Source organism: Desmodus rotundus, chromosome 2 (assembly GCF_022682495.2).
Source record: "Desmodus rotundus isolate HL8 chromosome 2, HLdesRot8A.1, whole genome shotgun sequence".
NCBI classification, from domain to species: Eukaryota; Metazoa; Chordata; class Mammalia; order Chiroptera; family Phyllostomidae; genus Desmodus; species Desmodus rotundus.
The window spans coordinates 58,691,720-58,763,808 of record NC_071388.1 but is presented as its reverse complement, the minus strand read 5'-3'; the positions used below and the strand labels follow the sequence as shown (position 1 = coordinate 58,763,808).

Below are 72,089 nucleotides of genomic sequence, written 5' to 3'. Positions count from 1 at the left end.
GGAGCTTAAAGCCACTGGCCTAGAACATCTGGTTACAAAAGTTTAAGAATTTGTCAAGCTATTCCTTTAAGTAAGGCAATGGTTTTTAAATTTACCTGATCATAAGAATTACCTGGGTGATTTAAAAGTACCTCAGAAAAATAGAGACAGACTCATAGATAGCAGGATGACAGCTATGGGGTGGGGGAGTTAAGGGGTGGAGGGATCGAGCCAAAAGGATAAAGGACTCATGGACATGGACAAGTGTGGTGCTTGCAGGGGAGCAGGGGGTATAAGGGGATTAGATGGTAATGGACAAAATACAATAAAAGTTAAAAAAAAATAAGTAAAATTATAAAAAAATAAAAGTACCTCAGAAACCCTAACTAAGCAGGTCAGGGTGGGGGCATAGGGCCTTTGAATCTTATTTTTGACAAACGTCTCTGGTGATTCTTGTGATCAGAGAAGTTTGGAAGACACTTTAACCAAGAAATATGGAGACTGGGGAATCTGTAGAATGTAACTGTTTTACAGAGCAGAAACGGTGTTACAGAAAAACCAAGTTTAAGGCAGGAAATAAGCAATTCAAACCAGAAATTTAACAGCTAAGAATTATCTAAACAGCCCTGGCTGGTGTGACTCAGTGGATTGAGTGCTGGGCTGTGAATCAAAGGGTCATGGGTTTGATTCCCAGTCAGGTCACATGCCTGGGTTGTAAGCCAGGTTTCCAGTAGGGGGCGCAGGAGAGGCAACTGCATATTGATGTTTCTCTTCCTCTCTTTCTCCTTCCCTTCCCCTCTCTCTAAAAAGAAATAAATAAAATCTTAAAAAAAAGAATTATGTAAACATTTCTAAATTGAATGAAATGACCTGGCTTTCATTTGAGTGAGCTGAGCCTAGGAACCTCTTCTGAAAATCTTGCTCTGGAGTTCTGGACAGCACTTCAGCTCCGGCACACAGCAGATGTTCAAGCAGTGCCCGCAGAATGAACCTCGAATGTCTACAACATTTCATCCTGGGGCAGGGTTGGGGCAGGCAGCTAGCTCCTGGACTCAGAGGTTTGGGCAGGCATTGGAGTAGATGTTCTCAAATTCCTTCATAGCTAAGTCAGACAAATTTTGAACATATTGGTAGGGTAGAGACCCCACTTTTAAAAGTAACTTTCACAATTGACTTGGTTGTGTTGCTGCTAAACCTACCTCCCCAGATGACTGTAATTAAAAATAAAATCCTATACAAATAATCTCTGCATATTATACATATGTTCAATAAAAATGTATATAAAAATCTGAAAACCTTCTGGTACCCCACTCCCATTCTCAGTCTCAGTCCCCCAAATAATCATTGCTAACAGTTTGGAGATATTTTCTGATTTTTTTAATATCCACGCAAAAACATAGAATGATTACTTGATATTGTGCTATAAGTTTTCAGTAGACAATAGAGCATAGATGTTCTGCTAAGTCATTACATATCTAGCCAAATCTTTTGAACACCCACAGGTTTTAAATGTTTAATTTAATTTCTACCAAATTTAATTGACCTCAGAACACTTTTAAAATGAGAATTTATTTTGACTGCATATCCTCAAGAACTCTAAGCAGACAATGTGTACTTGGATTAAAGGAATAGCTAAACAGTATCTCCTGAACAGATTAATGCTGCTAGAAATGACATAAATTTAATTATTGCATTTTTAATCTTTATAACAGGAAGAATAAGGATGAAAAATTAAATCATCATATTTTACTAAGAACAAAGTAGATGGAAATTAAGTAAAATGTTCTCATTTTATATGTTGTTATAAAATATGACATAAAAACAAACTCAAAAGAAAAATAGCATTTTGAAGTTATTTTGTCACATAGCTGGCTTCAGAGCTGTAATACTGTTTTGGGGTAAAAACCTTATGTGTGGTAAAATATCAGATCTCTTGTTATATGTTGTCTTGTTATGTCTTGTTAAAACATACTGTTTATGTGCTTCTTTCTTTTGTTACAGTGTTCTTATATTTTAAAAATTGGGGAATTTTTAAAATATAAGAACACTGTAACAAAGGAAAGGCGCACATAAACAATACATTTTACGATCTTCTTTATATTCTTGATTTAGATGCTCTAAAAATCCTTAATTATATCCTGTTTGATGGCTTTCTGCTGATTTTTCTAGAATCTGATGGCTACATTCATTCATTTTTATGTTGACATGTTCAACCATTTTCCTCTTTTAATTTGCACAAAGCTTTTGAACTACAAGACTGTTTTTTATTTAAAACGCTTTGTCTTTCAGCATGAGGAGCAAGTTTGTATACTATATGTATATAATATATTGTGCCGTAACCTCAAAGGTGCATGGCAGTTGTGAGCTAGGACACCCGCCGTGGGGCAGTGGTCCTCAGGAGAGGGTGCGTGATGAGGCAGCTGTGTTTCGCAGGCAAGCCCTTACCTATGAGGTATCTTTCTTCTGCACTTTCCTAGCACTATGGGGTAGGAAGCAACCTTAGTATTTGTAGAAGCTTTATGGCTTAGGCCACAATTGTTACATTTAGCAAGACAATAAATAAATGTTGATAGATGCCATAGATTTAACTTTTGGGTCATTTTTTTTCTGATATAAGAAGCAAACTCTTGAATTTGGATTATTCAGCCCAGGACTCAGGCCCAAGGGAGGATGATATTCCTTTACTGAGATATCTGCCATTAATTTATTTAATATTGGGGAGGAGGGGGAGGAGGGAAAACACAAGGCTTTATAACGTTCTTCTATGATCTACGGAAGCATTTTTCTATTATTTTATCCAGCCCTTAGAAACATCTTGTGAAAGAGATGTTGTTGCCATTGTACAGATGAGGAAACCGAGGCCCAGAGAGGTATAGTGACTGACCTGTGCAAGGTCTCTAGAGCTCAAATTTGTATTTGTTTGGTGTCAGACCTGTGCTGTGTCCACCATGGAAGGATTCCCTATGCCTCAGTCATTCACTCGCTGTTAACATTTTGCCACCTGTACCACTGCTTTATTTTTTGGTTAAGGTATATTTTTAAATCGACTCTTTTTTTGGTTTTGGTTTTACATGAGGCATATTATAAAAAGAAATTTTATTAGTAATCTTCAAAGCAGGGAGTAATAACTTTACAAAGGGAACCAGGCAATGATAGTTTTAAGGCAGTAGATTTTCAGAACTTCATCCTCCACAAGTACCCTTTCTAACAGTGGTCTGCCTGAGAACACGCCCTTCCCTTCTCCCCTCTCCCTACTCTGTTTTATCGTGTGGCCTTGCCCTGGGGAATAAAAATCTCTGGGGTCCAAACAAATAAGCAATTAAATATCAGCTTAGGTATTGACAGGTGACAATTCATTTTGTAAGCTACGGGTTTCTCAAGTTTTGCTTTTGGCAAAATTGAAGAGAGACCTAACTGACTTTTTAGTTTGTTGATCACTAAAAATATCCAAGGTGACATCACTGTGTGCCTTTTGGAGTAGAACTCAAATGAATTCGAAGATCGACATAGCTGTAACAAAATTCCGATTCTCATCTGCTTACGCCAGCAATGTTTTTCAGAGGTAACATCTACAAAAATGAAAAACAGAAATAGAATAGATGCTAAATCTATCTCATTCAATCAGTAATATTCATCCAGGAATACATGAGTTAACTTAAAAAAGTTATCAGCCATATTCATCTTATTACGATATGTGTTTCCAGGACAGCTTTTCTTAGTAAGTTTGCAATTTATCATACTTTTCAATATATTTTGGTTTTTTGATAAAATTATATATTTATAGAATTATAATGATATAATAATAATTAACTGAGAAAGAACATTATGGTCCAGGGTAATAAAAATTGTCCTAGTCTGTTCAGGTGGCTGTAACAAAAATACCTTAGATTATATGGCTCACAAACAACAGAAATTTATTTCTTACAGTTTGGACGCTGGGGAATCCAAAAGCAAGCTGCTGGCGGATTCGGTGTCTGGCGAAAACTTGTTTCTTGGTTCACAGATGGCCATTTCCTTGCTGTGTCTTTACATGTAGAAAGGGCGAGGGAGCTGTCTGTCCTCTCTTTTACAAGAACACTAATCTAATCCTATTCTCGAGGGCTCTACTCTTCAGACGCGGTCATTCCCAAGGGCCTCACCTCCTTGCATAGTCTCACTGGGAGTTAGATTTTCAACATATGAACTTGGGGAGGGAACAGAAACATTTAGTATTGTGCAAAAACATATTTCGACTCTCTTAAGTATATTTTTATTCCCGTAAGTAGAATAGGGTTATCAAGACTTTCAGGCCTAAGAGTATATGACAGGGGTCAGGATTGCTTAACCACAATATGATGGGGCAGTTAATTCTCTGTTGCTATTTGGGGGGCATTTCCCCATGTTTGTAAGGGTAATTGGCAGCATTCTGGCCTCTACCAACTAGATTTCAGTAGCACCCCCACCCCCACCAAGTTATGACGACCAAAAATTGTTCAGATATTGCCAAAAGTCCCTTGTGGGGCAAAATCACCCATGGCTGAGAATCACTGCATTAGGTTATGATTGTGTGGGGGGAGTGAAATAGAAAATGGAAATTTAAGAAGAAAAGGAACGATGTGCAATTTCTGCCTGTTAAAGGAGAGCTCGTTCATTTTTAGTTCATAGAAGATATCGGTCACCATGGGACTTTGATTCTACTGCTCTGTATCACCATCTAAGTGGAAAACCAGCTTTCCTTGCTGTTAGAGGTTGAATTGTGTCCTCCAAAAGATAAGTTTTAACCCCCACATGTTTGGAAATAAGGTCATTACAGAGATAATGAAGTTAGATGGAGTCATTGGGGTGAGCCCTGACCCAGTGTTCCCAGTGTCCTTACAGAAAGGGGAAATTGGAACACAGATGCGCATGGAAGGGAGACAATGTGAAGACGATCCTGTGACGACCGAGGCAGAGAGTGACTGGACTGAGGCAGCTGCAAGCCGAGGATCGTCCAGGATTGCTGGTCACCACAAGAAGCCAGGGGGAGGCAAGGAGGGACTCTACCTAGAGTCCCAGGGGGAGCGTGACTCTGCCAGTAGCTTGGTTTTGAACTTCTAGCCTCCAAAACTGTATAGCAATACATTTCTGGGGTTTTTTTGTCACCCACTTTGTGGGTTTTTTGTTATAACAATCTTCATAAACTAATATACTTGCCATAAAAATGAAACCATAAAAACAATGCAATAAAAATAAGACTACGCTCTAAATGTTAAATTCCAGCTAGATGCTTAGGAGCCTGCTGAAGACAGGCCTGAGCCTCACCATCCCTTCTTCAGAAGGGAAGAATAGCCAACATTATAGCCATGGTCATAGCAGCATAATTTGCAACAGGCAGAAGGTCCAAGGGCCCATCGGTAGATGGATAAACAAAATGTGGTACATGCACACAATGGAATATTATTCACACTTAAACGGGAAGGAAGTTCTGGTTCGTACTGCAGCATCAATGGACCTTGAGGACCTTATACTATGTGAAATAAGCTAGTCACAAAAAAGACAAATTCTGTGTGATTTCTCTTAGATGAGGTATTTAGAACAGTCAAATTCGTAGAGATAGAGAGCGGAAGGGTGGTGGCCAGGGGCTGGGGATGGGGGTTGAACATGGAGTCACTGTTCGATGGGCAAGGAGTTTTAGTTTGTCAGGACGAGAAGAGCTGTGCGGGTGGCTGGTGGTGATGGTGCCGCAACAATGTGAGCGTACTGAACTGTACTCTCACTGATAAATGTTATTGTGTGTTTTTTTCTATCACAATTAAAAAGAAGAGAAGACCACCACTGTTCGTAGAGATGCTAGAAACATAATAGCACAAAACTGAGGTGATGTAATCATACAGACTGAGAGTTAATCTAAGAAATTTAAATAACTTTCTGTAAGAGTCAATATTGTTTTTTGCTGGATGAATGTCCACACAGGTCGTCTCACAGGGTGGGCTGCTTTCCCCTATATCATGTGGTAACTTTCCCCTAAAGAGGGTTTAAGCCACATAGAGCCCAAGCCAGGGCTTGAATCTAGGCCTTTTGACTCTTAGTCCAGTATGCTTTCCTTAGGATACAAAAGAACTTTTATTCTAAAATAATCACATCTGGTATTTAGGTATGGGACCAGGAAACAAACTGAGTCCAGCAGCCTTGTTAGGTGGGTGGTCGGCAGTGAGACATTTTGAGGTGAAGAGCAGAGAAAGAAGAAACGGTTGGATTTTTGAGTTTCCAGTGGATAGGTCAGAGAGATCTGAAGCAGAAGTGCCAAAGAAAGAGATTGTGACTAAAAAATAAACAAATAAGTACAGTCTCTATTGTATCATTACACTGTAATTAAGGAGGAAAAGTGAAGATCCATACTCAAAAATTACACAATGTAAGCCTGTTGGAAAATGGGAGTTATTTGATAGTTGTCTCTTTTATTCCTGCTTTCTTTGATTATTCTGGGGGCCTTGGAACATGGGTAGTTAGTTATTCAGTGATAGCTGGAGACAGAAGCTTAGAAGTTTTTAATCTAGAGTTAGAAGAGAAGTTGGGGATAATTTTGGTAAGTGTGAATGGGAATAGTTTTCCAAACCAAATATTATTTGAAACACTTTATGTTTGCATTAGAAGACACATTTTAAATGTGGGTTTAAAATTAGTTTGAAAATTATCTTTAAGCAGGGGTTGTATAATTTATTTGAAAGCTGGGACTGATTAAAAATGCATTAAGGAACAATCAGACCCCGTGTGCTGCTAATGTGAATGCAGCATGAAGTACAGAGCCCCTTGTGGGAGCTTCTTGCCAGCAATGTGGAGCTGGAATTGAAGCAGGCCTCTAGAGGTAACTCCTATTTACAGGAAGTGGGGGTGGGAGGAGAGAAGAAGGTTAAATGATAACATTTCAGCTATTTGCTTTAAAGTACTTCAGCAAGAAAAAAGAAATAAAAGGAATACGCATTGGTTTCCTGTGGCTGCCATAACAAATTACTACAAATTGGGCGGCTTAAAAGAGCAGAAGTTTGGGAGGCCCAGCATTCAAAATCAAAGTGCTGGTAAAGCTGCGCTTCCTCCAAAGACTCAAAGGGAGAATTCATTCCTTGACCTTCCAGCTTCCATTGCCTCCAGGTGTTCCTTGGCTTGTGGCCGCATCACTCTAATCTCCGCCTCCGAATTCACACTGCCCCCTTCACTTCTATGCCAAAATCCCTCTGTCTTTTCCTTATAAGGCCACATGTGATTGCATTTAGAGCCCACCTGGATAATTCAAGATAAGTACCTCCTCTCATGTCTTTAACATAATCACATCTGTTCCCATATGAGATAATAATCGCTGGTTTGCCATATATAAGGCTATATTAATCACAGGTTCCAGGAATTAGGGTGTGGGCATATCTTTTGGGGAGGGGTCACCGTTCATTCAATCCACCACAGAATGAAATGAGAAATGGTGATAATTGTCAATTCAATTTAATTATTTTCCCATGTTTGTTAAGGAATAGTTGACAAATATAATTGTATGTATTTAGAGCGTAGAGCATGCCCTGGCTGGTGTGGCTCAGTTGGGTAGAGTGTTGTTCCATAAACTGAAAGATTGAGGACTCAATTCCTGGTCAGGGCACATGCTTAGGTTGCAGGTTCGGTCCCCAGCTGGGCCCCTAAGGAAGGCAACTGTTTGATGTTTCTCTCACATAGGTGTTTCTCTCTCTCTCTCCCCCTTCCTATATCTGGAATAAAAAAAAAAGTCTAGAACATGATGAGTTGATATAAATACACATTACAGAATGATTACCAAGGTCAAGGTAATTAACTCATCCATCATCTCACACAGTTAACTGTGTGTGTGTGTGGTGTGAATGCTTAAGATCTACTCTCAGCAATTTTTAACTATACAATAATGTATTATTAACTATCAGGTTCTCTATTCATCATGATAATTGATAAATTTAAGTAAGGAGCCTATACAGGTTTTAGTTTGGATAAATTAGCAAGTTTTCTAAATAAAAAATGGATTTTCACCTCAGGCAATGATGAAGGAACTGAAACCAGATCTTACCTTATGTTGCAAATAAGTAGAAAACTGAACAAATAGATGAAACAACTGGTTTCTAACAGTGAACAAAAGACAGTGCAGAACTGTGATGATTGACAGAAGGAAAACAAACGAGCTGAGTTCGATTGCCTTAGCTTTCTGCATTAAGGTAGTTCTGGACCACTGCACAGGGAGGGAAGGCTCAAGTAGGGGACAGCAGTGTCACTGAATTATGATGACTGAGACTGGAGTTTGGGAAAGCTCAGCTGATTGAAATTGGTGACAAAGCAACATGTATGAATCTCCTAAACCACTTCACTAAGCAAAAGAAGCCAAACTCGAAAGATCAATCTGCAGGATTCTACTTACATGAAACTCAAGGAACAGGAAATCTAAAGTCTCGAAACACGGAGGAGGGCTGGACATGGGTGGGACTCAGCTGCAGAGGGGCAGGAGAGAACCCTTTGAAGGGAAAGACCTGTTCTTCATCTCAGCAGTGGTTGTGGTTGCATGGCTGTGGACAGTTGTCCAAAGTCCTCAGATTGTTCATTTTCAATGGTGCATTTCATGTATGGATTACACCTCAGTAAAGTTGACTAAACTATATTAAAATAAGAGCCTATTTTAAACAATGCTTCTCTTCTTTAAATAGTTTCCTGGGAGTACCTAAATTCTAGCCATTTTTGCTTTTTTATTCACTCACATTTTCTCCTGAATGCAAGTAGTTTTATAGCTAAGTGGGATGAAAGGGTACAAGGGGTTCAAATAAAGGAAATACAGCCTTTTGACATCTTATCATTAGGATATATCAATATATTTGGAGGATAAAGGGAATCTGAATTTTGGAACTGGGGAACTGATTACTTAACTGGTCTAATTAGTTATCCAAAAACTCTAGCTTTACCCTTTATGAGGCTTAGTTCCCTACTTTTTAATTTTAATTTTATTTTTTAAAGATTTCATTACTTTTCAGAGAGAGGGGGAGAGAGGGAGAAAGAGAGGGAGAGAAACAGCGATGTGTGAGCTTGCATGCTCCCAACTGGGGACCTGGCCTGCAACCCAGGCATATGTCCTGACAGGAATCGAACCTGTGACCTATTGTTTCACAGGCTGGCATCCAGTCCACTGAGCCACACCAGCCAGGGCAGTTCCCTACATTTTTTACAATGAAACGACCTTATACCCATGGCTCAGTCATCCTCTTGTCTTCTAAAAATTTTTAATTTTTATAAAATTAAAGTAAGGGGAATAAGAAGTACAAACCCCCACCATAAAAAAAAAAATGTAACTCACCAGGATGTAATGTACAGTGATCTTTTTGTCTTATCTACATGATGTTAAGACAAAGAATTCAAGAAATGTTGGCGAATGCCATTGTTATTGTGAAGAAATGCTCATGCAACTGGGCAAAGATATATGGAGAAACAATTTTGGTTAAAGGAAAAACTCGAGAGCCTTCTAAATGTCCACTAGTAAGGGCAAGCCATAACGTGGCTTATTATCCAATACCATGCAACCATGTAAAAGAATAAAGACTTCTGTGCTATTATGGGAAGGATGTTCGTGATTAGTGTTGATTCCTAAAAACCAAGTTGCGGAATAGGTTTCGTATAACCCCACTTATGTCAAAAAACCCCCAAAAACCAACCACCCCATGGGGATGTCTGGGGTGGGGGGAGGAGGGAGGGAAAATGGAGAAGCCTGTACTTGAACAACAATAAAAATATTTTATAAAAATTTCATATATGTGTGTATCTCAATTAATTATATGCAGAGAAATCTATCTCATAGCAGAGATGAACTCTGCAGAGTCAGGTTGAGAATGAGTAGGAAGGAGATGTTTTGTGTTTAAAAAGATAAACTTCGTTAGAATTTTTCAGTGAGCATGTGCTACTTATTAAGAAAATACCCATTTCTGTTAATGAACAGTCAGTGCCCTTCCCTCGCACTGAGGCTGCAGAACTCAGAGCTACGGGAAAGCTGATTGCAATCTGTTTGGTATTCTGTGAATGGAGACTTACCTGTCTTCATTCCAAAGCGGATATATTGTCATACATTGCTGTCATTTTGTCTATCTCATACAGTTATCTTTTGAATCACCGAGCTGCCTCAATGAAATCAAGAAGATGAGTCAATGACTAGAAATAACATGTGTACAGCCTCAGCGTTATTTGTTCCAGAAAAGGGGTTATTTTTCCTGTGATCTCTAACCCGCTTGAAGCCAAAGGGGAGAGACAACATGGGAAATGGTGCCCCACAGACTGGGATGCAGCTCTATCACCAACTAGATCCGAGATCTCGGGCAGGTTACAGGCTCTTTGAATTCTGCGAACCTATCTGGCAAATGAGTGAAATACCTGCTCTCCTGGGACTTACTGTGGCAGTTGTGAGGATCTAATGAAATAAAGGGGGAAAAAGATTTTGAAGAAGATGGTTTAACTTATTTATGTCAGCTGAATTACCATAGGAGCTATCCCCAGAACCTAAAACTCACCGTCTTTTCCTAGAGCTGTTGGTCAAAAAGGGATGAGGAAGGGGCGCACCACCTCTGCCAGACACCTGGAAAGAGGTCACAAGGACAAGTGAGAGCAGGCGTTTATTGCATGCTTGCTATGGGCCAGGGTCCAGTTAAGGGATGTACACATTTTGTCTTGTTTAATCCTTGCAACAAGCCTACGATTTGGTTATCTCAGGCTATACTTACAGATCAGAACACTAAAGAATAAAGAATGTGTAACATGAATGTGAACCCTCATTCATCCATCCATCCATCCATTTAATAATAGTACTGGGTACCAAGAATGCAACTATGAACACAAAAGTAGATGTTTCTCTCACAGTGCTTACTTTCAATGCAACCTGCTTTGAACTTTCCAGCCATCAAAGGGCAAGGGGGGATTCTCATTCAGTCCTATGCCACTCAGCTTCTGGCTCTAGCATTGGCCCCCTCCCCCTCCCTCCACGTAGGTGCCAGAACCCTGATGTCTTTTCCCCTCCTCCCCTGAGACTCCTCACTCTGTGCCAAAACTCATGAATATTCAGGAGTAAAAAGCTTGTATTAACCAGTTTTTCCTCCCAGGGTGGTTATCTGAGCAAAGGAAACTTCCAGGAAAGCTGCATTTCTGGATGAGTCAGCTGTCATCACAGCCATTACCTAATGCTGAACTGGGCCGGGTTCAGGAAGCTGAAGTCAGTGAAACAGCTAAGACTCACAGGTTTGGAACTCGAGATTGCAAGGGCCTGGCCATGTTTCCGCAGCTGGTGCCAAGCCTATGCTTGTTCATTCTCTCTGGAGAAGAGGACAACCTAGCTTTCAAGTATCCCATTTAAAAAGAGGGTGATATTCCTGGGAAGGGGCTCCTTTTCAGTCTTGCCCAGTGAGTGTTTAACAAGGACAGTCAGCTGAGGGCAGGATGGGTTGAGGAAGAGAAAGGTGAGTATGAGAGGAGTGGCTGCTAGAAGAGACGCGGAGACCTAGGTTCTTGTGTCAGCCATCTAGGTTCTTAAGCTGATGTCCCAGAACTGAAACCTCTTCCTGTGTCCAGGGCAAGACCACCGAATGATAAAGAAACCAATCCTCATGCAGTCCATGGTTAACAAAGGCAGTAGTACACATCTTTATTGCCTCGCTTAGAAGTAACGCTGCATAAGCTAAATTGTTACCCATCCCCTGCTGTGTTTCTTAGGAAACTTCCTGGCTTGTTGTCAGCTGGTAAGGACAATATCTCCAGTCTACATTTGGCAGAAAGTAAGCACACAATACTGCTCATTTGTGTAACTCTTCACTCCCTGGATCCTCAGGGCACCCTGACCTGCTTTTTTTTGGCTGCCAACGCTGCTCCTGAGCCAGCTTCCACTTTGCCCAGATACGCACCCTACTGCCCTCATTCCCTCAAGCTACACTTGACTCAGAAGTTACTCCCCGACTCAGCAGTAAACAGACAAGTTTTCAGGTTGCCATTTCCTGTCATCAACGTTTTAGGGGTTATAATTTCCTGGCATCTCCCCAAATAACACGAAATAGGTAGCACCCTAGATCAACTCGCTTTATTTCCTTTCCCTTTTCAGGATATAATATTAGAGTAAGTCTTCTTCAATTGCTCCTTATTTATTTTTATTCATTTCTAGATACTCAACTCAGAAATAGAAACAAAAAGAAAGAATTAAACCCCTGCTTTCCTTATGGGAACTGGGCCTCAAGGTAACTGAGCGGTTGATAAAGGAAAGTTCCCCTGAGAGAAGTATTTCACTATGACTGAGAAGGAATGACAGGATTAACAGGCCAATGTGTCCAGGCAATGATTATCCATGCTGCCCAAATCACAAAACTGACAACCAGACACTATGTGATGGAAGTATACACCATTACTTATGAGTTAATCTTGACAAAATATAAACCCAGATCGGATTAAGCTTCAAGATTTAACTGATTTACAGAAAATACAGGTGACAGATGATTCTACTGGGCTACATTGACCAGATTTTTAATGATGTTAAGGAACTATCATTAATTTTAAAGTGGGAGAATGGTATTGTGTTTTTGTTGTTGTTTTTTTTTAAAAAGAACATCTTTTAGCTCTGGCCAGGCTGCTCAGTAGGTTGGAGCGTCGTCCCATGCACCAAAAGGCCATGGGCTAGAATCTGGGTCAGGCACATGCCTGGGTTGCCGGTTCAGTGCCGGTCGGGGAGGCAACGGATTGTTGTTTTTCTCTCACTTCAGTGTTTCTCTCCCTCTTGTTCTCCCTCCCTTCCCTTCTCTCTAAAAATCAATAAGCATGTCCCCGGGAGAGGGTAAAAAAAGATAGAATACTTTTTAGAGATACATACTTAAATATAACATACATGGATGGGCAAAGTAGGTTTACAGTTGTTCACATGGAAAAAGGCATTCAGGTTATAATTACAATAACTTTATTAACTCAAAAGAATGTCAACACAACTGTAAACCTACTTTTGCCCACCCTGTATGTGTGTATATATATATATATATATATATATATATATATGCGGATGAAGTATTATGATATCTTGATTTTTTTTTGAAATAATCCAGAGAATAGGGGAGTAAATGGGTTTGACTGTAAATAACACAAGATAGGCCATGATTAGGTAATCATTTAAGCTGGGTTATAGGTACACAGGAGCTTATTATACTGTTCACTTTTGTGTATGATTGAAAATTTCCACAACAAAATGATACATTGTAAGATTAAACCACTGGAAGAATGGACATCGAATGTATAACCTCCCAAGCATTAGAGGGGTGAAAAAGTAAATAAGAAAACAATTGAATAAAAGCCAGGAAAAGAGGAAAATAACAAAGCATTTTGATGAGATAACACAAAGATGGCAGAAATGAATCCAAACATGCCAGTAATGATAATAAATGGGAACAGATTAATATATTAAAAGACAGATTGGGTTAAAAGTTTTATATATATATATATATATATATATATATATTACAAGAAAACCCCCTAAAACATGAAAAGGGAGAAAATGAGATAGAAAACGATCTACGAGACTAAACAAGTGATAAGCAGAAATTAGATAAAACAGTAAATAAGAACTAACGTATATCAGAGGGAATTAGAACCAAAGTGATTATTGGTGACTATGATGAGAATGGTTTGGGGGCACAGTGGGAGCCCCAACCAGAACACCTGAGGCAAGCTGTGAGTGGCGGCGGAAGAAATGGAAAGGAAAAAGAGGTAGCAGAAAAAGCAAGCTGGAGGGAGCACATTCCCAGTTAGGAGACGGGAGTTACTTACTTATTTTTTATTTACTTATGAAGCTTGCATAAATACTGATGCAATGAAGCCATAGGGGCTGGCAAAGTGGAAGAAATGGGAGGGAAAAATAATCCTGGGGAGTGGAGAAGGCTAAAGATGATGAGACCCAGAGCACCAGGGGAGACATTAGCAGCAGACAAGAAGAAAACATCTATTTTATTTTATTTCTAGTTTATTAATTTTGTCATTACACAAACAATACATGAGTGTATATTCAAACACATCAAACGTTACAGTTAAAGCTAATGCACTCCATCAAACTACTGTTAACTGTTTGGTTTTACCCTTCCAGACCTTCTCTATACATTTTTATTATACACAAATAGGTACTAAAGAAGTACACCATACAGTATTTGCGTGTGTGAATGTGCACAGTATGTGTTTTAACATCAATGGTGTCATATGTAGTACATGTATTGTCCTTCAATTTTTCCCCCAAACTTTGAAAAAAATTAACATTTTATCTTAGAGATTTTGTCCATGTTAGTACATGTAGGATTCTCATTCTATTTGATTGATGCCCAGTATTTTGTAATGTATATACCATGCTTCATCCTCTTGATGGGTATTTTGCTTTTTCCAATTTTATACTATAACAAAAGTGTAATCAACCTTATGAACACAAGTGTGTTTCATTAAAATTGAAATTATTGAGACACAGGGCATGTGAATTTTAAATTTTAATGTATACCACTTAATTTTATTTTAGAGTGGCCGTGCCTATTTATACACTCACCAGCAATGCAGGATTCCTATGTTTCCACAGCCTTGCCGTCTCTTGATTTATATATATTTAAATATTTGCCAATTGGATCTGAGATAGTTTCTTGTGTTTTAATGTGCATTTCCTTTATTTTGCTGAGAGTGATCATCTTTTTCTAACATATTTGAAAAACTTTTTGCTCATGTGCATTTCACAGGGAGATTTCTAAAAAGGATATGTGACCAGAAAGTGTAAAACTCACTACTAGTTTAGCAAGAATTAATTTTTATGAGTTAGAGACCTAAGTTTATTTTTTCCCAAATGGTTATGTTATTTCAATACTATTTGTTAAATGAACTATTCTTCCCCTACTGATTTGAAATGTCACTTTTATCATGCACTCAACACTTGTTTTTGTTTCCAGATTCCCAGCTATCAGATTTAGTTTTGGCATCAGGCACCTGAGTTATTCTTAACTTGGTTCATTGAAGGGTAGCAGATTTTGTCAGTCACGGAAATGTGTTCCTAATGAGACAATAGATGATACAATTCATGGCATCATTCTAGTTAATTCTAGTTAAGTTTGATTTAGATCAGTTTCATTCTCTACAAACTTCGATTATTAAAAAATGTATAAGCTTCTCCCTCTCAGATTGGTTCCTCTGTTTTAGGAGACACCTCATAAGCTCAAAGAGAAGATGGGAAGGCTTTTCTCCAGGTCCCCTTTTTCTAAAAGCACTATTTGATGTTCAGTATTTGTGCTGATTTACAGTTGTTTCTGGGCAAGTAAAAGAGTTTCATGTGGATGTACTTTGAATAAATAAAATAGCACTTCAGCTTTTGCTTTTTATAGCGGACTATGAGCCCCTGAAGTGCACAGATCATGTCCCGTTCATCTTTCTATCCCCAAACATACAGTAAGTTCAGAGTGCAGCACCAGAATAGAAATAAAATTCAATTGCATTTCAACAGTTTCTAGAAGATAAAAAGTAAAAGCCAAACTTCTCGAAAACAAAACCCTTATTTTAGAGGCTTTACAAAGTTACACGTATTTTTTTTTCTGTCCATTTGCCACCTGATTAAATTATATATGCATTTTTTAGTGGAAGTACTAGAATTATAACTGGACCTGATCTTATATTTCATGCCCTCTTGTGGGAAAAAATGGTCCTTGCTTTGTGTGGACGTCCTCAGGTATGATTTATCAATAGATGTGTTGCATGTAAAATGGCGGCAATGACTGTGATCGGGAGAACGTTTTAGATTTTTAGATGGCAGTGGGTGAGAGAGAATACTTTACAGTTGTTACATAGAAATATCTCAGGCATGCAAAACAATGAAATGGAAAGATAAACTCAGCTTTCTTTAATGAGAAAGAAGTCTGGCATTTGCCTCAGTTATTTTTAAGGATTAACCTACCACACCTTTTTCTCCCCTCTTTCAAAGGGATAACTTTCCCTTCTGTAGACAACGTCTTAGTCCATAAACTTAGATGCTGTGTTTTATATAGCTCAACACACGACATCAGGCCATGGGAAAATTTCCCAAACTGCCTAATCTATCAGTTTCCCTGCTGAGGAGAGGAAACTATAAAGCTAATTCACCATCTAAATATGTTAAACAAATTCTGTGACCAAGTAGACATTGCCAGTGCAAAATCCCAGCTTATTTTACCATTACCAATTTTAAAAGGCTGTCTGTATTTTATGATGATTCTGTTAAAAAAATGTCTATGACTTTTAGCTTGCTTTGTATAGTGCCTCACGCCACCTTTTTCATTTGTGAACAGTGTGTAATACCAACTGTAGCCCACTAAGGAAATTGTTAAATAGCACCGCACAGTAATCTCTCTGCTGACAAAGGAAATATATGCATTCAGAGGACAGATCCTGCTGTAGAACTTCTGTGACCTGATAAGGACATATAGGAAATGGGTGCATTCTGGAATGTTGAAAAGGAAAAAATAGGGTTCAGATACACATGACTAAATAATAAACGATTAGTTTTGCTAGAAAATAGAAAGCTGGATTACTAGGCTTGAGGCAGAAGGAGGTGGGAGAAAAGGTCTCACTTAGGTGAGGGACTTGAAGGAAAGAAACTTTGTGAACGGTGGCAAAGAATGAAAGGTTGAAGTTTAGCAGAACTTATCCTGACCTGGGTTGTCAGTACCTACAGCGGGGCCAGAACCCGCATCACCCTTTTGGGGAGAAAGGGATAGCTCTGAGAGGCAGGCTTTGGACTCAGGCTTCCGGGCCACTCTAATCCTAGTCACTATAGGATTAAATTTGGTTTACCTTTACAGCTGAATTTACAGTGACAGAAAAGGCTTCTCTATTTCCTACTCCCACTCATTCTCCTTTTGCTAAATTCTTGAACTTTCTTTAAAGGAAAACTAAGATTTTAATTTCCTAGAGATCTGACTGTTGGAAGGAAATGTCTCACTCAGGCTGACTTGCAGCTCTCTGATCTTTCCTTGGAGCAACAAAGACCAGGATACCTGATGTTGGGAATGGAATGTTCATTGTGGAGGCCAAAATGGTACAGAAAGACCCAGGACAGACTTCCTCCATGAGCATCCAGATTGTCTATGTAACTCCACATATTCATCATTTCTTTTCTGGATTATTATCATCCCTTCTCAATTAACTCTTAGCTTCCAGTTTTAGCTCCCAATCTACCTCCCATCTGTCATTGCAGCGATTAACTTTTCTAAAATGCAAATTTGATCACAATCCCACTGCTTAAAATCATTCAGTAAGTCATTACTTTCTGAATGGATAGAAGCCAAACAACTAAGGAGGGTGAGGTAACCTTTGCCTGGACCCATGAAACAAACCTGTGGCTAACCAAGCTTTGTACTCTCCTTTAAAACTTGGAGTTTTCTTATGACCTGTGTCACTCTTGAGGAAACCTTCCCTGACAAAGCCATTCTTGACTGTGCATCTTTATCATTATTGCATTGTATCAATGATTTCCTTATATCCTTGATTAAACTGTTATCTTGACTGGGTTTTGTCCTTTTCAGGATTTTTTAAGAGACTGGAGTCATGTCACAAAGTTTGTACCACTGAACTGTAAAGCTGCCTTAAAAGAAAAAAATGATTTTAGATTGTCTTAAAATTTGTTCCTGGAAAAATAGCTATTTCTGGTTCTACAAACGTGTATTTCCATGAAGAACAGGTATTTTGGTTATTCTAATCTTAAGGACCACTGCCCCCTTTTTTAAAGGTCCAGGAGTGCCTAAAGTTTGGAACTTGTAGAAGTACCACAATCTTTGACCTGCAACAATTCTTTGTGAATAATGGCAGTTATTATCCATCACTTGATGCTTGATGATAAAGCATTCTCGTCTTAATACTTCTACTTAGCTTAGAACTTTGGAAAAAACAGTGCAAATACCCATCTATTTTGGACATGTATTTTGGATGTAAATGCGTATTTAATATCCAAAGTGTGTGGGCAATAAGCTGTAAAATCACATTGTTAACTACGTAAAATAAATTTTCTTTGGGGGAAGTTAGGTTTGTATTACAGATATATTGCCATATCAGAAACAAAATGTTCTATGAATTTCAAGTTGGTTAAAATAAACTAACAAAAATCTTATGTGGCACCCTGGTCTACGAGCATTACACTGAGAAAATTACAGATGGCATTCCTATAAGAAAGACTATGCCCCGAAATTGGCCATCTAAATAAATTAATATTCCAGCCATGTGGAGCAGAAGACCCTAAATTTCTGAGATAAAACTGAAATTAAAGAAACTAATCAATTGGGAGAATGTTTGATGTTTCCAAATACAGTGTATCTAATGCTGAAAAGTACAATAGCTTTTGTACCCTTAAGTTTGGCCCTCACTTTGGAGTTGGGACACGCCGTATGAGAGTAGGAAGTAAAGACATCCTTTCAGTTATTTTGGGGGGTGTATATAAGGGAAGCTTAAGTTTAAAGGGAAGAAGGGAAGGGTAACAGCAGAAGATAGGTACTATTATGATTTTGCATTTTTTGAACATTGCACCATGAGTTGAATATCTCCTCATGTGACTGAACTGAAAAGTGTATTAATATTTAAGGCTCGATACATATTGCCAAATTGCTTTCTAGAAGTGCACAGAAAAGCTTGCCTTTCTACATCAGGTTCTGCTATTTAAAAGACAAATAAGAATTTTCTAAATATTGATTTGCACCTTTTAGGTTACTAAAGGCTGAACCTTTAGAAACCACCATTGCTTCTGTGAATTATCCATGTTTTCTCTTTTCTGTTGTTTTAAAATGTAAAAGAATTGCTTTTAATTACTTTAAACTAACAATCATTTCCTGTGTGTCCATTACTTTTATATTTATAAAGTGTTTTTTTATCACTAGAACCAAAAGTTGTATTTTCACAAATTCCTACCTTTTCTAATACTAGTTTTTCTCCACCTACATTAAATATCATGCTGTTGGCACTTGAGGGGCGCAACTAGTGAGCATTTTGGTTAACATTCCAACATGGAAGTTTCACTTGCTCACATCTGTGGTGGCTCTACTTAAAATCTTACTCACATTTTTAGGGTTGCTTCTTCAAGCCTATGTACTTAGTTCCTTTAGTTATTTCTAGTGGTATCTATTAACATTAAAATTTGTTTATATTGAACAATGTATCCTGCAGCATAACTAAAATATAAAATAGTTGATAATCCCACATATACCCGACTTTATGCATTTAGTTTGTGGCTAATCTGATTAAGTTTTTATTTAAATAGATAAAAAAGAATACTTACCTATCCTCTTTTAATGTGAAGAGCTAACTATTGGTTCTCATTAACTCCTGATTAGCTAGCAGGCCATAGATACAGAACACGTTAATCTCTATAGGCACCTTTCTGAATTCAAGTAAATGTTTTTGGTAGACAAGGGTTTTCTACTTAAATGTCATTGACATAATATGAATATTGCTCACCACTCTTGCATTCTTTAAATTATTTTACTTTGAAAATTTAAGAACTATCATTAAGTCTTTAATAACATGGGTTTTCATTTAAGGAGTATTCTGAACTGTGAAAGTACAAATCTAATCAAATTAAATTTTGAACACATATAGAGCCAAATATTTCAACAAAACTGCAGTTTAATTTCAGAAAATGTGTTAAAATATATATTTATACATCAATTTCTGACATATACACTTAATGTGTTAGTATACACAAAATGATGCTTTCTCTTGAAACTGTATTTATGAAATGTACATTTTAATTTAAATACTCAGTATACACTGCACTTTATCTGCAAGTTGCATTTATTAAATACATTAAAATCTGCAATGTAACAAAACGTTTTCTGCATACGAAATTCAAAACACCATTTTAAAGGAACAAAAGATGGCTCACTTCATTTTTTTGTATTTTACAACTAGTGTACAGTACACTAGCTCAGCCCCACACACTACCTGTTCGTTCTTTTTTATTTGACATTGTTCACAGACTAGTACATATTACAATAAGAGTGCTGCATAAAAACATGAGGTACGAAAGTGGTTCAAAGAGTATAGGTCATGCAGATCATGCTAGACAGTAAAGAAAATTGTGACTGAGAAAACACTAAAAAAAAATACATAAAGAATGTGCATTATATATATATAAAAAAAAAACAAACAAAAACTCCATTACACAGCTTTGCTTCTTTGGTTACAAAGTAGGTTGAACAATTTCACAGCTTTTTATTCCCACCCTCTCAAAAAAAAGTCATACGAAATGTCAAAAAGCAGAGGAATCGTGGCAATTTTTCTATTAGAAAGTAGAAACAAATGAACAAAGTTTTCTTCATCAAAATAGCCCAATTATTTATTATATCACAATAACTGGTGACTACCTGTACAGTTGCACTATGTTCTTCATACTTACACTATACAAAATTTACATTCAAGCTGGGTCTTTACTACTAAAAATAAATACCGAAGGTAAATTGCCATTAGTGTTAGAAATATGCCAGGATTCTTTTGTTCAATTATTGCCTAAACGTTTTATCTATTAAATGCAATCCTGTCTCTCAATTCCTTTACTGATACTTATAATTATTCAAAAAATTAAAAAAGTTCTGTGACATTGTTCATGTACATTATGAAAATAGCAGCCCTGTAATAAATAAAACACAAATAAATGAAAACTTATATAGGCAAATGTTACTGATATTGAAAGAAAAGTGGCTCTTTAGATGAACTGTTATTTATAATATGATAGGAAGGCTCAGGGTAAATCCATGTAATAGAAACATGGAAGAGCCACCAAAGCTCTTAAAAGACCCCACTCATGCCCACCAGGTAAAAGGCAGACTTTGCTTGCTTTAATAAACCCCAATTATTATTCTCCTTGGGTACTGATGACGTAAAGCTGGACATCAACAGTGCTGCATGTCATCTCAAAGAGAGGAAAAGCTCTTGTAGAATGATTGTCTAATACTGAAAAGGCCAAACACACAACCGAAGCATGGCTACTTGCTTTCGTATAAAGTGGAAAGAACACCAGTGGCACACAGGATAGACTGCTTTCAGTTTTTTTCTTAATGAGGCAAGAAAGCTTTATGCTGAGGAGACATTCGGCTGCTGTGGAGGTTGCGCTGGCTGCGGAGGCTGTGCTATCACTGCTTGCTGTTGAGAAGTGCTACCAGGATTGGCCTGTTGGGCTGGGAGTTGGGATAATTGATCATTGTTTGAAAGAGATTTTAACAGTGCATTTTCTCGTTCAAGTAAAGAGTTTCTTTCAACTAATTCTTTTATTTGTTCCTTTAGAACTTCCACTTCTTCTCTTACTGCATACATCAAATGGCTTTTCACCAAATCCTGTGAAAAACAAAATTAGGAATGTCAAAAAGAGAGAAAGGAAAAGGTGTTGCTATTTGGTTCTAGCCTACCTGGTGCCTTAAAAACAAAAGGTGTTTTTATATCAGTTTTCCTGCTCTTGCTTTTAATATTTCTACTACATCTTGAATGGCCCTAAGGGAGATGGGGCGGAAAAAATCCAGTTTCCAACTATGGCAGAAAGCCCAGGATTTTCTTTTCAGTTTGAAGAGATTTCCAAAAATACTAGCTCCTTAAATTGTCGATTATAAGCTTAGAATTCAAAAAGTTTGAAAATCATATGCTTAGATGTTGGACTAAATGAACAAAGGATATTAAACTGTCGGATATTAAACTAGTTATATAGTAGTGCTTTAAGAGATAAGGTGATCCTACAATTTCCAACCTTAAAACCTTGTGTTTTTTTAATAGTTTGAGACTAATGGTCCTTATTTATAGCTCTGCTATAGTTTTAACAAATTTGAATCAAAATATTTTATATAATATGAACAGTATCTTTAAGGGAATAAAAATTTTTGATAGTAATAGAAATCAGAACCAGAATCAACAGAACAAGTCTATTTATTAAAGCTGAGTAAAACAGTGTCTGCATATAACCAAAGGATGACAAAAATTTCCAGCTGAAGTTTTCATTTTAATACTTTTTCGTCTCTACACTATTTTTGATGATGAAATACTTGGAGAAACATAATCCATTTAGGGCATTTTGATTGTATACCTCCCAAATGGTTGTTATCAATGGCAATGCAAGAAAAATGTGAGATGTTTAAATGGGGAAAATATTTACTGCACTGATACTTTTAGACTAAGATTCTCAATGTTCTAACATCTTCAGTTAAATCTCATTATTAAAAAATTACTTTGGTCATCTTGGTTTAAACATATTCGGTTTTTTACAATTGATAAAAACCAAGTGCTTTGCACAACCAACAATCTATAAAATAAGGACTATAAAATTTACTTACCATTGCTTGTTCTATTTTGTTGTCAATGGCTACAACACCTCCCCCAGATGCACTGGAAAAAATTAGAGTATTTCATTAAATTATTCTAAAAAATGTAATCTCCCTTCCAACTCTTAAAATAATTAAGAACATCTGTGTATTACTTAAAACAAAAAAATAGTAATTTAAAGTTTATTAAGTCTATTCTCATAATTTTAGTACTCAGCAAGCTCTCATTTTGAAAATGAGGATCTCAGTAAATAGATGACACTTCTAAAAATTCTTTGTAGTTCCAACTTTTCTAATTTGCCTGTGGCAAAATATGCTACTTTACAAGTAACTCCCAATTTTATTCCGGACTTCTCAATTCATTGAACTTAAAAAGATAAATTTTGAATGAACAGTACCCTCTTCATAACTCTTAAACTTCAATTAACAACTATATAGCCTGAATTGCTCTTCAGGCAGAAATCCCAATAGTTACTTATTACATTGAACTTCAGATGATGTCTTTTCTTCTATAGATTTGGTATTTTAATATCTGGTTTAACAATTTTTAGATCTGGCTCATAAAAATGATTCAAAGGGCTTTAGGGCAAACAGTACTTGCAGGGTTGGTTAACAAGGAAGTCAACATTCTGGCTAAACTACAAGCTTTGATTGTAGGTTATTAGCTGGCAAAATCACCTAGTAGGTAAGGTATGTGGTTTGGACCAGTTTTTCTTGGTAGTCTAGCTGGTAAGTACAACCAAGTTCAAGTATCAGCTTAGCATTTGTATGATAGTGACACAAAAGGTTGAATAACTGTCGTCTCTGGCAGTTTATATTCTCTCATGTATTAAATACTAAGTGTAGTGAGGCTCCGTATCTTTTTCTTGGTGTTTTTACAAATTTTGAACAGTTATTACGTTTTCTTATAAAGACAAATCTGATACTTTAGTCCTCTGTATCAATACAAAGAGAGGTCTTTAAATGACTTTTTATAAAACTTTACTAAATACTCTTCATAAAATATACCCCACCCAAGAAAATTTTGATATCTGAAAACTATTTTACTTTAGATATGGACCTTCAATGTTGTATCAAACTGGGTCTCAGAAATATGTCTGATGTAGTAGTGCCTTTTATATTATCATCTAAGTATAGGTTATAATCCTGGTTCCGCTATTCACTACCTATGTGACCTTTAGCAAATCAACTATTTAACTTCCCTGGACTTCAGCTTCTTTTATCCGTAAAATGAAGGGACTGGTCTCAATGCCTCACTGGACTTGCCACTTCTTAACCCTCAAAACTCTGAATCAATACATGGGAAACACTAAGCTTGTTTATCTAAGCATTAACAACATTAATGACAGCATACTACTTCACTTTTGCTGCTGCTATTTCTAAGATGAAAAGGGACTTCTGTATACTTAAATAACTGGGAAGGATTTACCATTAATTAGTACTCGTATTGGCCACAATTTGATAAAGAAAGATAGTGGTAGGCATTTAGATTAATGTTTGCCTGAGAATTTTAGATTATAGTTTCTACATTTTTTATTTCTATGTCAAAGAAAAACTGAATTACTTTTAGCCATTTCATGACTTAAATATTGAATTCTTTCAACACATCTGTTTTAAACAGAACACCTTAACTGCTAATTTTCACACCAGTTTTATATATTAACAAGCAAACAAAAAGCCCCAAACTCTAAAAAAAAGCTTCACTGCCTTTTTTTTTTTTTGATAATTAAAATAAAATCAGTTAAGTTTCCAAATCATTCCCTTAGCTAAGGAACAATAATTAGCGTCTTATTTTTTTGTTGATTTAATAAACTCTAGTCTTGACTCAACTCTCTTTTAATAGCAAGAGGAACTGGTTTTCAAAACATAAATAAATCATGTTGAAAATATGTCCCTTAAGAGGTATTAATCCTTCAGTTTTGTTAAGCATTGTACTTTAACAGAATTCAGTCAGATACAACTATCACTATAGTGACCTCTGACTATTTTGAAGAATTTGAGAATTCTACAACCTACTGCAGAGGTTCTGAAACTTTAGCACCAGTCATCTGGAGGTCTGAAAACATAGATGGCTGGGCTCTACCTCAGTTTCTGATACAGCACGTCTGAGTTGGGGCCCAGGAATTTTCACTTCTAACAAGTTTCCAGGTGATGCTGATTCTGCTGCCAGAGAGACCGTATCAAATGTATTTTGAGAACCATGGGCTAAACAGAGATGAAAGTTCTAAGATAAAGAATAACAAAACCTTAATTCTATTTTGAAAACTTCTTAGCCCAGTATACAAAACCCTTCATAACCTTGAGCGCTGCCTTCTACAGTTTCCTTTCCTCTCATACTCCATTTGGCCTATTGTATTATAGTCTTACGTAACTATTTTCAGTCTGTGGAACAGATATTCTCTCAGGTTTCCATGCCTTTGCACAAACTGCTCCCTCAACTGGAAATGCTGACAGTTGCAATTCATCTGGTTATCTTTTACTCGTTCCTTAAGATATTCCAGCACCATCTTTTCCATGCTGCCTTCTAATTTTCTAAGGTAGCACTAATTACTTCATCCCACCTATGGTCCACTAATCTTCACAAACTTTTTATAGTGCATAACCAGGAAAGCAGATTAGCAAATTCTGGTTTCTCCATATACTCACTGTGTGAATTCTGGGAAATTATTTAACCTGTTTAGACCTTTTTTTCTTTCCATCTAAAATAAGGATTACATGCCCTAATTCATAAATTCCTGTGATGATTAAGTGAGTTTAAACAATACTACCACTGTTAACTCTCTGCTTCTTGAGGAACTCTCTGTTCCTTATCTTCTTGACCTGTGTGAAGAGTGAACACAGTGCTTGGCACACAGGTGTTCAAATGCATTCTGAAAGAGTCAATATGATAGTAATTGGATTTGAAACAATTATTGGTTTATAATAGGAAGTCATTAAAATTTTTTGAGTTTGACTAAATTGGTAGTTCTCAAAGTACGGTCCCTGGACTAGTAGCATCAGCATTGCCCAGGAACGTGCTGGAAATATAAGTATTTGGGTATACCCCAGACCAACTTGAATTAGACACTCTCGAGGTGGGACCCAATAAATCTATTTTAATAACCCCTCCAGATGATTCTGATAAAACCTAAAGTTTGTGCACCACTGCTTTAAATAGTTTGATTTACAATAAAGATACCAATATGGTAGGTAGTCTTAAATAAGCAGATAAGAGGGTATTCTATTTCAAAATCGCAGAACATGGTTTAAGAATATAGTTTCAATGAGGGTAACAAGTTTTCTATTGTGTTCAAAATCAACATAGTAGTTTGGGCTTCATGTTCTCTTTTAAAATGAGACAGATCGACTGAAGCAGAATGAATAATTTTCCTTCATTTGCTTTCTTAACCTAATGGTGAAGTAGTGTATGTTATTTTCTTTTTATTATTGCATTCACCATGCTATAACTTGATGGTTAACAGGATTCTGAACGTAAGTTCCTTAGGGGAAGGTTTCCTAAGACTTTATAACTTTTCTTGTAAACTTTAAGTACTATATAAAGACAAGGGATAATTTTCTTTTTAAAAAAGAAACTTCCTGTTTACAGTGGGTTACTCTTTTAGAATAAAATTATACCTTGATTAGCATTTACTACATAAATTAAAAATTATGTGCATGGACAAAAATGACAGAAATATAGAGCCTATGGGGGGAAAACAACAAGAATGGCTGTATTTTTTTGTATGCTGGATTTTTATTTACTAGACTTGCAGCCCCCAAAGAACCAAATGGGCCTGAATTTAGGGTTTTTATAAAGTAAATTAAAATCACATTCAAAGGAGAAGTAAAACTCAAAAGAATCAATGCTACAGCAAGATAGCTTGGCTTTCCATGTTGCTGTTCATGTTTTAAATTCATCCCAACTGGCCCCCAAAACCACAGCATTTCTTTCCAGGCCTCCTTATTCTTTTCAGAACATATCATTTGCAACTTCACTGAGAAGACAAGAGGCCAGATAGAAACCTCTAGCTCAGGGGTGTCAAACTCATTTTCACTGAGGGCCACATCAGCCTCATGGTTGCTTTCAAAGGGCCGAAAGTAACTTTAGGACTGTATAAATGTAACTACTCCTTAACTAGGGGCAAGGAGCTCTACACTCGGCCCTTTGAAGGCGACCATGATGCTGATGTGGCCCCCAGTGAAAATGAGTTTGACACCCCTGCTCTATCTTCACAAGTTCCCCATATTTTCATCCTTCTTAATAGACTAAGTGCCTTGTTCATATTCTCAGCTCAGCAAATTTGTACAAACCATCCCGTTTTTCTAAAAATTAAAACCAGAGAGTAATGATAACTTGATCTTACACACACACACACACACACACACACACAAACTATGAGGAATGAAATTAATTTTTTCTTTATTAATGTGGACAGAGACATCATGACTACTTGTTTAAAATAGAAATAGTGCACATTTCTTCTCTTACATATTGACTACTTTATCTGTCTTCTGTTCTCCCCTGGAAATAAATGCTCATTAACAAAGCAGCAAGGTAGAGGGGAAAAAACACTTAAATAACTGCCTAGTTTTTGGCAGGCACAGGTTATTTTAGTGAGTATTACTACAAACACGAGCAACATTCTCATTCTACAGTTCAGAAAATTGAGGTCAACAGCTTACTCAAAAACGCAATGCCAGGGACAGGATTCAAACCCAGACCTAATAATGTCAAAACACCTGCCCCCCCCTTTTTAAACCATAACAGTAAGACTGAAAAAACAATCTGTAATGACATAAAAGAAATAGAGTTGTGTATGAAGAGTGCTTTGACTAAGCACCACATGCTAGTTGTGGAACCATGAGCATAAATCCAAAGATTAAAACTGTTCATAATTGCCATTTATCTTATCTAGCACATTCCTAGAAGAGGTTCAGCTCTGAGAACAAGGGAGGTAACTTCTTGGAAAAGACACTTGCTCAGTGATCTTTAGACATCCAGTATAGTTACCTATTTGCTAAGAATTAATATTCTTTTGGTTTGTTAGAAAGCTGAGGGTATCTTAAATATATGTATACACAGAATACTGCAAAAGAAAATTACCTTGCTTAACTCAAAGACCCTTCTAACTTTCTGTGTCACAATCACAAAATATACTATAGGAATTTCCCAAATACAAAATTAAATCTTTTTTTTTTTTTTTTAAAGATCTTATTTATTTTTAGAGAGGGAAAGGGAGGGAGAAAGAGAGGGAGAGAAACACCAATGTGTGGTTGCCTCGCATGTGCGCCTTCTACCGGGGACCTGGCTCACAACCCAGGCATGTGCCCTGACTGGGAATTGAACAGGTGACCATATGGTTTGCAGGCCGACTCTCAATCCACTGAGCCACACCAGCCAGGGCCAAAATCAACTCTTTCATGTATTAAGAACAGACTTCTTTGATTGAGCTGGCATATCTGCTATATTTATATTCAACGCCCCCTATCCAAACCAGGTAAAAGTATTTCTTCATAAACTCTCAAGTAGAAGCTACAATCATTCTTGGAGGCCAGTCCTTGGAAATCGCCTACTATTTCCAGTATAACATCTATAACCTTCAACACTGTCCTCCTCCCCCTGACAGGGAGCTCTATAAATAACATCATTACTACTAACATGTATTAATTCTAACCTGGGTAACACTTTGCCTTTTCTCTAAGAAACGCATGCTTTATTTTAAAAAAATGTTAAGCTGATTTCAAAAAAATAAATGTAATGAACCTAGCTTAACAAACCTGTGAAGGTTAAGTAGGAACAAAAATCCATCACTCTTCTATAAGAGGAACTGAAAAAATATTTATAGCCTAACACTTCATTTAAGGGCAAACAGCAATTCTCCATCCAAAAAAAGCCTAAATAGATGAAATTCATGTAGACTTAATCTCTGGCCAAATGCAAACTTCTGTGATTAAGAATAAAACTATCAAAGCTAACTGTAAATTAAGCTAAAACATTCAAAATTTTATGTATTCTAATTACTGATCATAAGTTATACCGATGTAAAAACAAGCAATGTTATATTTCATGATTTAAAAAACTCACCAAAGTGCCTCCTGGGGAGTTTTATTATTGGTAACACAAAATAAGTGATTTTTGTGAAAGCTATTATTCATGCTAAACAAAGCAGGTAAGATGGATACTCACAAAACTAAATACTATTATTTTCTCAAATAATCAGTCTTACAATGGTGTAATAAAAGCTTTTATCAAGGAACTATTAAAAAGCCAGCTGAATATTGGTATCAGGATTGATACTTGTTTTTAGCACCTACAAAAACCTTGTCCACCAATTCCCTCAGCATATTTTACATTCATCTAATTAATTTTAGGTCAAAATTCTGGTCAGAAAAGGATGTTTAAAACAGTAATAAAAGATACATGCTGTGGATTGTACCGCTGTCAATTTCCTGGCTTTGGATGTTACACTCGAGTCATGTAAGACGTCACCATTGGGGGGACTGGGTAAAGGGACACATGAGACCTCCCTGGACATTTTTTTTTTTTGGCAACTTCTTATGACTATAATTATTTCAAAATAAAAGTTAAAAAAATATACAGATGGCACATGGTAAAAAATAAATTCAAAGAGGACACACAAAAAAGTGTATAGTCAATACAAAAGCCCTCTCCTACCTCAGACTCCGTTTGTCTTGAGCCAACTATTGGGTTGGCCAAAAAGTTCATTTGGTTTTTAATTAAAAATAAAAAGACATACCTTTATTGAACAATGTATTCACCGTTTTCTTCCACTACCTTTTGCCATCTTTCAGGCAATTTGATAATACCATCTTCCCCAAACTCTACTGCTTTGAGCAAAGAACTGTTCCAGGTGCATTTTGTTGTCTTCCAGGGAAGGAACTGAAATTTTTTCCATTAAGAGAATTTTGTAAAGACCAAAATAAATGGAAATTCAAAGGTGCAATGTCTGGTGAATATGGTGGATGAATCAGAACTTCCCAGCCAAGCTCTAAAGGTTTTTGCCTGGTCATCAAAGAAACATGACATCTTGTGTTATCCTGATGGAAGATTATCCTTTTTCTGTTGACTAATTCTCGATGTTTTTCATCCAGTGTTGCTTTCAGCTGGTCTAATTGGGAGTTCTCATTGGAATTAATCATTTGGTTTTCTGGAAAGAGTTCACAGAGGACTCACTTCCAATCCCACCATATACACAACATCACTTTCTTTGGATGAAGACCAGCATTTGGGTGCTTGGTGGTGGTTCACTTTGCTCGCCCCATGATCTCTTCCGTTCTATAGTATTGTAAAGTATCCACTTTTCACTGCTCCTCACAATTTGTTTTACAAACAGAACATTTTCATTACCTTTAAATAAAGAATCGCGTGCAGAAATACATCAAGGTTCCTTTTGCTTAATTTATGTGGAACCCAAACATCAAAGTGATTAACATAACCAAACTGGTGCAAATGATTTTCAACACTTGATTTGGGTATTTCAAGTAGTCAGGCATCTCCCATGCGGATTATAATGCTGATTGTTCTCAATGTTTCAATTCCATGGCTATCAACTTCAACTGGTCCACCCAAGTGTGGAGCATCGTCTAGTGAGAAATCTCCAGCACAAATCTTTGTAAACCACTTCTGACACGTTGGATCAGTCACAGCACCTTCTCCATACACTGCAAAAATCTATTTTTGTGTTTCAGTTGCGTTTTTACCTTTCTTGAAATAAAAAAGCATAATGTGCCAAAAATGTTGCTCATTTGCTTCCATCTTCAATATTAAAATGGCTACACAAAATCATTTTCATGTTTTTTTTAATGCATGCTGATACGACAGCTGTCACAACACAATCTCAATCTAACAAAATTGTTTCGAATGAAGTTAAAGACAACTAAGCCCTATTAGAGCCATCTTACAGAAAAAAACTGAATGGACTTTTTGGCCAATCCTATATATCATCTATATTAACAGCCTTTTAAAAAGCCTATTTAGGAAGAATGTCTAATACTTTGGAGAGGGAAAGGTCTTTCTAATTATGTCTCAAAATATAGAAAAATAAAAAAAACCAATTTCAGTAATTTCTCTAAAATGTAAAGTACTTCTACATATCTATAAGACTAGAGGCCCAAGAGAAAAATGGACAGAATTCACATGACAGTTAACAAGAAATGACATGAAAAATATTCAATATCTCATTTATAATAAAATGCAGATTAAAACTATGATGTAATACAATTTACCTAAAACTACTGGCAAACATATTAACATTTAATATACCGTTAGTGAGGCTGTAGGAAAATGGGCCTTCTGATGCAGTGCTGTTGCAAGTTGTATAACCAATACAGAGAGCAATTTTGCAAACACACACACACATTTACTCACTCTTTGAGCCAACAATCTTACATCTAGGAATTTAACCTACTGATATTAATACATACATAGGAAATAATGTGCTTATAAGGCTACTCATTACAGCCCTGTTTATAACAGCAAGACTTCTATCACTAGGGAACTGGTTAAATAAATCATGGTAGAACCATTCATTTAACTGAATACTACCTATCTATAAAAATAAAACCCACAAAGGTACGTTTCTGTGTACTGCAATGGAAACAATGTGTCCTAAAATCTTTAAAAGTAAAGGTACAGATGTGTGTATATTAGCATTTGTGTGAAGGGGGAGATAATAATGTATATTGTATTTGCTTGTTTATGCATAAAGAAACAGAAAGAACACACATACCAACTAAGAAAGTGGTTACCTGTTTGGGAAGGCAGGCAGATGGTGGACAGGGGCACAAGTAAGACTACTTTCACTGAGTTTTGGAGAACATAAAAAACACTCCAAAATGAAAATGACTCATGGAGTATCACTCTGCTCCATGTGAACTCAAGACATGAACAAATGGCAAAGAGGAAAGGGATAAAGGAGGGAAGAGGAGCCAACAATTTCACTTTCTTTAGGAACTATTTCATTCTAGAAGATAATTACTATGTTCAACATAAAAAAACAACAATCAATGTTAAGTTATATTTGTGATTTATAAAATTTACTTCTTTGGCTTAGAGTGAATTATAGTCACTTTAAAATATGGTGTAAATAATGCTCATAACTTCCAGTAATTTCTTTTGGAACTGGTTCTGGCAGGTAAATAGTAAAAGTTTGTAATAAACATCTATGATACAATAGGCTATGTAAACTTATACAATAAAAATGCATTCCAAAGAAGATGCAGGTAAGATTAACATTAACTTCACCTTCTTTTTCCAGATAACTTTACATTTCCAAATTATGACATTTGGGGGGAATTATTCTAGTATCTGGTAGTAAAATTCTGATATTATAGTTTTTTCATGTATAGCCACTCTAAGAAAACAATTCAACAACTAAAATTCTTTCTATTAAAACATTCAGGAAGGAAGGAAGATGTAAAAATTTAGTCTGGAAATACTAGAGAATAATGCAAAAGTGAAATACACACAGCAATTTTACCATTACAACCCAAATATTCCAAATAAACTAAGACAGTTTAATTAATATTCTATTATTTCAAAATAAATATTTAAATGTTATAAAAACATGGAATCATATCTATTTAAGATAAATGAGTGTATGCACTAGGTAATTATTTCTTATTAGACTTAACATTAAGCAAGGTCTGACAGGATGAAAAATTTATTTACTTCCTTAAGTCAGTGTGAAATAAGAAAGGGTATGGGAAAGGGGTAGGAAGAAGGTTGCATTTCCTCAATGTTTGAGTGCCTACATTTAGAGCAAGTTCTCTTAATATTTATTTATTGATTTACTTATTTATTTATTTATATATAGAGGAAGGAGGGAGGAAGAGATACATTTATGTGAGAGAGAAACATGGATAGGTTGCCTGTTACACGTCTTGACTGGGGACTGTACCCGCAACCTAGGCATGTGCCCTGACCACAAATCAAACCAATGACCTTTTGCTTTGCGGGACAACGTCCAACCAACTGAGCCACACTGGTCATTGCTAGAGCAGACTCTCTTGAAAGAGATTTCATTGTACTGTTTACACAGCAGCAATAGATAATTTGATGACAGTCCAATTCGTTATTAGGGAATGAAGGACACATGCTAAGGGGCTTAAGATCAAATTGAAAATTTGATACTCTAGTCCTGGCTACTTTAAATTACTTCGAGGAGACTGGGAAAACAGCATGGGACTAACAATTATGTAGAATGAGATGTACACTGGTACCTAAGAGTAAAAAAGGGGAGAGGGATTAGAAAGGATTTCAAATTTTGCCAGTTGATGTCTAGATCAGAATACCAAGCAAAAATCTAAATAATGTAGTTACATTGTAAAGGAATGAAATGGATGTTGTTTCATATATTCATTCCAGACATTCTAAAACCATTCTTTTAGTCTTTTGGGATAGAAACTGATGGCAACCAACTTCTAAAAACATCAAATTTAGCAATTAAAATATACCTCCATCTAGTAAGGGATCTGTTTTTCAATGCAGATAATTAAGAGCTATCTTTTCTAGAAAGTAAAAAATTTAAATGGAAAAGGAGAAAAATTCAATAAAAATTCTTAATATAAATTAAGAGATTAAAAACCTAAATAGGAGTTCAAAGTACTTCAACTGGATTAGGAAAAGAATAAAGATTTAGAAAAAGCTTTCTGGGGAAAGGACTATGTTTAACAGCCATTTTGTCATAAAGATCAATTCTCCTTCAAAAGGTTGTCAAGAGCATTCCTTCTCCTTGATTACAAGGAAATAATAGCACTCTCACCACCTAAGGAAATTTTCATGGCGTCAGCGTATAAAAATGAACAAAATTGAAGAACATGATAAAGAATGTCAAGGGAAATAAAAACTCTAAGATTTGTATTTCATTTCAGAGACCAACAAGCATTGAATAAATTTTCACCCAGTAGTATAAAAACTTTTTTATGCAAGCTAAATCCATCTAACATTTGCAAAAGTAATTCAGAATTCTTCAGCAATGACATAAAAATGGGCCAAAGGGATAAAAAAAAATCAGAAATTATTTTACTGATTTCTATGCTAACCATTACATTCTTTCCCTCACTCCAAATGCCAGCTCAACTTTTAATTGGATATCCTAAACTTCCTGAGACCCTCCATGGTTTACTTGCACTCTTTGCTGTACTTTCTTACTATCTGAATACTTCTATGGATATTCTACCATTCTTTTATAGCTTTCAGCTAAAATGTTTTCTGTAAAGGCTTCTCTAACCCCTTCAGTAGTATAGCAATTCATGCCCCATACTACTCTTAAGGCACTAACCACTATAGGCTATGTTTTAACAGCTGCATCTTTTACTAGACAAAGGTCTGTGTGGTATACAAAATCTATGACAAGGCTGGCAGCCACCTACTAAAGAATTCATTTGCTGTAGAAGCCTGGACTCAGAAATTGTATACTTAGGAATTTGAGTCCTAAATATATCACAATTGTAATTTCTCTAGCTATAATATGAAGTAGCTATACTGGGTTACCGCCCCCTCCCCACCAAAACTATTTCCTGTACTTAACAGCAAAATTATTTTTCCAAGTGGTCCTTGGATATGGGTAATGAGATCATTTTAACTAAACTCAAAACAAATAATTGAGAAAATATTCTTTGATCTCATTCCTCATTTTCAGTATGAAACTAAACTTGCCACATGTTCTTGCTGCCTAATATGTAATTCATATATCTAGATAACCCAAATTACTTTGGAGGCAACGGGTCATAAATCCTGAACAAACTTTGCCTTTTATTTCCCGTATAGCCAAGTCTCAGTAACACTTACCTTTCTAGATGATACTTTTGTGAAAAATGATAAATCCCAATCTGTCTCCTATGCACAATGCCCAACACTCAACAAATCTGGCTGCAATAATACAAAGTTGGACAGTGTCCACCAGTGGGAAGATCACTAGATGTGGAAATAGCAAACAAACGTTGCAGTTTGGCCTCACCTCAGATTTGCTGTGTCCTGAGGCAAGTTCCTCTCATTGGGCTTTTTTCCTTCATCATTAGTTTCAAAAACTTTTATTTTATTTTATTTTTGTCTAGGGAGGGCGAAGAGGTTGGGGAGAGGGAAAGATAATACATTCAGGATAGGTATAGAAAAGAAGCTACGTAAGCAAGCCAGAGGGAAGGGGTATACAGCAGGACACTGTAAAATGTTGGGTCATGGGCACTGAGCAAGGTAAAATGTTACAGTTTTGTATAACTGAAGCATAAAAGTCTGTGAGAGATCAGAGAGATGATAAAGGAAAGGGGTTCACTTATAATGAAAAAAAGTGTCAAGGATGACTGGAGCAACTAGGAGTTGGGGAGATGGTTAAGGTGTCATAAGAAAGCTAGATTTTGTTGGGGATGAACAGTGAGTAGCAGAGGAACCTGGGAATAAGGATGAGAAAATGATAAGCACAATGATAGTGATAAGTTCCACTTGGCATTGAATTTTGAGACATCTGAAATGTAGGTCTGAAAATATAGAAAGAAGGTTGTTGGAAATAGGTATCTAGAGTTCAAGAGTAATCTCTGGCCTAGAAGTGTAGACTTGAGAGTTGTCAGAATATGGTAAGAAGCCCAAACTGTGAAAGATGAACTTGCTTAAACAGAAGACCAATGGAAGATGGGCTTAGGAAGAAATTATCCTTCTTGGGAAACCTAAATATTTATTTCATCGACTAGCTTCGTATTTGCCTCATTTTTCTCAGTCCACTTTTTTCAACCAAACAGCTACCCTTGAACAAATCCTCTCAATCCCATTTCTACAATGAGGCTTAACCAAATGAATGAAAATGAGACTATCCTCTGGAATAACAAGTGCCAAATACCAGTGAAGAGCACATAGATAATTTTGCTCATTCCATAGCTAATCTTTTCATTTATGCCCATGTTTTGAGGGTACAGAGATGTTACTTAAAATAGCTTTATAGAAAAAGCGTAATTCTATGGGCAACATATTTGACGAAGTAAAATTATATTAGGCTAGCCATTATTAGGATTATCTGACCAAAACTCAGTTCTTGTTCCTAAGTTGTTAACTTACCTTTCTTCACTACCTTATTCCTTTCTAATTTGTCCCCAAAGTTCAGGGAGAGCAATAAATAAAAACAGAGGTTATTGAGGAACTGTATGAAAACAAGGATAAACCAGAAGCATAAAAGTAAGAGAACCATGAGGTTTTTAAAGACAGAGTTGCTTTGTTCAAGTTTAGATCAAAGGGACAGGACCAAGCATGGCAATCACCCCTTAATAAAATGAAGAGAATTTTGTATCAGAAAACAAATCTGGTCTACTTTACTTTCAATAAATAATGAATGTTTTTGCATTTGGGATGTTCTAAAGATTTAGACTGGCTTGGGTTTGAGCACAGAATTATATGGCTCATCTTCAATAAATATAAAGAAAGTACTAGGAATATATGCCCTGAATAGTTTTCTAGGTTATCAGTCTACTACCACTTGGCTTAACTTCTTTTGCTCTTTACTTCATTCTGGGGGTAAAAGAGCTTATGTCTGCCTAAGCAAAAGGCTTAATTCTCAAGGAATAATAAAGTGGTTTAAGAGCACAGGCTTTAGCCTTATAGAAAATGGTTTTAAAACCCAACTCTACTACTTCCAAGTGGGTTGATCCTAGCAAGTTAACATACCGATGCCAGTTTCCTCATCTGTAAAATGGGGTCATGGTATATCTTAAATTACAAATGAAGCAGTAAGGTACAAATAAAAATCAAATATAATCAGTTATAAAAACAGCCTTTGTATGTATGTCTCACTCCCAAAATGAAATAATTCTAGTTACGCATTCAATTTACTTGATTTCTTTGTACCCAGTTAGTTACATGTTAAAGATTTATTGCAGTCACAAAATATTGCTTATAAAAGTTACTTGACTTGAGATTTAAACTTATATCACTATAAGTATTAGCACAGCATTCCTGTGGACTGAACTTTAATCAAGTTCTTATTGATTCTCTATAGGGTCTTAATGTTTCATTGTATAGGATAAAAATAATCTTAACTTCCTGTGAAATTTTTTCCCAAAGGCCAGAGATATAACAATTAATTAAAAATAAAAATATCCCGTGGCCTCCTTTAGTGTTATATAACTTTTCAACAATAAATATTACTAAACACAAATCAAAAGAGTGGGATAAAGTGTTGCTTTGCTTCTAAACTACGTATTACTCTAGTTGAGGATCACTGCTTTGGAATTACCTAACTCAAAAAGGGATTATGGTACAGAATAACTAAGGAAAGTATAAAGGAGCACTACCATAAAATCTAAAGGGTTTTAAAGTTTTTTCACTCAAGCAGAACTGTACTCAAATAAGTACATTTTTAGTGACCGAAAGTTCTTTTATCGGCTAACAACTTTTTCTCATTTCAATATAGATCCATGTTCTTGAGTTCTAGGCAATAATAATTCTATAATATAGATATAGTAAATAACAGAATTTTACAATAGTTTGTATCAACTTGTGTAAAATATTTTATGATAAATTCTAGACTTATATCATAACCTGAGAATGTGTTAATTTAATTTAGATTCTAGAGTTAAGACCATCATCTGAAATGGGATGCTTCACCTACATTCTCTTTGCTCTCTTTCTTGCTAATAGGCCTTGCCTCTTTGATTCTTCCACAGATAATTTTGTTTTTGTTGCCATTATTGAATATTCTTCTACTTGAATTAAACCTTAATGTAGGAACTGTATCTATCTCAAAGATCTATTTATTACAACACTCATTATATTACATTAAACATTTAGTTGAAGACAAAGATGGAATAAACCTATAGTATTTAATATATTACCTAATTACATTTCTAAGTTCAGTATAACCTTATGTTATGTTAGGCTTATTATGCCAGTAAAAAGAACCAGGAAATTAACCGGCTCTCTCAACTATTAGAAACTAATTAGTAGGGTATCAGTGGAATATAGTAAAAAACAGGCAGGTCCTTTGAGTTTTTTCATCCCTGACAAAGGTAGCTAAAATACAAAGGTAATAAACCTTTTTGTGATGCTCTCCTTGTGTCTGGTTGTTACTCACTGAGGAGGAAGACAGTGTAGTAGTTTCTGTAATATTATAGGTAACTGAAGTAAGGAGAAGAGCTGTTTAGGTTTGAGGAACAGAAAAGCTAAAGCTCTAAGGGTTTTCAGGTTACTTTTGACAAAATTATGCCAGTGAAACTCAGCAGTTCCATATACTGATTTTGGTGATAACAAAATCATGGAAGACTCTGTGGAAAATAAAGTGGACTTGAAAATATCTTAATGATCTTTTAGATAAAAACCTTAACAAAGATCGTTTTACATTAGAATCACGGATTTAGTAGGGAGAAATCATTTTGTAAGCCCAGTGAAAGGGCTTACAAATGTATAATCATACCTCATAAACATTCATTTGTGGATTCTCTCAATTGCCCAATACCATACTCTTTAGACAATTAGAACTGAGTCTAAAGAAAAGAAATAAAAGAAATCAATAGCTCTCCTGAAGGTGGAAAGAGGTGGCTGAAAGCTTGCTGGTTTGGTCAGGTCAGATACAGAAGACAATTCAAACGGCCATGCCTTTAAACATGCCTCACTCTTTTTACACTAGTGGATCAAAGCACATCTAAAGGAGTCCCATGAAATCCTTGCATCACCACTAGAATCAACAATTACAAAGTGGGAAAACATCCTTGTAATGTCTAATAGATTTAACAATGTCTATTTACCCATTTTTATTAAACAATGTCTCCTTATCCATTTTTGAAAAAAAAAAACACAACACAAAACTTTAGAACTGTGTACACACTAACACCAATAACTTATGGCCATGAACAAAAACACATATTTTTGATTATAGCAGCTATGAAATCAAAGAATTAGAGAATGTTCTCAGCTCAATGTTTCCACAGAATTTGTAGTGTAGCTTATATTTTTACATGGACCTAATCCCTTTAACTAAATGCTTTTAGTGATGGCAATCATCTGGTTTTTCTGCTCCACATTTTAGGTTCTATTTTTACGGGAAGTGTTTATAAAAGGTGTGAACATAAAATGGAAAGACCGACCAGGATGTCAAGATAAACACCAGTGGAAGTGTTCAAAGGTTAAATGACAACTTAGATGGTGTGTTGTAGACATGATTCAAGTATGAGAAAAATGGCTGGAATAAATGCCTACTTTCCCTTCCAACTCAAGATTTATAATTTTAGACTCAGAAGATAAATTCAGAGATGGTACTGAATAAAAGGCTTTGGCTCTGGAGTGATACCCAGGTTTGAAGCCCAGCTTCATCACTTTTACAATATGACTTCACCAAGTTACTTAGCCTCCCCAAAGGATAATAGGACCAGATACTGGGATTCAGTGGGATAATGCATTAATTTACTGTCTGGCACAAGGTAAACACTCAATACATTAACTAAATAATTTGTATTAGTAAAGTTTAGTGATAAAATCTAAATATCACAAAATACATAAAGAACATTGACTTAGGAGTCAGGTTATCTGCTCTTACACCTGACTCTTAACTCTAACTGTACACAGTAACTTCTAACATTCTTTACAGATACCAAATTTTGAGATTCCACATTGCAGAGGGATTTTAATGTACTTAAACACTTATCAGATGTTGCTGATTATAGGGTTACTATAACAAGTAAACATAAACCCAGGATTCAAGTTTACAAATTAGAGGTGTAAGAAATGCTAAGACAGAGGGCAAGATTTTACAGAGTATTTTGGGGACACATAATGAAGAAATAGGGTCAGGAAAGAATGTTTAGTAGAGCCAAGTGCCACAGACGGGTAGAGATGAAAAGAGCACACATAGAAATGTTCCAAGTAAAAATAACAGTAGGGACAGTTAACCATGTTAGAATACTCAAATAATGAAGACCAGTTAGAAGGTTCACATAAGAAGGGATTGTGTCCTGAATGGGATGAGAGAGGTGAAAAGGCTGAAGAAATACTCAAGAGACAAGCATGGCAGTTCTATGTGATTAACTGGCAATGAGATATAAGGGAAGTTTGAATGAAAGGAGAGATGCCTAGGTAACAAGTTTGGGTGCCCAAAGCATATTGACTGATAGCTTCCTATAATATATAGGTGACACCCAACACCATCTATATGCCTCGGCATGATGAAGAATGTGTAAAGTGGGTCTAGACAGCATCCTGAGGTCACCAATAATACTTAAAAGGACAAATAGAAAGGAAAAGCCAGCCAATGGTACTGAGAAGAAACAACCAGAGAGGCAAAAAGAAAACTGGAAGGAATAGTTTCACAGATGTCAAAGTATCAGTGAAAAACTCAAAACCTATGAGTATTAGCTTTGTACAAATATTCAGAACACTAAAAACTACTTAAGAGCTACTTAACCACATTGCAACTATTAATATCCATGCAAATGTAACCAAGGTCAGGAAAGGAATATGTGAACACTGAGACAGTAATAGTGTTAAAAACTTGGATTAATTGAAGAGGCAAATTTATTACTACTAAAGAAGCTGATGTGCAAATGTATTATCTAAAAGACTTTTAAGATAGGATTCTCATATTCTGATGACCTATCAAGTTGTCTGCACATTTTTTAAAGAAGATTTTATTTATTTTTAGAGAGATGGGAAGGGAGGGAGAAAGAGAGAGACAGAGAGAAATATCCATATACGAGATACACTGATCAGTTGCCTCTTGCATACCCACAACGGGGGATTCAGTCCGCAACCCAGACATGTGCCCTGACTGGGAATCAAACTGTCAACCTTTCAGTTTGCAGGCTGGCACTCAATCCCCTCAGCCATACTAGCCAGGGCTATCTGTACATTTTTAACGATGGCCCTGAAGAAATTAAGTTTATACTTGATATGGTTTATACTTATATGGTTTCACTTTTTTTTTAAAGCAGTATTATTATTGTGTATTTCATTTTAAGCCATATTTAGACAAAGGAACTTCATTGTAAACTCATGAAATTGGAAAACAGTTATTAGGTTTGGAGATCACTTGAGAATGAAATTAAACAGACCAAAAGAATCCATACAAAGTAGGTTCTCAATGAAAAATTCCATGTATTCAAAAAATAAATTATGCCTCAAACTATTCTAAAAGGAGACATTAAGAGATTTTAATAGAATTATTCACAACTAAGGGCAAATGGGAAACTGATGTAGTACTCAGCAGAGGATTTTACATGGGATTCATCCCCCTACCAAGAAACACTTGCAGCTCAAAGTAGCTTTTTAAACCCCTTCACAGTGTTTCTTATTTATAAACCCTAAATATTAAGTGGTGAGTTCCTTAATGGTTAATAGTTAATACCACAATACTATTCTAGTAAGTAATAAAACTTTTATAATACATACATAATAAATGAGCTTATAATAAGCATTAAATTTGAATAGGTTATTTTCTAATGCAATACATACTTAATTTTAGATAGTAACTTACCAAATTTATTTTTTGGCAAGTGCTTTAAGAGATGGTATTAAAGTAAAGGATGAGTCATCACTACTTAAGTTCAAAGGAAATCGAATTTTTGTATTCACATCAACATACCACATGAACTCTCTCTTATCCTTCAAGTTTTCCAGGGTTACTCTGAATAATGCCATACCAATTGAGAGCCCAAGTTCCAGTTAGAAAGCCAGATTTGAATCATAGCTACTGTGACCTGAGCAAGTTACTTAATCTCTGTAAATCTCAGCTTCCTTCTCTGTAAATTGAGGATATTGATAGTATCTATATAACATGACTGTTGTGAAAATTTAAAAACATGCCAAAAATACTAAGCTGTGTCTGACATGAAGTAACCCAGCCAATATTAAAAACACAACTACTCTGTGGAGAAATCAAATCAACACCTGGGCACAGAGACTGACAGTATGAAATTCATAAACTGTTAAAAGCAGGTGGGCTCTATTTGTTCCATCAGTCTAACGGCCACTCATAATAAAACTAGCCTTGTATAATTATCAGTGAGGGTTACAATCAGTGTATTCATTAAACATTTCTTTCATGAGTTACACACTTGTTAAACTGTTAGGTGTGTAACAAGGCTTGTCCCTTAGACACATTCAACAGCAACGTTACTCAGCTGTTTCTGACAAATCTGACAAATGCTCTGAACCTTTCACTGAAAACTGAACTTATATAACGTTCACTCCAAAATTCCATAGGGCTCGTAATACCCTGAAGTTCATCCACTGACTACTAAATATGGATAGCCTACACTAAAAATTAGAAATTATTTTCCTAATTACCAAAGTCATGTAATTTATTGTAGAAAGTAAAAAAAAAGAAAAATGAAGTATATAAAGTAAGGGGCAACTGTTGTTGGTTTGTTGTATTTCCTTCCAGATTATCAGTGTCTGCAATTATTGGTTTAAGAAATCTAAGTTTATAGAATATGATTAATATGAAGTCATGGAATACCATATCAGAAACAATTTAGAACACTGTTCAAAAAAATAAGGGTGGATGTAAGGGAGTATGTGTGTGTTTATGTGTGTAAGGGAGAGCATAACATATCTCTGGTTAAGAGTGAAGTAAGAAATAGATACAGTAGCCTGTTTAGATAATTTCATATAATGTTTAATAGGCTTGCAGGATTTGTGCACCACACTTTAACAAAAATATTAATTCTGCACCTCTATGGTTTTGGACATGTAACTTAACCCAAGTATTTTTCTTCATCTGCAAAATATGATTATCTTCAGATTGCAGATTAAGATCACATTCTAATCTAAAGTGTATTATTTCAAGAATCCCCCTACAGAATACGCCTGAGTAAAAACAAAGCAAAATAAGTAGGCACACAAAACAGGTTAAAAATTTGTTTTCTAAGCTGAATATAATTCTGAAAGAGAATGTTTTAATTTTCAGGGCATACAAAACATGTATATTGACTACTAACATATTTTCATTTGCTCTTGGCGTCTTAGGTGTTCTCAATGTAAACTGAAAAAAAATTTCTTGGCTTGATTTTTAGAGACATCAAGACCAGAGATGCCTTTTATTAAGAAAAATAAAATCCCAAAAGCAATAAAATTAATGTAAACTCTAGTTTATTATGAAAATAAATGTTAAGTTATTTTTTAAAAAGATTAATGTGCTATTTCTCAAATATCTCCTGCAATAATAACTAGAAGGTGTCTGGGACTCTTACCTATATTGTAAGCATCTACAGCCGATGCAACATCAATATTTAAATAATCTTATTATAATACAGGATGTCACTTTATTTAAAAAACTGATTATTAAAACCACTGCAAAAACATGGCCTTCAACTGCATGAGAGTGAAAGGATTACATCAAGTATTTAAAATTCCAAGTTTTAACTTATATTTAATACTATACTCTTAGTTATACAATGTGCTCATTTTGTTCATAAATAGTCATCTCAATACAATAACATCAGGTATAATACATAAAATCTAATCCATTAAGTCTTACCAATTTATGACCTGATGAGACACTCTTGTGGACAACATTCAGTCCTTAGAAGCTAGAATAACCCTCCAACCATGTGAGGGCATCACAACTTTTAAACTTTCGGCTTTCGATCATTATTATGTCACATTCCTCCTCCGATGCTGAATTCTAAAAAAAATTCTAGCAAAGAGTTTAAATAAATAAGTGTTTTAATCAAATATCCTTTAAAAATCTTTCATAGCAAAATTTTATGTTTACCATGATTACACAACTGATATTTTGTACTTAAGTATTTTTAATATAAAATAATTTCATATTTGATCTGGATACTTCCAACTTTAAATTTCAACATGGACCTTCAGGCCATCAGGAATATTTGTTAGTAAAGAGTCAATAGAAATGGAATCAATTATAGATTTAAGATCATGATCCAGAAATTATGATTTAACACCGTATGTTGCTATCAACAGTTTTGTAGTCCTGTAGAACAGCACTGGAATTCTACTGTTTGGTCCACACTCATCTATGATTTCTAGACTTATAGTACAGGTGGTTGGATCAGTCCTAATCTATACTGATCATTTATATGCTCAAGACAGCAATTTTTATACCTTGATCCTAATCGGTCTCCACCATGCCCAATTTTAAAATTAGACAACATGATGGAAAGAATAAAATGTTATTTTATGTGTTTTATGTAATAGCCATAACAATGTGTCCTATTCAGAAGTGGTCCTACTGTTCATCTGTGTATGGGCACATAAGAAAATTGGAAATAGGAAGATTTAATAATGGTAATAATTACTTCATTAAGAACATACATAATCTTATTAAATTTTTACAAGAAAGGTTTTAATTGGGTATCTTTTAATTGTTGAAAGGTAATTATTAATAACATTTTCAGTCTGATAAGAATGCTCATTTATATTTTCAGTTGCCAGTAATACACAGGAAAGGCAACCCACATATTTATGGGCATATTTTTGCCTAAATTAACCCCCCTAATGATGTGACTGAGCCAGGGGGAGAGGGAAGAAGGAGGCCATTGTTAAGGAAGATCAGTATGTGCAAAGCTATAGAAGACTCAAAGACAGCATTGTAGAGGAAACTCTGCAGCCATCTCCACAGATATTTGACCCAAATGTACGGGCTGGAGTTATGCTGTTACAGTTTTAACTTTTAATGGATTTTTTAAAAGTATTATTACATATGGTAATTTAAAAGTCTCCCATACAATCTGAAGAACTATTAGGGCTTTTGCAATTTTACAAATATCTTTCCAAATGTAATCTTACAACACATTTGACTTCAATAAAATCATGCAACTTTACTGTCATTTGTCAAAGCACGGACTTATAATGTAATCACCTGGTGAAGGCAAAAATCCATATTTATGAGGATATGTAATAATTTAAAGTTGTGGTCATTTCATCAACATATTACCTAAATGGTTTTTGAAAATTTTAATGCAACTCTTGTCTCCTATTGACCAAAATACTACCATATTTTTTAAAATGTTATTTTGGTAATTTACTCTTTTGTGGAACAAGTCCTGTGAGAAGATACAAAACCCAGCCATATTAAGCAAAGTAAATACTCCCTGAAATACATGTATGCTGGTAATTTGCTTGCCTGTAAGACTTTGATGAACTGGTCACTTAAAGGGCAGACTACCTGACACTTTGTTAAAAGGCCTGTCAAAAATAAGCACTGTTATAACAAATGCCTGGAAAGCCTTTGGAAAACATAATTTAAACCAGCCATAAAAAGCAAATTTAGTCATTTCACTTAGAAGCTTACAGAAAAAAGAATTTAAAGTGTGTGTGCATTATACGAATGTATGGTAAATTTTGGGCTTAAGAGCTATATACATTTAAAAAATACAAAACTTCTATATCAAAATTTTCCTGAGTATACATTTTCAAAATTAGTTGGCATCAAGTTCAGGGGTCACACTTGATGAGGTGCAACCACTAAATTCCAACATGCAAAAAATCCTTATTAAAAATGTGAAATGAAATCAGGTAATTGAAGCGCCTGTGGGTGAATTGAGATTAATTACATATCCTTTAAAAATTAACTTGAAATTAGAAGTATTCTAAAAAATGAGTATTTACTTAGAAGTCTGTTCTATCAATTATAATCTTGAATCTGTGGCAAAACTGCAATCAAAAACAAATCCTGATCATTTATAATAGTTATCATTTCATCCTTTTTAATTTGTGAAAAGGAAAAAATCCCATTTAACTAGGAATATGCTATTAAAAGTTCTTATAGTACAGTCCAGGAAGAACTAGGTTTAAGTTTACCATTATTTAGCCAGTTTCATGGCAAATTCACATTAATAGAACAAAAGAACAGGGGGGCAAAATGGTGAACGATTTGTAATTTCCAAGTCATTATTTGGAAACTGATATGTGAAATCAGATAACCTAAAAGCGTTCCTAAAGGAACTTTTTATTTGAACAAATATGCTCAACTTCACTTGATACAAAATTTCATTTTCAAGTGTAAGCCGCATTCTTTAAAAAGTTCACTAAACTGTTTTGAGAAATCCTACACATGATAAATCAATGTTTGCTTCTTTTAAGAAGTGCTTATTTTTGAATGGAGAAAGGGGAATACGGAGCAACCTTGTACATCTTCAATAAATTATACAACAGTCTTTTTATACATTGTGTATTGAGGAAATAATGCTAGAAATAGCAAAGATAAACTTATGGGAAAAAAATTAATCCAAACCTACCTAATAGAACACTGGAAAGAATATCCAAGAAATCCACATATAAAAAGACATACACAATTACAGGAACCCTCATATATCTGTGGTTGAGCCAAGATACTAAATATTAAAAAAAAGTTGTTTAGCATATAATGCATTATATCAAATGCACCTATTGGTGGGAGATAATGCAAAATGTACAGCTTAAAGAACTTCATTAATATAGCTTTGAAAAATAGTTCTAACAAGACAGGTTATTAATATTTTTAATAGATCATGTTTACTCAAAAATAATTTATACTCCTTATTCTTTCAAAAGTAGAAACAGTTTATAGAGATATAAAAATTGAAACTGGGAGTAGGAAAAGAAGGTAAAAATGGAAACCCAAAGTACGTGGAAGCCAATTATACATTACTCAAATATATGCAATAAGGATCTGCAGGCTTGGTTAACAGAAGGCTGAATATTTGACTCTGAGCTTTTATTAACAACAGCTAACATAAAGAAAAAATATAATTTCTTTAAACTTAAGATACCATTGCATATGCTTTTAAGAATTGATATCTCATTTCTTGAAAAAAAAGTATCTTATGATAATCCCAGACATACAATTAACATTTTTCTGGAAAAGTTAGCAATAGCTAAAACAGAAACAGCTATTGTAAATAAACACAGAAATTTTCCGAAGCTCAATGGTTAATAGTCACTGTGAACAGAAGGAATGAGATTAGTGAGACCAACTCTTTTCCTTCCTGGTTCCCCTTCTAATAATGTGTAGGTCTTGGGAGAGACTACCTTACTTATCTTGAAATTACCAAGTACATATGTAGAAAGATACATTTTTGGATTCTAGGACACAGGTTATATACACCACTATTTCTGGGCTAAATATCACAATTCAAAACTTAAAAAAAATGTACAATGAGCACCTTCTAAACCTTTAAATATTTATAACAATCTTCAAACTTAATCAGGAAACAAAATGGTACAAAAATACTATTTCTTAAGGATATTTATCAGTGAATACCCATTCTAAATTATCACATTTAAATTTATTCTGTTGAATATGGAAGATATTTTAGAAGTAGTAAACTGATACCTAAACACAGAAGCTAATTTTTGGTAAGCTAACTCATTTAAATGCTCTATATCAATCACAAATCTAATACATTTCCTGACTTAAGTGATTCAGAATATTAACATGTGCGTGCACACACACACATAAATAATGTTAGCTAGACTGCAGTCATTTCTCTCATCGAACTACTATCAACTTGAATATTAATTAAAATGGAAATTAAAGTAATTTCACTTAAAATTTCTTTCTCCTCAAAAGGTTGCCAACTATTTGCAAATTTAAATACAATGAAGAAATATGAGTTTAAAATTTTAAGTTATTGAGGACTAGAATGGAAACAAAACAAAATAGATGTTACATATTTGTTCCTGTTCAGTAATTCCAAGCTATATGTAGATTTCCTTCTCATCTGAACAGGTTTAGTAAGTTTTTTTCCTTAGAAAGCTTTGCTACAGAGTTCTAAATTCTGTAGGAAAAAAAACTGGGTTTTAGCAAATTATTTAACACAGTTATAAACACACAAGTTTCTATTCTATTCAAAGGCTTGGTTTACTTAAAACCCACTTGTTGATAAGTAAAAACAAAATAAACAATGACACCTCACCAACTATTTATACCTTTTTCAACTGTTTCTCAAATTTCACCCTGAAATAATTACCATAACCTATCAAGAGTAGGCTGTGGTGACTTATGTTAAGAAAGGTGTACACACATTAGCAGACGCATATAATAATGGATAAGTAATTAATAATTTCTCATCACCAATTCTGAAGTCCAGTCATGTGCTGAAAATAATGTCAGCATGTCAGGTGTCCCATTTCAGGTAGCCATAGAAAAGCTAAGAGAGGAGAAGAAATGCTATACAGAAATAAGTAAATCAATCAGTCAATCTTCAATCTCTTCTAGACTTCTCTACCAAGCTGCAGGTCTGCAGCTCCAGCTGTTCGCCACATACTTCTACCTTGACTTTCCATCAGCTCTTCAACTCATTCAAAAGTAGCTAAAAACAGAATCTCATCACTATTTTTTTCTTCCCAAACCAATTCTTTCACTAAAGCTTTCAATGGTGCACCATTCCCTCAACTAGGTTTGACATTTTGGGAGTCAAATTTGACTGCTTCCTTACCACATTGAATCAGTTGCAAAGTTGTATAATTCCTGCCTTCTTATAACTAGTTCCCTCATCTCCATTGCCTAATTAAAGCCTTCATTACCTTTGTAGTATTTATCCAATTCAAGATCTCCTCTCTGTTGTCTTCAAATGTTTTATTCACCAATCTAATTTAACCATCCTTATCACATAAGTCCTGTACTTTCACAGTGGTTCACAGTATTTCCTCTAATTAGAATACTCCCTTTCCTTCAGTTCTTTAACCCTCCAGACCAAATTCTACCCATCTTTTAGGTTCCAACTCAAAAGGCCACCTCCTAATTAAACCTTGACCAACCCTTCCAGCTGTATTTGAGAGGCATAAAATACTTGAATCTTAAATGATAATTATTACTTTCAATCAGGTGATGATGTTTTTTACTGATCTGATCTTTTTACATATTACAATCCAGCTCATTGGCTTCCCTATTTGGGATCACCACTTAATTGCCTATGATATGGGAGTCTTTCCTAAATGAGAAGTTTGCTAGCCTTCCATTTCTTAAGCATATATACAACTCTGAGGTTTTCTGATACTCATGGCCAACAATGACAAAAAGTAAAGGGGCTCAATTCTAATGTTTTTCTTACCTCTTTTCCATTTAGAACTAAGTACAGGAAATAAAACTCCACAGAGTAGGGATTTTAAAAGTAATTGGCACTAAACTTCGCTCTAAGTTAACATTCTTGATTAACAGCCAAGAAGACAGCTTTATTATTTCTAGTGATGGCAAGATTATTTTCCAGGGGGCCTATCCAGTTTCAGACAGTAAGCCCAAGCCTGCCTGTTGAAATACCCACCTGGCTGTTCAGACAGAGTATAAAGTAGATTGTCTAGTTAGGTAGGTATTTAGCATAACTATCCTATATAAATGGAGCACAATAGGTCTGTTGTCACCTTTTCCTGTTTATTTTAGTTATAGAAATACTGCCTAAAATTTCATTATCTTTTTGTGGTAGGCCTATCACTTGCTAACCAAAACTATAAACGCAGTCAACTAATATACCAAGGTATTTTTACTCTACCTATTCAATCTTCCTGAATTTAGGTACAAGTACTTTCCATTTCTGTACATGCTTCAGATTATTAAATTTATAAATGCTGTCATCCAGTAGATGCTATGACTTTCTGCTTTAATGTCATCTGAACATTTTATAAGCATGTTCTTAGGTTTTCATCTAAATCTGAGATCCAGTACTAAAAGGTGAAAGGTCATTAAAAACCTGTCCTCTATATTTAGTGTCTTTGATTATCCTATACTAGATATTCTTAACTAGAATAGGTAAAAATGTAATCAGAGAATAAATTATGTAAGTACTACAAACAAATAATTAGGGAATATATTTGGGGAGGCTCTAAAACAGTTCAGGTTCATATTCTCAAAGTACTTAACAACATGGTAATCACTAGGAGAGGGCATTAAACCACTAACCATCCCAAGCAAGTAACCCACTACTGGTGATCCTTTAAAATTGTGTAGTTCAGATCTACAAGTAAGCTGAATTATAATGGATGTCTCAAACATAATACTGGGTTCAAAGGGGACATAAACAGAATACATAGTGTATGATTCCACTTATTTTAAGTTGGAGGATAGAAAGTGATGGGAAGGGGTCATGGAGAAGCCTATAATATTCTGTACCTTGATCTGGCTACTGGGTACACAGGTGTGTTAAGTCTGAGCTGTACATTTATGAATGCACATAACTTTGCTGATATAAATTATACTCTCATAAAAAGATTTTTAAAAACTTGTATCATTGAGCATTCAAAAACTAGATTGGCGAAGTTCTGATACCTCACTTTACCATTTGGGTTAACAAGTGGATGTTACGATGAATCAAAGCTTCTTGGAGGATGAGTAAAATAAAAGCCTCATACAAGCAGCTTAGTTCTTATTTACTCCTAATTTCAAAAAAAAAAATCTCATAGGGAAAAATGATAGGAAATACTGGGAGTCTTTTCTAACACAAAATACTTTAGATTATTTTAAAAAAGAATTTTTAAATCTAATCATTCAAAAACTAGCTATAAATGAATAATTACTACATAAAATTTAAGCAAAATCATCAAGCATCTAGTAAAAGACATACCATACACTTAGACATTAATTTTAAGTTCATAACCCATGTGCACTACTTTCCTTATTTATTTCTCTTAAAATATTGGTGCTATCAAGAACAAGCAGACTCATGAGGATGGTGCACCTAGCAACTGTTACTCTCATTTGTTGACTGCATTTATGCATTTTCTTCATTAAGGCAGAAATACCGCAAGTTGTTTATCAATTACATTAAATCCTTACAAGCTACCTGATTTCCTTGTTTAGTCTACCTGAGCTCAATTTCTTCCCTCTAGTACTCCTTTACCTTACTGACCTAATGATATTTATAAGACAGTAAAATTGTATGCTATAAATTCTTACTCTGAGCTTTTGCAGACAAAGGAATCACAAGGAGTGCCTGCTTCCCAGTGACCAACAAGGTAAATTGCTAAACTAATTCTATCGATTTTTCAAAGCAATGCCAATAATTAAATAAGGAAAGCTGTTCTTTAAAGCAGAAAAATAGGAAGTCAAATTTTAAAGCTACTATGATGAAATACTAATAGGCTATGATATCACTAACAATGCACTTCTTCCTGGTAAGATAATCCTCAGAAAGCTAACCATGGAGAGGCTATGTTATTCATTTTAATAAATAGTCCACGAAAACATCTGGAGTTCCTAAGAAAGGCTTTATTATTTTTGAGATATCAGTTATCTATTGTCCTTATATTTGGTGATGATTTCATCTCATTGATTCCCTGAGGACTCTGCAAATGACAAATGGGGAGCCAGAAAACAATGATGGCACCTACAAGAAAAGGGAAAGGAAAGAGAATATCTAAATACAGGCAGAAGCAGACTGGTGAAAAGCTTCTCAATTTGGTAATTCTAATTTAAATCAGGAAGAAAACAGAGGGCCCATATGAGAACTCTAAGTCAATGTGAGAAAGGTTTATTAGTTACTTATATTTTGATTAAAAGATTCTCTGTGAAAAGAATCCTAGAAAAAGATTCCAGTCTTTCAAGTAAGGCAAAATCAGGGATCTTCAGATTTTTAGGGCAGGTTAAATGAAAACTGGCATAGGACTTAAAAGTTGCCTCTACTGAAAACGACTTCCAAGATTTCATAAATAGGAGCCTGAAATAGGCAGATTTATACCTCAAAGCAAGTAGATGATGTAAGGGGTTTATAGTCCTTTAAACTCCTGAACGGTTCTATTTAATAGAATCATCCCAGCAAAATATTTACTTGCCAAATTACTTGTAAAATTTTAAAAAATTCTAAATTTATAAAAGTGAAAAATGAACATGGTAATTTGGGGAGATCTAACAAAAATGAGATCAGGAGAAGTTAGATATTTTTTAAAACTTACCACACACAAATTTTCAACCCCTGCCTGCAATGGAAAAAAGAAAGTAGTCCCACAATACTTTTTTAGCTAATTAAAAAGTCTGTAGATACCTGTCAAGTGAGGTTGTAGACAGTTGGAACTAATAAAGCTAGTCACTATTACTTTTCTAAATTAAAAATTTAATAAGCTGGTTAAAAAGTTACATGGAAGCCACTAGTCAGTTTCTGCCGGGTTGGGCTTGTCACCTTGGTACCAACAGGCCAACTTACAGTGAAGAATGGCTGATCTAGAATATGAATTCTGATTATATTTCAGTTTTAACATACTATATACAAGTATCCGTTAACTTCTCTGCCAAGGAGAAGAGAATATATTTTCAACCCATGAGAAACTATAGATATAGCAACTTGCCTCATTTCTGATACCTTAAATGTTTCTGGTATCTAAAAAAGAAAACATATAAGGAGTATTTAGGTGTAAAAACAAATGAGGAGCAGGCAATTTCTATGGTTGTTTTATAATGAAACAAAAAAAATCTTTTAGTATTAAATCCAAATTGTAAAAAACTAAAGCTCAAACCTTTCTGCATTGATTTGATGAAAACAATGTATGTCATTCATATTGATGTCACAGCAGCTCATAAAAGTTAGCTATTTGAAATAAATTACCACATATCTGAAAACTATTCTTATATTTCCATACAGAGTGCTATTTTTCTTTTTTTCTAAGGGAAAAGCATAAAATATATCCCAAAGTACCCTGGCTACATTTGGTAAGCCATTTGAATGACTAAACCATCATGCTTTATTTCATGCCATGATTTACATTTGTCTTAATTTATTGCTATAGTTGAATAATTTATCTATTTATATTAGCTAAACAATTTAAAAATTGAATTTATAAACATGGTACTATAAATTTTAAAACTTCTGCAAGTAACTATTTAAAAACATTTTTAGTAACTAAGAAACATATCATCAGAAAGAAAGTTTGTTAGAAAATTTCTTTAGAGTGACACACACAGCAAATCAAGCCAAAGAATTAAAAGACTGTTACCATTTCTAGGCAATGCAGACCACGTCTTAACATGACATGTTAAGCATGACATGCACTTAGCAATACTCTTTTCTAATGAAAGAGATGGAGTTGAGTCCACAAGTGGTACCCAAACTATGCCAGAGGACACAAATGCGTTGCCAGGCAGAATTAAAAGAATTTTATAAAGCTTTGTGAGAATTTAAAAAACATCATTTGCACTCAACTTCTATTAATTAGACACAGAATGATGGAGTGCTAATAAATATTCAGCAAAATAACTTAACAGAGCATATAATAGTAAAATGTGTATTAAGCAGAAAGATAAACCAAAGTATCTTTTACGTAAATGAACTCAAAATTTCATTCAGTATTTTTAAAAGTTAAAAATAAAATTTACACATTTCTGTGAGAAAATAGTTTTAGGGGTTTACAAAACTGTAATGCAGATCTAGTTAATTCTAGCACGAGCTTAATGGTAAAGTTCTCACCAAGAGTTAAATAATGACTACTACTTTAATTCCTTGGTATTGTCTCTCCTCCAACTTCTTAATATAAAATAACATTTTGCTTTGAGTCACTAAGCCTCTTACAGAGAAATAAAAATAGCACAAAATTAAAATAACGGTAGTTTATTTTATAGTATATTTTTTACATTAAAATACACAAGGGTAAGTAAATGTTTCATATAATAAAATCCAAAAGAATATGTAAATCCTTCCAAAAATAAATATAAAAGTTCAGTAAGAAGAAGAAATGTTTTATATCCTCTAAAATACAGACTGCCCTTTTGGTTTATTTTGCTGCTTTTTCCCATGCTAGATACATGATCCCCTCCCCAACAAAGATCAGTTTTAGTGATGAGAAACCAGTACAGTGCAAAGCAATTCATGCATACACCTTTGCATGTATGCATTCCATATGTGAGTATTCATACCTATCCCAGAGGTTCTTTGATTCCTGAAACGTGTTCAAATGGAACGCTTGGTAGAAAGCAGTTGAAGGATTCCTGTGAGATCCGAGAATCAAATGGAAACGAGGTTGAGAAAATACAGTAAAATCACTACTTTTCCCAAAAAGATGAAAGATTTTAGATTTCTAATACAGTGTAAGTGCTTCAGTAGAGAGAAAAAGCCACAATAAAGTTGCTTAAAAGCATTGTGAAAGAAATTAAAACTGGACAAAATCCAGCAGACCCTGACAATTCAGGATCACATTTCTAAAAGAAAGGGGTAATAGAAATAAAGTGAAATATTAACTAGTATTCAATTGTGTTTGTGGATATACGCTTATACACATACAAATGTGTCTAGTTCATTGCCTAATGAATGATACTCTCTATCAGATGCCTTCATAAATCCCTATATGTTTAGCAGTTTAATAAAGCTGTTCTGAGGTACATGTAAAATAAGCTGAGCTGTACCTTCATAATGCAAAAATCTTTCATAGGATCTATTTGATAGGGTTTGATGATGAGCAATGAGTCCTTTCCTAGGCTGGATTTTACAAAATTTCCACCTTCAGAATCCATTTATGTGTGGTTTCTCTGGGTTAGGGCAAAAAATGGTGCTGTAATTGTATGGCAACTTTCTAATTTCTAGAATTAGTAGTGTACCCCTTTAAGGGGTAATAGCTTATGTACCTAATTACCTTCCATTTCTACTAGTCTCTGGCGACACTTTCCCTAGGGCTATAACCATAGAATCTTAACTGATGAGCTCATCTGGGCAAGCTCCCAGGAAGCATGATTCACCTCACATCTCAGGAGTGGCTTCTCAGGGAACTAAACTTTTGACAAACCTCCTCTCTCACAGTTCCCCCTCCAGCTCAGCATATTTCCAAAGTCTCTCCCACCCCCACCCTGTATGTTAGGGGAACTAAACAAAAACTTGAAACACCACTTCTAAAATTCTTGATCCATGCTGTAGCAGAGTAACAGCAGCAAGCTAAGAATATGTGTGCTTATTATGTACCAGACAGTACTCTAAATGTTTTACACTCATTAACTCAATTCTGCAACAGCCCTAAGAGGTAGGTGCTATTACTATTCCCATCTCACAGACAAGGAAACTGGGTCAGACAGAAGCCTTACGTCACAGAGTTAGTAAGTTGCAATCTGGTCCCAAAGTTCATGCTCTTAAACTACTATGCTAAACATATAGCAGAGTTAAAATTTAACCTCTCTAGGCTGTCACTTTATCAGTTAAATAATAATACTACTATCTACCCTTGCAGGGTGGTTCAAGAACTGAGACTATATGTAAAGGTCCTGGCACATAGTCAATGTTCAAAAATGTTCAATGTAAATAATAGCTATTATTTTATCATCAAGATCAGGTTCAGATACAATATGACAATTCTGATACCTTAAGAGAGTCTCTGCTGTATTATTAGTACAATAAGAAAACTATTTCCAACTTTTACTGGAATACCAATCAAGTATCAATGATCATCAAACAAAATAATATAATTATATGACTCGTGGTGTTATTTACCGAATTTTTAAAACACATTTGTAAGAGGCATTTTTAACTTTAACCAGTAGGGCACCTCTTAAGATGATCCAAAACTAGATGCCAGAGTGTCACCGAAGCTAAGGTTTGATTAATTAGGAGTCTAGAGTATGTGTACTTTTCTTTGCTTGTCCTACTTCAATTCCTCTCTATTCCTTTAACCCTTTATTTTTCTCTTGACTGGGTTTAAGGCAATCAAAGGCACTGATTAGACCTACTAATATCAGGAAAGGATTAAGAGGCTGCTAACTGCTGTTTATTTAACAGCTTGTATCCTCTCAAGATATATTTGTCAGGCCTCTTTTTTTCACTGTACTTGGAATAGGTCTGCCAAGTTAAATGAAAGGCAACTGAACCGATTGAAAATTGAACTTGGCTTTTTTACAAGGCTTACCCAGGACCATATGGGAACAAGTATGCTATTCACACAGGTCTGTTTGGAGACCTTGGGTTTAAAACAAACAGCATGACTTGAAAAGAAAGGTAGTAAATACAAGAGAGTAACAAAGAGTAAACTTGGAAGTTACTCTGCAAGTCCGAAATTTAAGATTCATTAAATAGTATTTACAATATAAGGATGGCATTCTTTAAAAGAAGAACTTCAGATCCCAACTTTAGAAAAATATATACATATATATTTAATTTGAATCAAATTTGTATGCCAAATAAATCTGTTTTAAATGAAGTCATATGATTTAAGTTACGAAATTCCAGTACTTTTACAGCATAGACTATTAATGAAATGTTCTCATAAGTCAAATGTAGAAGTGAAACAAGATCTTATCTGCAGTTAGTCGTTTTTCTTGGGGTGAGAAAGGAACCTGTGAAATAAAATACTATAAATGGACCTAAATGTCAGAACAAATACACTTAGGTTGCAAAAGCTTCCAGTTAACAATCAGTTTCTACATATATTAAAAATGAAGAAACTATATGGAGTTACATAATCTATGCACTAGAAAAAATTAAACAGTGCATATGGCAAGGATAAAGACAGTTGTATAAAATATGAAATCTTTGGTTTCTCCAATACTTCAGCTGAGCTGTTATAAATAAATTAAAGGATTTTTAGCAAATTGTAACAGTAATTAGTCTCAAAACAGTGATTCAGAGGCACAGATTAAAGGAGTCAAGTCTGTGAAACCTAGCTGATCCAGAACTTCAAAAGAGCCATTTGTGAATACTGACCAGCTTGATTATTTTTCAAAACCAATGAACGAAGTATATTCTTTTCTCCCTGACTTTATATACCACATAGTCTGTCATGTTAGTTTCCAAGTACATGAAAGTAATACATCATAAAGTTGACGTAACTGTGACATATGTCTATCTTTGCAGGGTAACTATAACAGGGGAAAAAAACATGTATACTGTACATCAAAACTAAGCTACAAAAATCATTGAAGTTTTAAGGTTAAGGTACACACATGAGCCTTGAAATACGCAAATTTCTTCTTCTATCAAAACTCAACTTTAGAGATCTCAAAATAAAACCAGGGAAATACACTAAGCAGAAAACAACAAGGGCTATCTCCAACATTATTATCTAGGGATTTTAAATGATTAAAAATATCCTCCAAGTAAAGGGTTACAATACAACAGATAAGTGGCTACAGACTTTCCTTCCTCCTATTTTACAGTCAGCAAAGTAATAAAATAAACTCTGGCAATTTCCAAGAGCACTGGCTTTAGGAGCAGAACACCTGAGTCTGAATCTATGCTTTGTCACTTAATAGCTATGTGAGTCAAGTCCTCAGAGCCTCAGTTTCTTTCATTTATAAAGAGGGGATAAAAACACTTCCTTAGAGTTGCTTAAAAGATAAATCAGATTATGTATGCGTAGGGCTCAACACAAGCTTGGTTTGTGTTTAAAGTAGGGTTGGTTACAGTTTTTAAAGTTCTGCTGAATCAAAAATCAATTTTTGGTAGAATATCTTAACATATACCAAAATATTTCATCATTTTAAAGGTAATATCAAGGCAAACAAGCTATTTAAAGCAAACAGAATACTTAAGCTAGAGCTAGGTATACCAAGCTATTTAGTACTTTTCATTGGATGGGAATCCTGACTTCTGGGAGTCAGAGCTCCCCCAGGATTTCCTTATACAAAATTTTATAACAAGATTTTAATTGCAAATAGAATATTCATTGAAAAGTATACTGTAATGGTTCCAAGATATGTACTACTTTAACAATAAAGGCTTCAAAAAACACTTTTAACAGCAATCATACACTAATGATAAAAACCTCAATTTCTTACCATGACATTTAAGCCCTTTGCTCTGGTTCCTGCCAAATTAATCACATAATTTTCCAAATGTGATGTATTTTTACTCTTCCATTGTTATACGAACGGCTTTCTCCCTCTACTTGGAAAATCATCCCCTTCTTTTATCAGTGACCTAATATGAATGACCCTTTTAAGACTCAGTTGAAGAGTTAGCTTCAGAAGAATGACAAGTAATAATGGGTTGCTTCTAAGGATGCAAACTGGGTGGTTGGAGGAAAGAGCTGTCAAAGTACATTTTAAATTTTTAACTTTATAAATGTATTGCCTATGCAGAGAATAAATTAATTTGAAGGGTCAGTTTAACTACTTCCTGCCCACACCAATTTGACATATGGATATCCTAAACTATTCCCATTAGCACCTTATATTTACAAATTGTTTTCATACAGCCTGAGATCTTTAAGGGCAGAATAGTCCTGTTTCTGTATCACAATACCTACTACCCAGAGAACACAAAGATAGTTGAATGACTGACATGCTGCCGCTTTAAATGTTTTCTTGGGTATTCAACCTACTTACCCAGTATTTGTAAACTTCATTTGGGGGCACACCATAGTCTGGTGGTAAGAAAAGGGTATGGCATTGGGAAGGCTTAAGTTGGCAGCTCTTTTACGAAACATGTCTAAATGTACGAACTAATATATAGGGAACTTTAAAATCATACGAAGTCTCAAATTCTAATGTTACCAATGAGGGAAAAAACTGAGAGAAGTTAAATGACTTGTCCAAAGAAACCAACTAAGTGGTAGAAGAGCCAGGATCAGAACATAATTTGTTTACTTCTTACTACATCAAGGCTTTTCTAGCCTAAAACAATGTCTTCTTTTCTGATTATATCCATACCATGCAATTACACTTTCAGGTCAAAACTGAAGACTCCTGGTATGATTTGGAGCATGTCAAGGGGTGATGTAGGAGTACAGTTTGGACACTGAAATATTGAAGTTTCTATGATATATGCTTGCCATACATACTGCCTTATGTTGTATATGGATTGTTCACAAATTATTTGCATAACTCATTTAATTCCTTCAATCTTTCAGAGGGAGGTATTATCCCCATTTTTCCTATGGGGAAAAAAGAGGCTTAGAGGGCTAAATAAATAGCTCAAGGACAAATGCCTCAAATATGCAGCAAAGTTGGATTTGGTCCCAGGCATGTCTGACTTCATTGTCTGTAATGGTCAGTCATATAATATGCTAATGCATAATTAAACATACCATTGATTTTCTTTGAACAGCAGCCTCCATCTCCTTTTTTGTTTTTGTCTTCAAAGGCTAGGTAGGCCATGTATTAAGCAAGAATTCATTTTGTTTTAACTTACAAAACCATTTAGTAAAAGTGAATTCTAATTCTACTTTAGAAACTAGTTTGCTTTAAATTTTGCTTTGGGTATCCTTCATTTAATTTACTTGTGTAAAAGTGAAAAGGGAGAGCCTAAACATTAAAAATAACATTTAAAATACACCAGCAGTATTTACAATAATTGACACATTAATCACAGTTTCTCTTCTATACATCAATAATCTTCAGTCAAATTTTAGCAAAAGATTATGGGAAAGGAGGCTTTATACAATTTAACATTTTGACTTCACGTAGGTGTCTTACGCAATCTGATTAGTATATCTTAGCAAGACATTTGCTAATAATCTATGTACTAGGTAAACTTACTAAAATTAATGCAATGATCTGCAGAATTTTCACATAACCATCATATGTAAATGTAGTTTGATGAGAGTTCATTCTTTTAAATATATGTTAGCTTGGGGTACAAAGAAAACTAAAAACTTATATTTCATTTTGGGCACTAAATTTGAGAGGTGAATAATCCAGAGTAGCATAGGTGAAATTTAATTAACCTGATTTAGAAGTAGAAATTAGGTACATACTTTTTACAGGTAAAATAGACAACCAATATACCTTTAATATTACCAGTCAAATTTGAAGTATATACATTAAAATATATCATGGAAGGCAGGTATTCATACAAATTGGATACTATTATTCCTAAATCTTTATGGAAGAGTCCCAATTTTTGTCTTAAGAATTAAGATCAGGAATATAACAAATACTGAGTAATTTGGTATGTTCAAGAATTGAAACACCTAAATTATAACAAATGAATCAGGTATGCATGTTCTTTGTGGATGCAGTAATTCATATTATACCATCTAAAGGGCAACCTCAAATCACAAGTCCACCGGTTTAGTATTCAAAAAAAAACAAATATAAATGACTTATTCTAAATTTTGTTAAATAAACTCCTTTAATACCATCATCGATTATAAAGCTTTCTTATTAAAATCTGCTCTTCCCATTAATAAGAAATTACTTAGGGAACATCATCATTCAGGGTACATTTAACCAGACCTGTTTATGTGAAGCCTCTCTTCCTCATTCTCAAGTGTTTAAAGAGTAATGCATTTCAGAAATAAACAGTATCTGTTCAGAAAAGGAAATACATACTGGTTAAACGATCATTAGAAGAAGGAATTAGACCACAGTTCCTCACTTGTAACAGGTGTTTCTATTCCTTCTGAACCCGTATTTCATGTCATTTCACTATATTTTCTATGTCTTGGCTATCAGCCACCACTCTGTTCCCCAACAGTTCCCCCAAATTTTGCCACTGTAGGAAAGAAAAGTCTAGATCATTTTATACTCCCCTATCAACCATTCTTCAGGAAAGAGTTTCATTGTACTAGTTTCTTAACCATCTGGTTGGTGGGGCTGTTCTTTTTACTAGAGGACACTAGAGAGCATGACTGCTTCCAATATCTTTTGGTGCAGAGAAAGACTAAATATCACTCCAAATTAGCACGTATCAGATCCATAAATCCAGTATCATGTTTTACTATTTACAAATCAGTGTTATCAAATAGACTGGTATTACATTTATTCTCAGGAATTAGAAAACATATATACCCCACTAACAGTACTGTAAAAAATTACTTCTCATAAAGGTGATTAAGTTCAAGATACTCTCCTTTCCCTACAAGTAAAAAACAGGGGTTAACTAAAATATTTACTTGGAGTGTATCTTATCTTCACATGTACAAGCCCATTTATTTTCTAAAAAGTAAATCAATGTTCAGCCTATGATTTTAGTTCACACAAAATTTTCAACAATGTTAGTGTGAATAAAAAAAGGCAATATTCCTACTCATACAACTCTTGGTTGTGGGAATTGCAAACACTTTCGGATCAGCCACCTTTCTGGAAATCTATGATGATTTCCTTAACTTAGAGCCATGTTGATGACTGAAGTATATATTAGTCATCTACATGGTACTCTGATGAATGAATCAACATCAGTTTTTATAGTAAATAATATGTCACTCACACATGGGATTTTACACTTTGATTACAAAATCCTTGGTAAGTGTACTTAAATACTTAGATAGGCATAAGATCATATCTAGTGTGTGATTTAAACATCAACTATAAAGCTGGAAGGGGAAATTACCTCCACAATATAGATAAAAATAAGTTCCCAAGAAATACAGATTTAAGTAAGGAGCCTTTTTTTTTTTTTAATTGATTTGACAGAGAGGAAGCGAGAGAGAGAAAAACATCAATTTGTTGCTCCACTTTATTTATGCATTCATTGGTTTATTCTTCTATATACCCTGACCAGAGATTGAACCCACAACCTTGGCATATAGGAAAGACGCTCCAATCAACCGAACTACCCAGCCAGGGCAAGGAGCTTTTATTTTTAAAGGCAAAATGCAGTAAGACTTTTGGACCTCTAAGTATCTAGACTGATAGTTCTGCCTCCTGATACACATTTATGTGTACATGTACAATACACATATATCTCATATATATATATGTGTATAATTGCACAAACAAAACTTGTATTTATAGCACATACCAGGACACACCACTAAACCATTCATAATTTATAATGCTTTATCAGTAGTAATTAGCAAACTACACAAATAAAACCATGAATAAGATATAGAGATATCTGCCACTAAGGGATCCTTACAATCAGGTTTTCAACAGTCTTTTGGTTGCAGTTGACAGTCCACAACTGCAGCTATTCATGAGAGTTCCTGGAATGTGGCCTACAGAGTTCACATTGGTCAGCTCTCTATAGAAAATTATCTGTACTGCATTCGTTTTCAAAAAGAGCCAGTGATGTTTTGTACCTCCCCCATTTACCAAAAAGGAGTCTGTTAAGTGTGGGGGTAACAAATTTTGTAATGTTCATTGTAAAAGTGGCTATACATTTTTCTATGAACTACATTTTCAACCATTGCTATGCCCTCAGTTTAGACAAAATCAATTTGATGAATCTCAACAACTGACCATATTGCCTAATGAGAAAAGCTACAATAATACATTAACTTTATGGTACTTAATAAAATATGGCTAATGGACAACATTAAACAAAAACTTTAAGACATTTTCTTACTTGGTATATACAACCATCAGCCTTTCTAAAGCTATGATAATATTATGATGTATTAATATAAGGTCTTTTCTTATTTTTTAAAATAAATGGTCTCAAAATGAGCCAATATAGAACCTTGTATTAGGTAATGGAACCAAATTCATAAGACAGTTTTCAATATGTCAACCTAATGTTACTCTTCCATTTTCCTTCATTTTCTCAACATTTTTTTAAAAAGCAAACACTTATTTACAAATATTTTCTTAGGACTGGAAATTTGTCTCAAGCTGTTCATCAACTTTAAGTCATAATTACTGAAGACTTCTCAATCCAAATGTTTTATTTTACATTTGAATGATTGTAAATAAAATTGTATCCAACCTATATAATTTTATTAACCAATGTCATTGCAATAAATTCAATAAAATATATTTTAAAGCTGTATGCAAATTTTAATTTAATAAAATATTATTAAAATCATATAATTTTAATCATTAGTACTATCCCCTTAAATGTATTCAACTCAGTAATTTAAACATACACCTGGAAAAACTGTGTTATTTAATATCAAGCATACAACTTTAAAATGACCTCTTTTACAAAGGCTTTCCATTTATTAAAAAAAAAAAAAAAAAAAGAAAAGAAAACAATTTCTACTTGATGGATTTATTCCTTCACCAGGTATGTTGGTCCAGTGACAAAATAGTCAAATGTGTAAGATTACATCTTGGAAACTAGCATGTTAAATTAAAAATGAAAAACTGTAACAAAAATTAGAAATGCACTTTTGATAAGCAACAGAGATTTTAAAAGAATAGGTGCGGGAGGGTAGTGCCACATTTAAAATGGGACTGAACACACATCAAAATTCCTACTGGAATTCCTACTAGATTAACTATTGCAATTGATAACAACACTGATACAGTAGTTTAAACATTCACATGTTTAGAAATAAGATTGAAATTATCAACTCTTTTAATAAAGAAAGGAGAAATAAATGCATCTTTGAGGTATACCCTAAAGAATACATCCCAGAGTTTCTATTTGTCAACAGGTCTTTCTGCTTCATATAATATCATTATATTAAAGTTATGGGGAATGTAATTTACATATGCTATAAACTGAGAGAGGTGTGAAGAGAAAACACATTCTTCACGCACAGGTGTGCAGGGTGTGGGGAGTGGGTTGGAAAACCAGTTATCATTTCTTTAAGAAATATGGGGGCATTGTACAACAGAACAGAGAGGTAAGCAAATGCTTATTTACCAACCCATCAGAAAAAAATGGCTTCTGACAGCTAGAAAAGGGAAGATCACCTGTTGACTATCACCAAAGGCGAACAATTAAATTCAAACTGCATTTTAGGTGTGTACTTATGTATGAGAAGCGAAACATGGGAGCAAAAGAGTATTTTTCTGAGTGGCTTGTGGAATCAGTTTCTTTACTAGGTAGTCCCATCAATATAAAATTTCTCAATTGACTAGCTAGCTGAGCTCACTTATGGACACGTGGTAGTCTCTAAGAGATCTCAAAGGGAGGAAAGACTCCCCACAAGCAAGTTACCTACAAAAAAAGATGAACTTTGAATTACAAAAAGCAGAGAAGATGAATTTCAGTGAGCATTTTGCAAACCAACAGAAGTATATAAAATACAAGGCTAAACAGAAACGAAAGGTTAAGAAAAGAATGTGAAGGAACTCAGAAGCATAAGAAAAAGCTTTAACAGAGCTCATTGTATTCTACATATCATTTGTTCTAGAAATCCATAAAAACAGCTTTGACCTTTTAACATCTAAAATCAACCTCAGAAAACAAAAACCCCAGCAAATAAATGTCTACCTGTGAAGTGCCTGAAACTTTCTCTGTAATCTTTAAATGTAATTTTAAAGCTTTGTAACAAATCAGTTTTTAAAATTTGTTATGTCACGTTTTCATGTGACATTTCCTTAAAACCATTTAAAATCATTAAACCACAAACAAACATCAACTGTAGAATTGATATGGCAAATACACCAATTTTCACTTACACCACTAAAAAAGCTTCCCTTAAGTAGAGGGAGCCAACTGCTGACATTTTACCCTTTTACTATAAAATTACTCTTAATTTCAAGAACTATACCTTTTACTATTGTCAAAGAGTTATCTTATACCTTCCTTTCCTATAGTAAAAAGACTGATGGAAGATAAGAACATCTTCAGATACACTTTTGCTTTCAAAAAAAAAAAAATCTTAAAAGAAGTCACTGGGAAGCCTCCTCACTTTCTCTTCTTTCATTAAAAGATTGAATGAAGATATGATCTTCAAAGTCGATTTGACATTTCACCATTATCTCTCCAGCCTTTCCAGATAAACTGGAGGAGATAGATACCCTACATGTAAGGTATCTTTCTGTACTAGAGGGACTTCTGGTTTTCCAGAATGGGAAAACTGCTAATTGTTTGTCTCAAAACTCAAACTGATAAAAGTATGGCGTAAGTGTTCAAGTGTGATTGACATCTAAGAAAGGGACAATCCTATGGGGCATAACCTACCAGCTCACACCTGTAAACTGGGAGGATTAAGATAAAATTAATCATTTTGGAATAAACAATGTTGCCTCCCTATCCACTTTAGTCCTTTTAAGCAACTGTGACAAGACAAATTCTCATTACACACTTTTCCATCAGCAATTTAAAACTAACGTTTTTTCAAGAACTGCTAAATCAACTTTACTAAACAGAAACTGTTACATTTAAAACTGCAAAGGGCCTCAAATTGAAAAAGAACTCTCCCAAAGTTACATCCCAAACTACAGTGTTTGGCCAAATATTCCTATAAAATATTTAAAATAAGGTTTCCATACCTGTCTTCATCACCATCAACAGGAATAGCTATGCTGAATACAGAGGTGGCCAGACTGTTCATAGGTGTTAACTGAAGGGGGTTTGCCAGGGCATCTGCAACAGGAGGCTTCACAACAGGCTTATTTTCAGCAATGAGAGAAAGTGGTGGTTGAGGTAGGGGTTCTGATTTTCTTCTAGTATCGTCAACTTGCCCGACTAAAGGCTGGGTCTGAGTCTGAAACTGGCTTAAGTCAGACTGTGGTAGACTTGTTGGTGCATTGGGTGTACCTTGAGCTAAGGACAGCCCTTGCTGGACTATGCTGCCGCTCCTGCTGACTGGCGTATGGCTGCTCAGCTGCTGCGACTGGACCAGGGGCGCGGGTACATTTGGCATAGTAACAGAAGTGGTAGACACACTAGGCACGCTTGGAGCGGGCACGGTGGCAGGCACGTTTGAAACTCCGGGCACCATGGCGTGAGGGCCACCAGGCCCGACAGACAGCGCACCGCTGCCTCCCACAAGAGGCGGAGGCGCGGACTGGGGCTGCCCAGCCCCAGTAGGAACCAGGCCCGGTTGCACCACGCCTCCTAGAGCGGCCGGGGGAACTCCAGCCTGCTGACAAGGTGCGGCCTGTCCACCTGGCGCGGGTCCCGGACCCGGACCCACGGCTTCACTGGGCAAGGAAGAGGAGCTCATGATCTGCGCAGCCCCGGAGGAGGCAGTGCCCACTGGAATGTTGGCCGCCGTGGCGGGGCTCGTTCCGGCCGTGCCGGTGGCCGACGGCTGTGCGGGGCTCGGCGGCTGCAGGCCGGCCACGTGCTGCTGCAGGTACTCACTCGGGCCGGACGGCTGGACCGGCAGCAAATGCCCCGGCGGATTCTGAGGCTGGGGATACGCAAACTGCTGGGGCTGCTGCGTCGCAGAAGCGCTGGCGGCCGGGCCAGGATGCGGAGGCAGGGACATGGCAGGCTGCGCAAGGGTTACATTCTGTCCATTGGTTCCCTGGGGCTGGCAAGACTGCGGGGCTGCCATCACTTGCTGCGGACCGGCCAAAGCTCCCGGGAACCGCGGCATCGGAGCCGACCCTGGAGCCACAGCCCCACCTACGGGCGGCGGCAGCGAGGCCGGAGCGGGCAGGCTCATTTTCTCCGACGCGGGTAGCTGTGACACAGCAGTCAAGGAACTGTCAGTTCCCGAGTCGGGCCCATGCGCCCCCTGCATGGAGGCAACTACCACTACCACCGACCCTCCGGTGGCGCCCAGGCCGCTGTCCCGGTCCGCAGTCTGGTCAAAAGTATTGCTGTGCCTAATGCAATCCCCGGACCTGGTCAGGACGCTGCTGTCGGAATCCCGCTCGTAATATTCCATACACGTCCATCGACCGCGTCTATAGGGCTCTCCGCTCCCGTGGTCCAGCTTGATCACGCGAAAACGGGAACTACAAGTGGTGGGGGGCTGCGATGGGGCTGCAGACCCTGGCCCCGCAGATGAGCCCGCGGCCGGGGGGGCTCCAGGTGCCCCCGAGGAGGGGACTGAGGTGGCAGCCGCCGCCAGAGTATTGGCCAGCGCCCCAGCCACGCTCCGGGCTGAAACGGCCCCTCCTCCGTTGACGGGGGCTGCCACCGCGGCCGCCAACTGCCCGTCCAGAAGGAGGTTTGGGGAGACCGTCCCGGGAGTCTCCGCATCCCCAACATTGTTGAGAGTCTCTTCGGAGGAGCTACGCTCGCAGACCTCCTCAGGGCCATAATCCGTGGCCCGGGACACGTCGAATATCTCAGAGGAAACATCCTCGGTGCGTGATTCGTCCGGGTCGTCCAGGCTCTCGGTGTCCTCGGTGATGCTAGTGGCCACCTGGGCTGTGGTGACACTAGTGATCTGGAAGCAGCTCTTCTTCTTGGCCGGCATCTTGGACATGGTGAGGAAGGCTGGAGGGCAGAGACACACTCTGGCTCCTCTGTGAACTTGCTGGGAACCAGGAAGGGCAGAGCACGGGCCCCCAAAGACAAAGTCCGATTCCGCGCCGGGGTCTGAGGCCCGCCGCTGGGAGAGTCAAGGGCTGATCAGGGCGCCCGCCGCTCTGTGAGACATCCTCTTCGCCGTTTCCTTCTGTGTCGGTCTTTTCTGCTCTGCCCCCTTCTCACTCGCGCGGCGTCTGCTCCTCCTCCTTTTTCGCCTCCCGCAGCGGCGGCGCCTCAATTCAATCCCCTCAGTGGCGGCTAGAGCGCGATCCCCGGGGGCGGTCCAGCTGCTTCCTTCTCCCGTCCCCCGGCCGCCGCGGTCAGTCCAGCTCGGCTCTCCGCGCGGTCAGCAGGCCTTGGCTGGGGGTGGGAGTGGGAGGGCGCAGGGGGAGGAGGCGGAGGAGGCGGCGGCGGCGGCGGCGTGAGGGGCGGTGCTGCCCCGCTCGGTCTACTCAGGCTGGTGCCGGCGTCAGCTCCGGGCTCTCTCGGACGCTGAAAGAAGGAGCGGCGGGTCTGGAGCCGGGGTTTTCTGATTCAGCCAAGAGGCGCGAGCAGTGGCTGGCTGAAGGTCCGCGGGCGGGCGGCCCTCCCTCCCCGGCACTAGCCGAAGCTCTGCCCCAGGGACATGTCGACGGTCTCTGGCGGAAACCCGCTCCGGGGGAGGGGGGGGAGGAGAAAGCCGGCTCGGTCCTCCCCTTACAGGGGGAGGCAGCCCCTCGGGCGGCGGCGGCGGCGGCAGTCCCGGCCTCCCCTCTCAGCTCCTGAAAGAGTGAGGGGCGGCGGCCGGCTAGCCGGCGAGCGGAGGCGCTCCGGTTGTGTATGGTAGTGGCGGTAGCTTCTTCGGCTTCTTCTCGGTATGCCCGGTCCGCAGACCCTGAAGAAACTGAAATTCAAACTGCTGAAGTGGAGGCTGCAGCTCCCTCCCTTCGGCCAAGATGGGGCTGAAATGGCCGCGCCAGGGATGCTGGGAGGAGCAGCAGTCCCGCGGCCGCCGCTGCTGTCGACTCAAATGCCGCCGCTGCCGCAGCCGCCGCCAGCGCCGCAGCCGCCGCCGTTCCGCGACGCACCGGCGTCGTGACGTCACTGCCCCGCCCCTCCGGTTTCCTGCAGTTTCGCGTGGAGCCTTGAAGGGGGAGGCAGTGGGCGTGGCTAAAGGTTGAAAAAGGGAGCGTTTTTTTATTTAAATTTTTTAAATTTAAATTTTGCGCTGTAGGTTTTTAAAGAGTTGAAGAGCTAATGATTGTTAAATACCAAGCCTAGAGAAGCTTGCAAACGCACCAATCAAATGTTTTTGTATCTGTCTTTTCCGAGACGGTGGAACACTGGAGGTCATGTGCTGTATCTAATGTTTAGCAAAAGCCTAGTGAAACAGGGGCGATAGAAATAGGGTATGGGGGGCTTTAGCTAGGATAAAGAAGGAGACGGCTGGAGGAACCAAATCACTTCCAAAATCTTCCCTGAAAGTAAATGTTGACCACTATAGTCAGAGAAGTGAAATGTTGAGAGAAATGGGGATGATTAACCAAGAATAGCATGCCAAATTGAGTCAGAAAAATGATCTTTTAGCCAGAAGTTCTGTCTCCAGCAATGGCATCAGGAGATGGTTACTTGCCCAGGGTGAGGTCAGTTTTAAGAAAGATTAGAGGTTACCAGCATATTCCTAATTTTTCTGTATTTGCTGTGATTCCAGCATCCAAGAGTTCATTTAAAGTCTTGAGACTTTTCACTTTCCCCAGGAAATCAGCTTATGGGCTCCATAAATGTAGAACCTACTGTTTTAAACAGCTACTGTTCTTTCTTTTGTTTATTTTAAAACTCTTAGTTGGAGCCAGAATGTTATATGGTTTGGACTGGGCCATTAAAACCAGAACAATTCAGTAAGCACCCTTTCCAGTCCCAGTACAGAGAGCAGCTATGAAAGTACTGGCAAATTTATTGTCTTTTAGCTACTTTCTGGCAAAAGAAAATGGTAAGGTCACTCCTTTAAACAGTTTTTTTTTTTAAATGAGGAAGGAAGCTCTTGAACTTTGACATTCTAATACATCTTTTAGGTCAAGTTTAAGACGTCTTGCTGGGAATCAAAATGTCATTAATATTACAGCTGTAGCAGTCATATGATCACTTACATAAATCAGTTAGTCATTATATTCAGTTCTTTAATCTTTGAAGAATAGAAATAGCTTTTATCCCGAAGGATTTTTTTGGTATGAGAATGTTTCATTTATTTTTTTAACTGTATTATTGTCGAAGGATGTTTTGATAATTAAAATTGACAGAGAATTTTTTAGGTCCTCAATCATAATTAATATACAGAGACATGTCTTTTAACTTTAGTAGAAACTAGGTCTTCCAAACCCAAGTGCCTGAGGCCAGGATGTGAAATAAGACCACATAATATTCCTGTTTCTTAAGGGGGTAGGAGAATAAAGGAACAAAGGGTAACATTATGCTCCTATTGTGGCAGAGATCGCTAATAGAATGTTTTAGGCAGTTTTTCATCAATAAATTAGATCAACTGGTTAAGTCCAGTATGAACTTATCAAAGCTTAATGTAAGTTTGAATTGCTTTAACAGATTGTTAAAAGTGGTGATAAATGCATGATGGTGAGCTTTCAGCTCTTGGGAAAGTAAGTTTCATATGCCTACTTGTCCCATTACACTCTTATTACATAAAGTTCTTGATTACTTGTTATGGTACTCTTAATGAACATGTAAAAGATTTATTATGAAATTCAGATGATAAACATAATTTAGAAGAGATCATCAGTTAAGCTTCAGGTGAGGATGGGCTTACAAATGTTAAAAGACATCTTAGCAAAAAGTAAGATATATAAAGTTAAATGTTTTATTTATATGTTTAAGGATTTGTGTGTTTTTAATAAAATAGTTCTCTTAAAAGTAAGTTTTCCAAGCATTTTAAAGGTCCTAGTTTCTTTTATACATTTGCTCTTTAAAAATGTAAAGAATTTATTGCATCAAACTCCTGTGAAGAATGATAAGAATTTTGATTGTTGAAAATAGATTTGAAATCATTTTACAGAGGAAAAAAAATTATATAACTATCAAACAACAAAATGGTATGTAATTCATGGTTGGTCCACAAAGGTTTAAAAGCCTTCACATAACTAATTAAAATGATAGGAAGTAGGACTTATGTGTAGGTATGTATGTTCTGTATGTAGAGAGTTGATAGTAAATAATCATGAGGAAATCCCTGGAGTCCCAAACCTCAAGATGAGGGGTCTTAATGCAATCCTGGCTCTCTGTCTGCATCCAGAAACCATAGGTGGATACTGTGGGAATCTTTGATTACTGCTCCAGGGTCCCCAGTTTGACTGTCCTACACCTGGAACTTCCTTTAAAGACTTAATTTGAACCAATGTATGGGATGTACATTTAGGAAGAACAATGCAGGGGGTGTGGAATGGGGAAACAACTTAAAAACTTAAGGACTTTCCACGTATAGAAAGAAAAAAAAAACCCTGCTGCAGGAAGGTCTTCTCAACATTTGAGAGCACCATATCTCAAACCTCTACTAGGTCATTATTTGTTTCGTAGTCACAAGATCCTGGAATACGATCTGCAGAAACTCAAGAAAAAGTGTTTTTTGAATGAATGCATATTATGTTTAAAATAGTAATGGTATATTAATCTAAACACTGGGATAAAGATAAGAAAGTCATACTTTTAGAAAATTAAGGGACTGCTTAGGTTAAGAGAAGAAACCCTTCAGAAGTAATACTATCAGTCAGTACCATTTATTGAGCATTCCCTGTGTGTATTGGAAATTGGACAGCCTGTATCCCAGCCAACAAGATTTTCTGGGATTTAGAAATAGCTTATATTTATTTTCTATGTTTTTATCACCAAATTGTTAGAAAAATAAAAAATAAAAGTTTTCAGGTTCCCAAAAGCATTTGCTTGAAATAAACATCAGTTGTCTAAACAAGTAATGTTGATGTATTACTATGATTTTCCTGGGGTTCCATTTCTGGAATATCTGATTAGTAACCCCTTGCAGTTTGGCCATTGTGAAATATTATTTAAAAAGGGGGGAAATGCAATGAAAGAAGAACTAAAGGCTAATGAAATTCCATGAATACTTTTATAAAGGAACATGCACTCTGATTGAGATGCACAAATTTTAGTTGAGAATGAAGTATGTATATTTTCACATTTAAGAAAAGTTCTGTAAGACGCTCTTTTAGAATCTGCTATACTATGAAACAATGATGGCTTTTTTAAATAATGAAGATTTCCTTGAGTCTCAAAGACCTTAAAGGTCAGGCAAAACACAACAATTTGGTGGGAGAAAAAGGGGTTCATTTTGAATTAATAATAAATGCAATGTTTTATTAAAGCCTGTTTTATTTTATTATGTAACTTAATTTAGAATTCAAAATGTAAGTTCTGTGGTTCTGAAATCTACCTTAAATGCTGCATATATGGCAACTTCAACAGAAAAGTTATTAATGACTATATTTCTTTTTTATTACATTACATGTGACCACTCAGGATAAAATTAAAGAAATGTACATTGCCTAATTAGGTAAGACTTGAGATCAAGAGTTTACTCCAGTTTTGCTATAAACTTGTTTTGCGACTACTCATAAGTCTATTAATCACTCAGTTTCCCATTACTGAAAACAAGCAACATGGTGCTGATGAGGCCTTAAACTACCAATCCCACTGAAAGAAAGGATAGGACAGATAACACATGTGGCAGTGTTTGGGGCATCTTTGGGGGAAAAGAAAAGAGTACAACTCAGTGTGATACTATTGGCAGTAATATTTTTAATGCCATTTATTGGTTAAAAAAGAAAACAGTCCTATGTGTACATGATTTTATGAAGAAGCCATATTCTATCACAGGTGAAGTAGTTACATACAGATATATAGTGGTATACCCTTTGGTAAGGCGAATCATCATCATTTATTTTGTCTTTCTTGTATAGATGAATTGGGTATATGAGCAGATGTGATTTTGTATCTTTTAAGAAGTGGGTAATATACATGTAATTTTCAGTCATAACTTGAACACAAAAGAACATTGAAAGACATTGGCAATTTCTAGACATCTTCTGAGTTATAGTTCCTTCTGAATGTTGCTATTATCAGCTTATAAAGTTTTTATGGTGCATACATACAATGAAATCTTACTTAGCTATAAAAAAGAATGAAATCTTACCATTTGCAACAGCATGGATGGACCTAGAACAGTGATTTTTCAAGCTTTTTAATCTCATGGCACACATAAACTACTCTATTTTGCTGTGTATAACGCACACGTTTTTTGCCCAAATTTTTGAGGGGAAAATAAGGATGTGCATTATACATGAGTAGTGCTAATTCCAAACCTATATACATGTTTTTAATTATTTTATTTATGCTTATGCATTGAAGTGTAACTCTAGAAAGCAATAATGACATCCATGTGCAAAAGAATGCCCTGGAATACAACAATAGGCTTTCTAAATATAAATAAATTAAAAATTTTTGAATTAAAAAATTAAAACGAAAGATTTTTTCCTGAAAGTTTGGGCCAGAAACATGGGTGCACATATACACAGCAAAATATGGTAATTACTAAAATTACTTGGGCTGCTTCCAAATTTTGGCTATTGTAAATAACACTGCAGTGAACACAGGGGTGCATGTAGTGTTTCAAATCAGTGTTTCGGGTTTCCTCAGGTATATTTCCAGAAGTGGAATCACTGGGTCATATGGCAGCTCCATTTTTAGTCTTTTTGTGGAAACTCTATACTGTTTTTCACAGTGGCTGCACCAATTTGCATTCCCATCAACAGTGCAAAATAGTTCCCCTTTCTTCACATCCTCTCCAACACTTGTTGATTTATTGATGATAGCCATTCTGATTAGTGTGAGGTGACATGTCATTGTGGTTTTAATTTGTATTTCTCTGATGATTAGTGACATTGAGCATCTTTTCATATGTCTACTGGTCATCTGTCCTCTTTGAAAAAGTGTTTATTTGTGTCCTTTGCCCATTTTTTA

General features: G+C 36.1%; 1 protein-coding gene across 3 annotated transcripts; it reads right to left on the bottom strand.

Annotated features, from left to right (window-relative positions):
• Nucleotides 1-19,746: 19,746 nt before the first annotated feature.
• TSC22D2 (TSC22 domain family member 2) lies at nt 19,747-67,981 on the bottom strand. Of its 3 annotated transcripts, none has more exons than XM_045192026.3 (4): nt 64,136-67,980; nt 53,024-53,095; nt 22,287-22,338; nt 19,747-21,303 (listed from the first exon to the last, which is right to left on the bottom strand). In XM_045192026.3, the coding sequence occupies exons 1-4, from the start codon at nt 66,028-66,030 to the stop codon at nt 21,043-21,045; spliced, it is 2,280 nt and encodes a 759-aa protein (XP_045047961.2). In that variant the 5' UTR covers nt 66,031-67,980; the 3' UTR covers nt 19,747-21,042. The 3 variants fall into 3 exon arrangements, 2 of the variants coding, with proteins under 2 accessions (XP_045047961.2, XP_053774222.1); XR_008426141.1 differs by lacking the exon at nt 53,024-53,095 and adding an exon at nt 42,722-42,880 and having other exon boundaries at nt 21,222-21,303; nt 64,136-67,981; XM_053918247.2 differs by lacking the exon at nt 53,024-53,095 and having other exon boundaries at nt 64,136-67,583.
• Nucleotides 67,982-72,089: the final 4,108 nt, after the last annotated feature.

Coding starts and splice junctions, on each gene's coding strand:
- TSC22D2 (XM_045192026.3), bottom strand. CDS start 66,030: ATGTCCAAGATGCCGGCCAAGAAGAAGAGCTGCTTCCAGATCACTAGT. Junction 53,096..64,135: donor GTTGATGGTGATGAAGACAG/GTATGGAAACCT, acceptor CGGATCTCACAG/GAATCCTTCAACTGCTTTCT. Junction 21,304..22,286: donor ACAAAATAGAACAAGCAATG/GTAAGTAAATTT, acceptor TGTTTTTCACAG/GATTTGGTGAAAAGCCATTT.